General features: G+C 42.9%; 2 long non-coding RNA genes across 3 annotated transcripts; one reads left to right on the top strand and one right to left on the bottom strand.

Moving 5' to 3' along the window:
• Positions 1-53,020: 53,020 nt before the first annotated feature.
• LOC116672250 (uncharacterized) lies at positions 53,021-56,215 on the top strand. Of its 2 annotated transcripts, XR_004327505.1 has the most exons (5): positions 53,164-53,210; positions 53,529-53,587; positions 54,674-54,758; positions 54,950-55,115; positions 55,732-56,215. It is a non-coding gene; the product is annotated as an uncharacterized LOC116672250 (long non-coding RNA). The 2 variants fall into 2 exon arrangements; XR_004327506.1 differs by lacking the exon at positions 53,529-53,587 and having other exon boundaries at positions 53,021-53,210.
• A 1,271-nt stretch (positions 56,216-57,486) lies between these two features.
• On the bottom strand, positions 57,487-70,496 carry LOC116672254 (uncharacterized). Its single transcript, XR_004327510.1, has 3 exons — positions 70,485-70,496; positions 58,197-58,202; positions 57,487-57,563 (listed from the first exon to the last, which is right to left on the bottom strand). It is a non-coding gene; the product is annotated as an uncharacterized LOC116672254 (long non-coding RNA).
• Positions 70,497-72,089: the final 1,593 nt, after the last annotated feature.

Genomic DNA, 72,089 nt, shown 5'->3' with positions numbered 1-72,089 from the left:
CCTGGGTGACCCATTGGATTATGTATTGTCTACCTATAGTTGAAATGACCTGGCATAACAGTAGTAATCCATCTTAGAGCTGCATGAAGGTGATTTAAATATGCCTTTAACAGCCTAAAAAACGTCAATATTGCTCTACTTTTAAGCCCTTAATTTAAAAAGTGATGAGAATGCTCTGAAATTACCTGGGAGACACACTGGATCGGTGATATCTCCCCGAGACTTGGAATAAGCTGGAATCACTCAGGATTCCTTTTCAGAGTACCCTGAAAAGACACAAATGTGCCTTTAAACAGTCTGAAAAAGATTTAACTATACGATTTTGGAGACATTCTTGGCTTTAGCTTGAGAATCTCACATCAGATTGGTCCTAATTACCTAGTGACCCAAGGATATGTATTGTCTAACCTATAGTTGAAATGAACCTGGCATAACAGTAGGAATCCATTTTAGAGCTGCATGAAGTGAGTTAAATATGCCTTTACAAGCCTGAAAAAACGTAAATATTGCTCTACTTTTAAGCCCTTATTTTAAAACCGTAAATGAGAATGCTCTGAAATTACCTGGAAGACACACTGGATCGGTGATATCTCCCCGAGACTTGGAATGAAGCTGGATAACGTCAGATTCCTTTTCAGAGTAGCCTGAAAAAGAGACAAATGTGCCTTACCAGCCTGAAAAAGATTTAAACTATACCATTTTTGGACATCTAGACTTTAACTTAAAATTCTACATCGAATGGTCCTCAATTACCTGAGTGACCAATGGATATTTATTGTCTAACCTTAGTTGGAATGACCTGGCTAACAGTAGGAATCCATTTTTAGAGTGGCATGAAGATTAGTTTATATGCCTTTAACAGCCTTAAAAACGTCAACATAGCTCTACTTTTAAGCCCTTAATTTTAAAACCGTACATCAGAATGCTCTGAAATTACCTGAGAGACACAGTGATAGGTGATATCTCCCCCAGTCTTGGAATGCAGCTGACATAACATCAGGATTGATTTTTAGAGAGTTGCCTGAATGAGAGACAAATGTGCCTTTGACAGCCGAAAAATATTTAAACTATACCATTTACAAGACCTTCTAGCTTTAACTTTAAAATTTTACATCAGAATGGTCCTAACGTACCTAAGTGACCCAATGGCTATGTATTGTCTAACCTAAGTTGAAATGAACCTGGCATAACGTAGGAATCCATTTTAGAGCTGCATGAAGGTGAGTTAAATATGCCTTTAACAGCCTGAAAAAACGTCAATATTGCTCTACTTTAAGCCCTTATTTTAAAACGGTAAATGAGAATGCTCTGAAATACCTGGAGACACACTTGGAGCGTGATATCTCCCCATACTTGGATGAAGCTGGAATAAGTCAGGATCCTTTTCAGAGTAGCCTGAAAAGAGACAATAGTGCCTTTAAACATCCAGAAAAAGATTTAAACTATACCATTTTACAGACCTTCTAGCTTTACTTTAAAATTTTACATCAGAATGGTCCTAAATACCTAAGTGACCCAATGGATATGTTTGTCTAACCTATAGTTGAAATGAACCTGGCATAACAGTAGGAACCCATTTTAGAGCTGCATGAAGGTGAGTTAAATATGCCTTTAACAGCCTAAAAAAACGTCAAATATAGCTCTACTTTTTAGCCCTTAATTTTAAACCGTACATCAGAATGCTCTGAATTACCTGAGAGACCACTTGATAGGTAATATCTCCCCCAGTCTTGGAATGAATCTGGCATAACATCAGGATTGATTTTTAGAGTAGCCTGAAAAAGAGACAAATGTACCTTTAACAGCCTGAAAAAGATTTAAACTATACCATTTACAAGACCTTCTAGGCTTTAACTTTAAAATTCTACATCAGAATGGTCCTAAATTACCTGAGTGACCCAATGGATATGTATTGTCTAACCTATAGTTGGAATGAACCTGGCATAACAGTAAGACCATTTTAGAGTGGCATGAAGATGAGTTAAATATGCCTTTAACAGCCTGAAAAACGTCAACATAGCTCTACTTTTAAGCCCTTATTTTAAAAACCGTGTATCAGAATGCTCTGAAATTACCTGAGAGACACAGTGGATAGGTGGTGTCTCCCCTAGACTTGGAATGAAGCTGGAATAACGTCAGGATTCCTTTTTAGAGTTGCTAGAAAAGAGACAAATGTGCCTTTACCAGCAGCATGAAAAGATTTAAACTATACCATTTACAAGACCATCTAGGCTTTAACTTTAAATTTTACATCAGAATGGTCCTAAATTACCTAAGTGACCCCATGGATATGTATTGTCTAACCTATAGTTTAAATGAACTTGGCATAACAGTAGGAATCCATTTTAGAGCTGCATGAGGTGAGTTAAATATGCCTTTAACAGCCTGAAAAACGTCAATAGTGCTCTACTATTTAAAGCCCTTAATTTTAAACCCGTAAATGAGAATGCTCTGAAATTACCTGGGAGACACACTGGATTGGTGATATCTCCCTGAGACTTGGAATGAAGCTGGCATAACATCAGGATTCCTTTTCAGAGTAGCCTGAACAAAGAGACAAATGTGCCTTTAACAGCCTGAAAAAATTTAAACTATACCATTTAGGAGACATTCTAGACTTTAACTTTAAAATTCTACATCACAATGGTCCTAAATTACCTGAGTGACCCAATGGATATGTATTTTCTAACCTATAGTGGAATGAAACTGGCATAACAGTAGAATCCATTTGAGTGGGCATGAAGATTAGTTAAATATGCCTTTAACACCTGAAAAAACATCAACATAGCTCTACTTTTAAGCCCTTACTTTAAAACCGTAAATGAGAATGCTCTGAATTTACCTGGGAGACACACTGGATCGGTGATTTCTCCCCGAGACTTGGAATGAAGCTGGAATAACGTCAGGATTCCTTTTCAGAGTAGCCTGAAAAAGAGACAAATGTGCCTTAACAGACAGAAAAAGAAAAAGTTTAACCTATACCTTTACAAGACCTTCTAGGCTTTAACTTTAAAATTTTACATCAGAATGGTCCTAAATTACCTAAGTGACCCAATGGATATGTATTGTCTAACCTATAGTTGAAATGAACCTGGCATAACAGTAGGGACCCATTTTAGAGCTGCATGAAGGTGAGTTAAATATGCCTTTAACAGCCTGAAAAAACGTCAATATAGCTCTACTTTTAAGCCCTTAATTTTAAAACCGTAAATCAGAATGCTCTGAATTAACCTGAGAGACACAGTGGATAGGTGGTGTCTCCCCTAAACTTGGAATGAAGCTGGCATAACGTCAGGATTCCTTTTTAGAGTAGCTTGAAAAAGACACAAATGTGCCTTTAACAGTCTGAAAAAGATTTAAACTATACTATTTTGGAGACATTCTTGGTTTTAGCTTTAAAATTCTACTTCAGATTGGTCCTAAATTATATAAGTGACCCAATGGATATTTATTGTCTTAGCTATAGTTGGAATGAACCTGGCATAACAGTAGGAATCCATTTTAGAGTGGCATGAAGGTGAGTTAAATATGCCTTTAACAGCCTAAAAAAACTTCAATATAGCTCTACTTTTAAGCCCTTAATTTTAAAACCGTACATCAGAATGCTCTGAAATTACCTGAGAGACACACTGGATAGGTGATATCTCCCCCAGTCTTGGAATGAAGCTGACATAACGTCAGGATTGATTTTTTAGAGTAGCCTGAATAAGAGACAAATGTGCCTTTGACAGCCTGAAAAAGATTTAAACTATACCATTTACGAGACATTCTAGGCTTTTACTTTAACATTTTACATCAGAATGGTCCTAATTACCTGAGTGCCCAATGGATATTTATTGTCTTACCCATAGTTGGAAGTAACCTGGCATAACTGTGACGGGATGCGGAGGGAGACCCAATGTAGCACGGAGGCAAATAAGCAGTAAACCAAGGTTAGTTTATTAAGCAGTCAACAAACGTAGCACAGCAGAAGTTCCAACCACAATGGGGGCTGGCACGGGGAATAAAGTCCAAACAGGATCCAAACAGAAGGCAGGGCGAAGCAGGGGTCTAAACAGAGGTCCAGCAGAAAACACGAAGGAGAAGCTATGACGAGGAGCAAACTTAGGTGGACCTCACGAAGGCTGTGCCCAGCAGGAACATACACGGAAACACGAAGAGACGGCAGAACACCCAACTAGGAAGGCTGACAAACAGAATGATCAGACGAAGCACAAGGGAGAGCACAGACCTAAATACACCGATAATTAGACAACAATAGGCAGGTGACGAGAGGGGTAGGAAACAGTGGAAAACATCAGTTTCACAGGAGCGGGAAAACACGGGGAGCAAGCCTGGAGGAGAGACAGGCCAGAAAACAGATTTCAAAAAAAACAAAATGCGAAACATACAGACACTTACCGGGGGATGAGACAGGACCAAGTACACAGGACCGGGGAAAAACAGACAGTCACAGGGAGTAAGAACGGGAAAACAAACCCAACAAAAACCCCAAACCACAACAATAACAGTAGTAATCCATTTTAGATTGGCATGAAGATGAGTTAAATATGCCTGTAACAGCCTGAAAAAACATCAACATAGCTCTACTTTTAAGCCCTTAATTTTACAACTGTAAATCGGAATGCTCTGAAATTACCTGAGCGACACATTGGATAGGTTATATCTCCCCCAGACTTAGAATGAAGCTGGCATAACGTCAGGACTCCTTTTTAGAGTAGCCTGAAAAAGAGACAAATGTGCCTTTAACAGTCTGAAAAAGATTTAAACTATACCATTTTGGAGACATTCTTGCTTTAGGTTTAAAATTTCTACAGAATTGGTCCTAATAACTGAGTGACCCAATGATATGTATTGTCTAACCATAATTTTGGAATGAACCTGTCATAAAATAGGATCCATTTTAGAGTGGCATGAAAGTGAGTTGTATGCCTTTAACAGCCTGAAAAAAACGTCATATAGCTGTACTTTTAAGCCCTTAATTTTAAAACCGTACATCAGAATGCTCTGAAATTACCTGAGAGACACACTGGATAGGTGATATCTCCCCCAGTCTTGGAATGAAGCTGGCATAACGTCAGGATTGATTTTTAGAGTAGCCTGAATGAGAGACAAATGTGCCTTTGACAGCCAGAAAAAAGATTTAAACTATACCATTTACAATACATTCTAGGCTTTAACTTTAAAATTCTACATCAAATTGGTCCTAAATAACCTGAGTGACCCAATGTATATGTATTGTCTAACCCATAGTTGGAATGAACCTGGCATAACAGTAGGAATCCATTTTAGAGTGGCATGAAGTTGAGTTAAATATGCCTTTAACAGCCTAAAAAAACTTCAATATAGCTTTACTTTTAAGCCCTTAATTTTAAAACCATACATCAAAATACTCTAAACTTACCTGAGAGAAACACTGGATAGGTGATATCTCCCCCAGACTTGTAGTGAAGCTGGCATAACGTCAGGATTCCTTTTTAGAGTAGCCTGAATAAGAGACAAATGTGCCTTTAACAGCCTGAAAAAGATTTAAACTTTACAATTTACTAGACATTCTAGGCTTTAACTTTTAAATTCTACATCAGAATGGTCCTTAATTACCTGAGTGACCCAATGGATATTTATTGTCTTACCCATAGTTGGAATTAACCTGGCATAACAGTAGGAATCCATTTTAGAGTTGCATGAAGGTGAGTTAAATATGCCTTTAACAGCCTGAAAAAACATCAACATAGCTCTTCTTTTAAGCCCTTAATTTTAAAACCGTACATCAGAATGCTCTGAAATTACCTGAGAGACACACTGGATAGGTGAAGTCTCCCCCAGACTTGGAATGAAGCTGGCATAACGTCAGGATTCCTTTTCAGAGTAGCCTGAAAAAGAGACAAATGTGCCTTTAACAGTCTGAAAAAGATTTAAACTACGATTTTGGAGACATTCTTGGCTTTTGCTTTAAAATTCTACATCAGATTGGTCCTAAATTACCTGAGTGACCAATGGATATGTATTGTCTAAGCTATTTGGAATGAACCTGTCATAAAGTAGGAATCCATTTTAGAGTGGCATGAAGATGAGTTAAATATGCCTTTAACAGCCTGAAAAAACATCAACATAGCTCTACTTTTAAGCCCTTAATTTTAAAACCGTACATCAGAATGCTCTGAAATTACTTGAGAGACACACTGGATAGGTGATGTCTCCCCCAGACTTGGAATGAAGCTGGCATAATGTCAGGATTCCTTTTTAGAGTAGCCTGAAAAAGAGACAAATGTGCCTTTAACAGTCTGAAAAAGATTTAAACTATGATTTTGGAGACAATCTTGGTTTTAGCTTTAAAATTCTACATCAGATTGGTCCTAAATAACCTGAGTGACCCAATGGATATGTATTGTCTAAGCTATAGTTGGAATGAACCTGTCATAACAGTAGAATTCCTTTTTAGAGTAGCCTGAAAAAGAATAAAATGTACCTGTAACAGCCTGAAAAAAATTTAAACTTTAAAATTTACTAGACATTTTAGACTTTAACTTTTAAATTCTACATCAGAATGGTCCTTAATTACCTGAGTGACCCAATGGATATATAATGTCTTACCCATAGTTGGAATTAACCTGGCATAACAGTAGGAATCCATTTTAGAGTTGCATGAAGGTGAGTTAAATATGCCTTTAACAGCCTGAAAAAACATCAACATAGCTCTACTTTTAAGCCCTTAATTTTAAAACCGTACATCAGAATGCTCTGAAATTACCTGAGAGACACACTGGATAGGTGATGTCTCCCCCAGACTTGGAATGAAGCTGGCATAACGTCAGGATTCCTTTTCAGAGTAGCCTGAAAAAGAGACAAATGTGCCTTTAACAGTCTGAAAAAGATTTAAACTACGATTTTGGAGACATTCTTGGCTTTTGCTTTAAAATTCTACATCAGATTGGTCCTAAATTACCTGAGTGACCCAATGGATATGTATTGTCTAAGCTATAGTTGGAATGAACCTGTCATAAAAGTAGGAATCCATTTTAGAGTGGCATGAAGATGAGTTAAATATGCCTTTAACAGCCTGAAAAAACATCAACATAGCTCTACTTTTAAGCCCTTAATTTTAAAACCGTACATCAGAATGCTCTGAAATTACTTGAGAGACACACTGGATAGGTGATGTCTCCCCCAGACTTGGAATGAAGCTGGCATAATGTCAGGATTCCTTTTTAGAGTAGCCTGAAAAAGAGACAAATGTGCCTTTAACAGTCTGAAAAAGATTTAAACTATGATTTTGGAGACAATCTTGGTTTTAGCTTTAAATTCTACATCAGATTGGTCCTAAATACCTGAGTGACCCAATGGATATGTATTGTCTAAGCTATAGTTGGAATGAACCTGTCATAACAGTAGAATTCCTTTTAGAGTAGCCTGAAAAAGAATAAAATGTACCTGTAACAGCCTGAAAAAAATTTAAACTTTAAAATTTACTAGACATTTTAGACTTTAACTTTTAAATCTACATCAGAATGGTCCTTAATTACCTGAGTGACCCAATGGATATCTAATGTCTTACCCATAGTTGGAATTAACCTGGCATAACAGTAGGAATCCATTTTAGAGTTGCATGAAGGTGAGTTAAATATGCCTTTAACAGCCTGAAAAACATCACATAGCTCTACTTTTAAGCCCTTAATTTTAAAACCGTACATCAGAATGCTCTGAAATTACCTGAGAGACACACTGGATAGGTGATGTCTCCCCCAGACTTGGAAGCTGTCTAACGTCAGGATTCCTTTTCAGAGTAGCCTGAAAAGAGACCAAATGTGCTTTTAACAGTCTGAAATAGATTTAAACTACGATTTTGGAGACATTCTTGGCTTTTGCTTTAAAATTCTACATCAGAATGGTCCTAAATTACCTGAGTGACCCAATGGATATGTATTGTCTAAGCTATAGTTGGAATGAACCTGTCATAACAGTAGGAATCCATTTTAGAGTGGCATGAAGATGAGTTAAACAGGCCTTTAACAGCCTGAAAAAACATCAACATAGCTCTACTTTTAATTCGTTAATTTTAAAACTGTAAATCGGAATGCTCTGAAATTACCTGAGCAACACACTGGATAGGTGATATCTCCCCCAGACTTGGAATGAAGCTGGCAAAATGTCAGGACTCCTTTTTAGAGTAGCCTGAAAAAGAGACAAATGTGCCTTTAACAGTCTGAAAAAGATTTAAACTATACCATTTTGAAGACATTCTTGGCTTTAACTTTTAAATTCTACATCAGAATGGTCCTTATTACCTGAGTGACCCAATGGATATTTATTGTCTTACCCATAGTTGGAATGAACCTGGCATAACAGTAGGAATCCATTTTAGAGTGGCATGAAAGGTGAGTTAATATACCTTTAACAGCCTGAAAAAACATCAACATAGCTCTACTTTTAGCCCTTAATTTAAAACCGTACATCAGAATGCTCTGAAATTACCTAAGAGACCACTGGATAGGTATTGTCTCCCCCAGACTTGGAATGAAGCTGGCATAACCGGATTCCTTTTCAGAGTAGCCTGAAAAAGAGACAAATGTGCCTTTAACAGTCTGAAAAAGATTTAAACTATGATTTTGGACACATTCTTGGCTTTAGCTTTAAAATTCTACATCAGATTGGTCCTAAATAACCTGAGTGACCCAATGGATATGTATTGTCTGAGCTATAGTTGGAATGAACCTGTCATAACAGTAGAAATTCTTTTTAGAGTAGCCTGAAAAAGAGTAAAATGTACCTGTAACAGCCTGAAAAAAATTTAAACTTTACAATTTACTAGACATTTTAGGCTTTAACTTTAGAATTCTACATCAGAATGGTCCTAAATTACCTGAGTGACCCAATGGATATTTATTGTCTTACCGTTAGTTGGAATTAACCTGGCATGATAGTAGGAATCCATTTTAGAGTGGCATGAAGATGAGTTAAATATGCCTTTAACAGCCTGAAAAAACATCAGCATAGCTCTACTTTTAAGCCCTTAATTTTAAAACTGTACATCGGAATGCTCTGAAATTACCTAAGCGACACACTGGATAGTTGATGTCTCCCCTAGACTTGGAATGAAGCTGGTATATCGTCAGGATTCCTTTTCAGAGTAGCCTGAAAAAGAGACAAATGTGCCTTTACCAGCCTGAAAAAGATTTAAACTATACCATTTACTAGACATCCTAGGCTTTAACTTTAAAATTCTACATCAGAATGGTCTTAAATTACTTGAGTGACCCAATGAATATGAATTGTCTAACCCATAGTTGGAAGGAACCTGTCATAACAGTAGGAATCCATTTTAGAGTGGCATGAAGGTGAGTTAAATATGCCTTTAACAGCCTTATAAACGTCAACATAGCTCTACTTTTAAGCCCTTAATTTTCAGACCACACATCAGAATGCTCTGAAATTACCTGGGAGAAACACTGGATAGGTGTTGTCTCCCCTAGACTTGGAATGAAGCTGGCATAACGTCAGGATTCCTTTTTAGAGTAGCATTTAAAAGAGACAAATGTGCCTTTAAGCGCCTGAAAAAGATTTAAACTATACCATTTTGGAGACATTCTTGGCTTTAGCTTTAAAATTCTACATCAGATTGGTCCTAAATAACCTGAGTGACCCAATGGATATGTATTGAATAACCTATAGTTGGAATGAACCTGTCATAACAGTAGGAACCCATTTTAGAGTGGAATGAAGGTGAGTTAAATATACCTTTAACAGCCTGAAAAAACGTCAAAATTGCTCTACTTTTAAGCCCTTAATTTTAAAACCGTACATCAGAATGCTCAGAAATTACCTGTGAGAAACACTGGATAGGTGATATCTCCCACAGACTTGGAATGAAGCTGGCATAACGTCAGGATTGATTTTTAGAGCAGCCTGAAAAAGAGACAAATGTGACTTTGACAGCCTGAAAAAGATTTAAACTATACCATTTACTAGACTCCTAGGCTTTAACTTTAAATTCTACATCAGAATGGTCTTAAATTACTTGAGTGACCCAATGAATATGATTGTCTAACCCATAGTTGGAAGGAACCTGTCATAACAGTAGGAATCCATTTTAGAGTGGCATGAAGGTGATTAATATGCCTTTAACAGCCTTATAAACGTCAACATAGCTCTACTTTTAAGCCCTTAATTTTCAGACCACACATCAGAATGCTCTGAAATTACCTGGGAGAACACTGGATAGGTGTTGTCTCCCCTAGACTTGGAATGAAGCTGGCATAACGTCAGGATTCCTTTTAGAGTAGCATTTAAAAGAGACAAATGTGCCTTTAAGCGCCTGAAAAAGATTTAAACTATACCATTTTGGAGACATTCTTGGCTTAGCTTTAAAATTCTACATCAGATTGGTCCTAAATAACCTGAGTGACCCAATGGATATGTATTGAATAACCTATAGTTGGAATGAACCTGTCATACCAGTAGGACCCATTTTAGAGTGGAATGAAGGTGAGTTAAATATACCTTTAACAGCCTGAAAAAACGTCAAATTGCTCTACTTTTAAGCCCTTAATTTAAAACCGTACATCAGAATGCTCAGAAATTACCTGTGAGAAACACTGGATAGGTGATATCTCCCACAGACTTGAATGAAGCTGGCATAACGTCAGGATTGATTTTTAGAGCAGCCTGAAAAGAGACAAATGTGACTTTGACAGCCTGAAAAAGATTAAACTATACCATTTACAAGACATTCTAGGCTTTAACTTAAATTCTACTTCAGAATGGTCCTAAATTACCTGAGTGACCCAAGGGATATGTATTGTCTAACCTATAGTTGGAATGAACCTGTCATAACTGTAGGAATCCATTTTAGAGTGGCATGAAGGTGAGTTAAATATGCCTTTAACAGCCTGAAAAAACGTCAATATTGCTCTACTTTTAAGCCCTTAATTTTGAAACCGTAAATGAGAATGCTCTGAAATTACCTTGGAGACACACTGGATAGGTGATATCTCCCACAGACTTGGAATAAAGCTGATATAACGTCAGGTTTCCTTTTTAGAGTAGCCTGAAAAAGAGACAAATGTGCCTTTAACAGCCTGAAAAAGATTTTAAACTTTACAATTTACTAGACATTTTAGGCTTTAACTTTTAAATTCTACATCAGAAAGGTCCTTAATTACCTGAGTGACCCAAATGAATATTTATTGTCTTACCCATAGTTGGAATTAACCTGGCATAACAGTAGGAATCCATTTTAGAGTGGCATGAAGGTGAGTTAAATACGCCTTTAGCAGCCTGAAAAAACGTCAATACAGCTCTACTTTTAAGCCCTTAATTTTAAAACCGTACATCAGAATGCTCTGAAATTACCTGAGAGAACCACTGCATAGGTGGTGTCTCCCCTAGACTTGGAATGAAGCTGGTATATCGTCAGGATTCCTTTTCAGAGTAGCCTGAAAAAGAGACAAATGTGCCTTTACCAGCCTGAAAAGATTTAAACTATACCATTTACAAGACAACCTAGGCTTTAACTTTAAAATTTACATCAGAGTGGTCCTAAATTACCTGAGTTACCCAATGGATATGTATTGTCTAACCTATGGTTGGAAATATCCTGGCATAACAGTAGGATCCATTTAGTGTGGCATGAAGGTGAGTTAAATATGCCTTTAACAGCCTTAAAACGTCACCATAGCTCTACTTTAAGCCCTTAATTTTAAAACCATACATCAGAATGCTCTGAAATTACCTGAGAGAACCACTGGATAGGTGGCGTCTCTCCTAGACTTGGAAAGAAGCTGGTATAACGTCAGGATTCCTTTTTAGAGTAGCCTGAAAAAGAGACAAATGTGCCTTTAACAGCCTAAAAAAGATTTAAACTATACCATTTTGGAGACATTCTTGGCTTTAGCTTTAAATTCTACATCAGATTGGTCCTAATAACCTGAGTGACCCAATGATATGTATTGTCTAACATATGTTGGAATGAACCTATCATAACAGTAGGATCCATTTTAGAGTGGCATGAAGGTGAGTTAAATATGCCTTTAACAGCATGAAAAAACGTCAATATAGCTCTACTGTAAGCCTTAATTTTAAACCGTAAATCGGAATGCTCTGAAATTACCTGAGAGACACACTGGATAGGTCATATCTCCCCCAGACTTGGAATGAAGCTGGTATAACGTCAGGTTTTCCGTTTTAGAGTAGCCTGAAAAAGAGACAAATGTGCCTTTACCAACCTGAAAAAGATTTAACTATACCATTTACTAGACATCCTAGGCTTTAACTTTAAAATTCTACATCAGATTGGTCCTAAATAAACCTGAGTGACCCAATGGATATGTATTGTCTAACATATAGTTGGAATGAACCTATCATAACAGTAGGAATCCATTTTAGAGTGGCATGAAGGTGAGTTAAATATGCCTTTAACAGCATGAAAAACGTCAATATAGCTCTACTGTAAGCCCTTAATTTTAAAACCCTAAATCGAATCCTCTGAAATTACCTGAGAGACACACTGGATAGGTCATATCTCCCCAGACTTGGAATGAAGCTGGTAAAACTCAGGTTTCCGTTTTAGAGTAGCCTGAAAAGAGACAAATGTGCCTTTACCAGCCTGAAAAAGATTTAAACTATACCCTTTACTAGACATCCTAGGCTTTAACTTTAAAATTCTACATCAGAGTGGTCCTAAATTACCTGAGTGACCCAATGGATATGTATTGAATAACCTATGGTTGGAAATATCCTGGCATAAAAGTAGGAATCTGTTGTGGTTTGGGGTTTTGTTGGGTTTGTTTTCCCGTTTCTGCCTCCTTGTGAATGTCTCAGTGTTTTCCCAGGTCCTGTGTGCTGTGTCCTGTTCCGTCCCCCGGTAAGCGTCTGTGTGTTTCACTTCCTGTTTTATTTTGAAGTCGGCTTCCTGTCTAGTCTTGTCTTGTCTTGTCTAGCTTCACTTTGTTTGTCTGATTGCCCTGCCCCGCCCTAATGTGATTCACCTGATGTCTCACCTGTTCCTCATTACCTGATTACCTCTTGTATTTAACCCCAGTGTTTCCTCTGCTTCTTGTTGGATCATTGTTGTTTTGTCAGCCTGCCTGTTCCATGTGTTTGCAACGTTCCTGATCACCTCGTGAGTTTTTGCCCCCAGTGTTGTTTTCTATTGTTTTTCCATCTTGCCCTGCTCCTGTGCCTATCTTTTGGACTTTTGGAATTTGGATTTTACCCCTGGTCTTTGTGCTCCTTCTTGGATCGTTTTTTGTTACCAGACTGTAATAAAGCCTTGTGTATCTGCTCCTGCCTGCCTTCGTATCTCTGCATTTGGGTCCTCCCCTCATCATCCCGTCACAGAATGATCCAACCAGATACGGACCCAGCAGAATACGTCTTCGAGCCGCTCCTCCACCCCTTGGACCCTTTGGCGGACCTCATGGCCACCGCATTCCGCCGCTTTCATGAGGAAGATCCCACGGACACCTGGCACGTCATGTTGGTGCGGTGGGAGGAGGTGGACAGGAAGTTTGGTCCCCTCCCGGAGCCTACGGAGACGGACTCCCGGGGAGTTGCCACTGATAAGTCCTCCCCGGTGGGCGGCGCGGACCCAGCAGCCTTCGAGGAGTTGGACAGGCTGGAGTATGCCGTTGGCCGGTTTGTCGTCGAGCTGGGGAAAACCACGGACGTGGGGCGCCGACTTATCATCTGTTCCCTGATAAGAAACGCTGTGACAAGCAAGCCCGGGCTCTTTGAAGTCCCAGGCATGAAGACCCTACTCCGGGAGGTTTACCAGCTGGAAGCTAGCCTGCAGGTCACTCTTACCCCCACCAGCGAGCTGGCGCCTAGTGTTCCTGACCCCCAGCTGACGACTGCCGCCGCCGCGGAAGATCCCCAGCCGCCAGCTTCCGCCGTTAAGGCGGATCCCCAGCCGCCGGCTCCCGCCATTGAGGCGGATCCCCAGCCGCCGGCTCCCGCCGTCGAGACGGATCCCCAGCCGACGACTGCCGCCGCCGCGGAGCCCCAGCCGCCGGTCCCCGCCAATGACACGGACCCCCCAGCCGGCGCCTGGAAAGACTGCATCCCAGGGAGTGTTCACTGATCAGTCCTCCCTGGGAGCCACTCCGGACCCACAGCCGGCGCCCGGCAAGACTGCATCCCAGGGAGTGTTCACTGATCAGTCCTCCCTGGGAGCTACGCCGACTGCCGCCACCACGGAGCTCCAGCCGATGACTGCCGCCGCCGCGGAGCCCCAGCTGAAGACTGCCGCTGACGAGCCGGATCCTCAGCAGCCGGCATCCAGCGCCGATGAGGCGGACCCCCAGCCGCCGGCCCCGCCGATGAGGCGGACCCTCAGCCGCCGGCTCCCGCCGATGAAGCGGACCCACAGCCTCCGACTGCTTCCGACGACGCGGACCCCCAGCCGGCGCCCGGAAAGACTGCATCCCAGGGAGTGTTCACTGATCAGTCCTCCCTGGGAGCTACCCCGGACCCTCAGCTGGTGTCCGCCGCCGCGGACCCCCAGTCGGCTCCAGCAGAGACTGCTCCCCAGGGAGTGTTCACTGGACAGTCCTCCCTGGGAGCCGCCCCGGACCCTCGGCCTGTGACCGGATGTTCTGCCTCTCAAGGAGTGTTCACTGGGCAGTCCTCCATGGGAGCCGCCCCGGACCCTCGGCCCGTGCTCGGATGTTCTGCCTCCCAGGGAGTGTGCACTGACCAGTCTTCCCTGGGAGCCGCCGTGGTCACCCAGCCGCCGGCTGCCACCGCAGCTGACCCCCAGCGGCCGACCGGCCCCCCTGACCCGGACCGGCTGCCTGGCCCCCTAGACCCTGACCCGCCGACCGGCCCCTTAGACCCAGATCCTGACCGGCCGACCGGCCCCCCTGACCTGGACCGGCTGCCTGGCCCCCTAGACCCTGACCCGCCGACCGGTCCCCTAGACCCAGACCCCGACCGGCCGACTGACCCCCCTGACCCAGACCAGCCACCGGCCCCCTAGATCCAGACCAGCCGACCAGCTTCCCAGACCCAGACCAGCTGACCGGCGTCCCTGACCCAGACCAGTCAATTGGCCCCACTGACCCAGACAGGCCGACCTGCTCCCCTAACCCAGACCACCTGACCAGACCTCCCGACTCTGATCAGAGGCCCAGCATTTCTGACCCCTGGCTGGCACTCGGTGGTCCTGCCCCCCGGCCGACGGCAACAGTTTCTGGCCCTCAGTCGGAGGTCGGTGCCACCGACCGCCAGCCGGTGTCTGGGCCTCTGCCCTCTCTAGGCACTGGCTCCCGGGGTCCCCCTGGTACCGGTTCCAGGTGTCCCCCGGGACTCAGTCCCCTGGCTTCCTCAGGTCCTGGCCTCAGTCCCAGGTCCTCCGGAACCCCGGCCCGCCATGTCTTTGCTTCTCCTAGTCCTAGTCTCCCTGGTCTTGTGTCTGTCCCTGTCTCTGTCTTTGTCCCCGTCACTGTGTCGGTTCCTGTTCCCGTCTCTGTACCTGTTCGTATCCCGGTCCCAGTGCTTGTCCCCGTGCCTACGTCTGTCCCCGTGCTTGTCTCAGTCCCTGTGTTTGTCTCTGTTCCAGTCTTTGTCCCTGTCCCGGTCACTGTCTCTGTCCCTGTCACCGTTCCTGTTCCAGTCTTTCTTCCTGTCCCTGCGTCCACCCCATCCAAATTCGTTCCCACACCTGATCAGTCTGTAGTCTCACCGTCTCCGTCCGTCCCATCTAAAACTGCCCCTGAACCCGACCCCTCTGTCTCCGTGCTGTCCGTTCCGTCCACGTCCCATTCTGCCTGGTCTACGCCTGTCCCGTTTCCCTGTGGGTCTTCCGTGAGCCCCTCCGCGGGCTCTTCCGTGAGCCTCTCCGCGGGCTCTTCCGTGAGCCTCTCCGCGGGCTCTTCCGTGAGCCTCTCCGCGGGCTCTTCCGTGAGCCCCTCCGCGGGCTCTTCCGTGAGCCCCTCCGCGGGCTCTTCCGTGAGCCCCTCCGCGGGCTCTTCTGTGAGCTCCTCCGCGAGCTCTTCCGTGACCCCCCTCCCGGGGGCTTCTTCGTGTCCCTAGTGCGCCCCCCGTGGGTTTCTCCGTGCTCCTAGTGCGCCCCCCCCTGTGGGCTTCCTCGTGCCCCTAGTGCGCCCCCTAGTGGGGTTTTGTGGTATACCCGCTCGTACTTTCCCTTGCGCTTCCTAGTGCCCTTTCCTTTGTCCTTCTTCGGTCCCTGTGTTTGTGGGTCTCCCGTACTCTTTGTCTCTGTACCTCTCTCCCTTTTGTTTGTTGGTCTCTCTTCTCTCTCTGTCAGTGTCTCCCTCGTTTTGTCTTAGTCTTGTCCCTCTCTGTGGTCTAGTCAGGTCTCAGTTCTGTCCCCTGTCTTTTTGCTTTGTTTCTTTGCCCGATTTGCCACCGCTGTCTCTCTGTGCTTCTCCATGTGTTTGTCCAGCTCACCTTGTCTCTCTCACCCGCTCTGTGTCGCTTTGTCTCCTCTCGTCTGTTTCCCCCATTGCCTTTTGCTCTTGATGTCCTTGTCTGTTTCTCCCCTCTGTTTTGTTCGGTCCCTGTGTCTGTCGGTGTGACCACCTTTCGTTTTGTTTGGATCTCTCTCCCTGTCCTGGCCCTTAGTCTCTTCTCTGCTTTCTGTCCCCCGCCTGTCTCGCTCTCTTCCTGTCCTGGTATCTGTGTCTCTTTGCCTTCCTCTCCGCTCGCCCAGTCTCTCTGTGGGTTCATCTCGCTCTGTCCCTTTCGCTTCGTTTTTGCATGGTTGTCTCTCCCTTTCCCTGTGTCTGTCCTGCTCTCTGGGTTTCAGTCTTTTTTCTTTTTGTCTGTATGGGTGTCTCTCCCTGTTTTTTTTTCCATTTTTCGTCTGTCCGTCTTAACCTCTCTGTGTTTTCACCCGTCTCTCCGTGCCATGCTCCCTTTCTCTGTCCCTCTCCTTCAATCCCTCGCTGGTTTTTGTCCTTGCCCGGTCTCCTTTGCTCTGTCTCTGTTGTTCCCTGTGTCTGTCTGTCTTCTCTGTGCACCTCTTGCTCTGTTGTCTTTGTCTGTCGCTCTCTCTCTCTCTTTCTGTTGGTTGTCTCTCTGTTTCTCCCCATCGGTTTTGCTCTCCGTCCTAGTGTCTTTTCTCCTCTGGTCCCTTGCTTGCCACCTGTCTCCGTCCTTTTTTCTGGACTTCTTCCTTGTGCCCTCTGTCTGTGCTCTTTCCTCGACTGTTCTCTCTTCTCCTTGTTTCCTTGAGCCCTCGCCTCGCCTCCTCTTTTTACCTTCTCAGTCCCTCTCTCGCTCCCTCCTTCTCAGTCCCTCTCTCGCTCCCTCCTTCCAGTCCCTCTCTTGCTCCCTCCTTCCAGTCATTCCCTCCTTCCAGTCCCTCTCTCGCTCCTCCTCTCAGTCCCTCTCTCGCTCCCTCCTTCCAGTCCCTCTCTCGCTCCCTCCTCCTCGATCCCTCTCTCGCTTCCTCGTTGGTTCCCTGCCTTGTTCCCTGTTCTGGTTCCTTCGGTCTGTGCCCCCCGTACTTGTATTTCCCTTACTCCTTGGTCCTGTCTCTAGTGCTCCTTGTGTTCTTGGTTCCCGGTTTGATACCTTTGTTCCCCTGCATTTCTCTTCCCTGTGCTCCTTGTTTCTTGCTCTGGCTCCTTTGTGCCTTTGTTTCCCTGTGCTCCTTGGTCCCGTCTCTCGCCCTCCTCTTTGCCTTATTTTCTGGCCTCCTTGCCTCCTCCTCTTGCCTCCTCCTCTTTTGTCCCATGTGCCTCCGTTCCTGGTCCTTTGCTCCCCATGTTCTTCTGTCCTTAGTGCCTTTTGCCCCCGCTTCCCTGTGTCCTAGGTCCCCTGGCCCTTGGTCCCCCTCTCTCCAGTCTGTGGTTCGCCCTCTCCGGGTTGTTTTCTGTTCCGTTTTGGGGTTTTTATTTGACATCTGGAATCTGTCTTTGGGGGGGGGGTACTGTTGTGGTTTGGGGTTTTTGTTGGGTTTGTTTCCCGTTTCTGCCTCCTTGTGAATGTCTCAGTGTTTTCCCAGGTCCTGTGTGCTGTGTCCTGTTCGTCCCCCAGTAAGCGTCTGTGTGTTTCACTTCCTGTTTTATTGTGAAGTCGCTTCCTGTCTAGTCTTGTCTTGTCTTGTCTAGCTTCACTTTGTTTGTCTGATTGCCCTGCCCCGCCCTAATGTGATTCACCTGATGTCTCACCTGTTCCTCATTACCTAATTACCTCTTGTATTTAACCCAGTGTTTCCTCTGCTTCTTGTTGGATCATTGTTGTTTTGTCAGCCTGCCTGTTCCATGTGTTTGCAACGTTCCTGATCACCTCGTGAGTTTTGCCCCAGTGTTGTTTTCTATTGTTTTTCCATCTTGCCCTGCTCCTGTGCCTATCTTTTGGACTTTTGGAATTTGGATTTTACCCCTGGTCTTTGTGCTCCTTCTTGGATCGTTTTTTGTTACCAGACTGTAATAAAGCCTTGTGTATCTGCTCCTGCCTGCCTTCGTATCTCTGCATTTGGGTCCTCCCCTCATCATCCCGTCACAACTAACATTTTTTTGCAATTGGTTGCAAAATAATGTTTGAGTTCTGTGAACTTATTAGGGTTTACAGTGTACACGAGTTGCTGTTTTGTAATTGTGAGTCTTGAAGTTGTCGTGGTATTCGAACTACATGACTGATTGGCGACAGGAGTCACACTACAATATCTTTCACCAGGAGGAATATCCAATGTATGTCTCGCCTCCAAACTAGGACATGAGGTAATACCATGCGCGAGACAGGATTTCCAATTGCTCTAAGTTGTGCTGATTTGCAATGATAAAACTAAGAAAAACTAAAGAATATTGGTAAAAGAAAAGGGTTACAGTCCTGCTTTTTGATGTTGTTGTTGGCACACACTTTCACAAAATAGCCTTACGCTTCCACACGTCTATGGCTATTTATAGCCTTAATTTACTATTAAAGTATATCCCTGGTAGAATTTTCACCCTAAGAACTAATGTTCATGCAACACAAAAGTCCATGTGTGGTTTAGCTGCTGACATTTTATGAAAATCCTTTTACCTTCTTTCTTCTTACCCACCCCAAAAAAGCACAGATAGAGACGGCTGTCTGAGGCAGACTGAGGGGCTGGGGCCGGTGGTTGTGTTGGTGCCGAGCGCCCCAGTGGGTTTGTTTGTGGTTTGTTTGCCGGGGTGGTGGGGGGAAAAAGGTTTACCCACAGCGCTTTCTCTGGCACCAGGCTGTCCCGAAGGAGAAAAAAGAGCCTCTGTTCCTAGACGGATGCTGCTGCTTTGGGAATGCATGAGCGGAATACAGTAGGCGTTTATGAGATCGGACAGTTGGTTAGAATACATGTTCAGTGATTAGATCATAAACACCACATCATCCATGTGATGCCTTTAAGTACCCGCAGATAACGTTTCAACACAATTCAATTCAATTTTATTTTTAGCATCAATTCATAACAAGAGTTATCTCAAGACACTTTACAGATAGAGTAGGTCTAGAACACACTCTATAATTTACAAAGACCCAACAGTTCTAGTAATTCCCACATGAGCAAGCAGTTAGAGTGACAGTAGCAAAGAAAAACTCTCTTTTAGGAAGAAACCTCAGACAGACCCAGGCTCTTGGTAGGTGGTGTCTGACGGGGCTGTGTGGGGGTGTGATGAACAGTGACAATAACAGTCACAATAAAAGATAATGGAACAGTGACAAGAAATAGTAGTTTGTAGTAGTTCATGTTAAGTGTGATTAAATGAGAATACTGGTGTGTTGTTATTAAAATTAAAATAAAAAATACACCCACGTGTATTAGGGTGACCTGATGAGAATGGGCGAAATTTGAGAGTTGGCGTAGCCAGCAGTACAATACAGTGTCAAGTAACAGTAAAACAATTGAAAGTCAAAACTCAACAGTTAAAAGTATTTTATCAGTCTGTTACATTTGAAAACTCTACGAGCCAGTCTAGCAGTGTCAGCCGGATACTTTGGAAACTACAGTGTGGGGAACACCAAAATAATGTTCCACAAGGATTAGTATTTAATGTTTCATTAGGCTAAGTAACTAATAAAACCAATTGACAATTGGGTTTCTCAAATCTTCGAGAAAAACAGGACACAATTGCGTCCATCAGTCTATGGCCATTTGCTAGTGAGTTTCTTCTGTGTATTTCTTACCATCCTCTCCGGGAACCATCACCTTATCGTGGTGGAGAGGTTTGTGTGTCCCTATGAACCTGAGGGCTGTGTCGTCTGGAGCTTTGTGCTCCTGGTAGAGTCTCCCATGGCAAAGTAGTCTCAGGGGAGGGGACAGACAAAGAATGGTTCAAAAATTCTATGATAAAACTAGGAAGAGATTGAGGGACCCTGACCGGAGGAAGCCCAGTCAGCGAGCACCTGGTGGCCGGGTTTGCCACGGAGCCTGGTTGGGCACAGCCCAAAAAACCTACGTGGCTCCTCTCCCTCCATCCCATGGGCCCACCGCCTGTGGGAGGAACCAGTGGGGTCGGGTGCGTGGTCACATGGGTGGCAGCGAAGGTCGGGGGCTTCAACAGACCAGACACGGGCGGCAGAGGCTGGCTCTGGGGATGTTGAATGTCACCTCTCTGTAGGGGAAGGAGCCAAAACTTTTGCGGGAGGTGGAGCGCTACCAGTTAAATTGGGTGGGGTTTACCTCTACGCACAGTCTCGGTTCTGGGACCATACTCCTGGATAGGGGTTGGACTTTGTCCTACTCTGGAGTTGCCCAGGGTGTGAGGCGCCAGGTGAGTGTGGGGATACTCAAAAGCCCCCGGCTGAGCGCTGCTGCATTGGAGTTTACCCTGGTGAATGAGAGGGTTGCCTCGCTACGCCTCCGGGTGATGGGGGGAGAAAACTCTGACTGTTGTTCTTGCATATGCACCAAACAAGAGTTTGGAGTATTCGGCCTTCTTGGAGACCTTGAATCGAGTCCTGTATGGGGCTCCAGTAGGGGACTCCATAGTTCTGCTGGGGGACTTCAACGCACACGTGGGTGATGATGGAGATACATGGAGAGGCGTGATTGGGAGGAACGTTTTCCCTGATCTAAACCAGAGTGATTGTCTGTTGATGGACTTCTGTGCTAGTCATGGAATGTCCATATCAAACAACCTGTTCAAAGATAGGGATGTTCACAAGTATACGTGGTACCAGAGCACCCTAGTCCAAAGGTCAATTTTAAAATCGTTTCATCTGCCGTATGTTTTGGACACTTGGGTGAAGAGAGGGACGGAGCTGTCAACTGATCACCATCTGGTGGTGAGCTGGGTCAGGAGATGGGGGTGGACTCTGGACAGACCTGGTAAGCCCAAACGGGTAGTGCGGGTAAATTGGGAATGTCTGGAGGAGGCCCCTGTCCAACAGACTTTCAACTTGCACCTCCGGCGGAACTTTTCGTGCATCTCTGTGGAGGCTGGGGGCATTGAACCTAAGTGGGCAATGTTCAAAGTTTCCATTGCTGAAGCTGCGGCGGAGAGTTGTGGTCTCAGTGTCTTAGGTGCCTCAAGGGGCGGCAACTCACAAACACCCTGGTGGACACCGGTGGTCAGGGAAGCCGTCCAACTGAAGAAGGAGTCCGACAGTTGCAAGGCACCGACGGGCCCGAAGGGCTGCAGCCTCTGCTGTGACAGAAGCAAAGCAGCAGGTGTGGGGGAAGTTTGGCGAAGACATGGAGAAGGACTTTCAGTCAGCACCAAGGCGCTTATGGAAAACCGTTAACCACCTCAGGAGGGGGAAGCGAGGAATCATCCAAGCTGTGTACAGTAAGGATGAGATGTTGTTAACCTCAACTGAGGAGGTAATAGGGTGGTGGAAGGAGCACTTTGAGGAACTCCTAAATCCAGCTGACACGTCCTCTGTGGTAGAGGCAGAGCTGAAGAATAATGGGGGATTGTTGTCAATTTCCCTGGTGGAGGTGAGGTGGAGAGGTAGTCAAACAACTTCACAGCGGCAAAGCCCCAGGGATTGATGAGATCCGTCCATAAATGCTGAAAGCTCTGGGTGTGGAGGGGCTGTCTTGGTTGACATGCCTCTTTAACATTGCGTGGAAGTCTGGGACAGTGCCTAAGGATTGGCAGACCGGGGGGACCAGAGAGTGTGTGCCAATTACAGGGGTATCACACTTCTCAGCCTCCCTGGTAAAGTCTACTCCAAGGTGCTGGAAAGGAGGGTTTGGCCGATAGTCAAACCTCGGATTGAAGAGGAACAATGCGGATCAGATCTTCACTCTTGCAAGGATCTTGGAGGGGGCCTGGAAGCATGCCCAACCATTCTACATGTGTTTTGTGGATTAGGAGAAAGCGTATGACCGGGTCCCCTGGGAGACACTGTGGGAGGTGCTGCGGGAGTATGGGGTGAGGGGGTCCCTTCCCTGGGCCATCTGATCTCTGTATGACCAAAGCAAGAGCAGTGTCCGGGTTCTCGGCAGTAAGTCGGTCTCGTTCCAGGTGAGGGTTGGCCTCCGCCAGGGCTGCGCTTTGTCACCAATCCTGTTTGTAATATTTATGGACAGGATATCGAGGCGTAGTCTGGGTGGGGAGAACTGTTGCAGTTTGGTGGGCTGCTTTTTGCAGATGATGTGGTCCTGATGGTATCATCGGTCTGTGACCTTCAGCACTCAGTGGATCGGTTTGCAGCCAACTGTGAAGCGGCTGAGGATCAGCACCTCTAAATCTGAGGTCATGGTTCTCAGCAGGAAACCGATGGAGTGCTTTCTTCAGGTAGGGAGTGAGTCCTCACCCCAAGTGAAGGAGTCTAAATACCTTGGAGTCTTGTTTGCGAGTGAGGGGAGTATGGAGCGTGAGATTGGTTGGAGAATCGGAGCAGCGGGTGCAGTATTACATTCCATTTATCGCACCGAGAGCTGAGCCAGAAGGCAAAGCTCTTGATCTACTGGTCAGTGTTTGTTCCTACCCTCACCTATGGTCATGAAGGCTGGGTCATGACTGAAAGAACGAGATCCAGGGTACAAGCGGCCAAAATGAGTTTCCTCAGGAAGGTGGCTGGCATCTCCCTTAGAGACAGGGAGCTCAGTCATCCGAGAGGAGCTCGGAGTAGAGCCGCTGCTCCTTTGCGTCGAAAGGAGCCAGTTGAGGTGGTTCTGGCGTCTGGTAAGGATGCCTCCTGGGCGCTTCCCTAGCGAGGTGTTTCAGGCACGTCCAGCTGGGAGAAGGCCCCGGGGAAGACCCAGGACTAGGTGGAGAGGTCATATCTCCAACCTGGCCTGGGAACACCTCGGGATCCCCCTGTCAGAGCTGGTTGATGTGGCTCGGGAAAGGGAAGTTTGGGGTCCACTGCTGGAGCTGTTGTCCCCGCGACCTGATACCAGATAAGCGGATAAAGATAGATGGATGAATGGATTTCTTACCATGGAGCCAACATGAAAACTATTTTTGTTTAGTTAACTTCTGCTGTCTATACGGCAGGCAGGTTAGCCAGCTGCTGTGCACTCTGCTGCTGCTGACAGATAGCAGAGATATTTACGGAGTTAGTTGGATTGGATAATAACATCAAACAAGCAGCGTTGGACGGGCCCTCGCTTCTCTGCGAGCGTTGGGGTTACTAGCGGATGTCGCTTCTTGTGACCATACAATGCGCGACACTCAGACACTGTGAATCATCACCAATAAAAAGGGAACTCCCTGCTGAGGCCAATGATACCTTACACAACAATCTACATCATACAGTTTGTTACCTGTGAAAGGGGGTGTTGCTAAAGCATAGGGGGTGGGCCAAACCATGACCAATGAAAAATATACTCTCTGTTGGCTTAAAAAGCCAAAAAGGGGGAGTGGCATGAGTACATGGCGTGATTAAAGTATAGGGGCTGGCTCAATATCACAAGTATTCCACACATTCTAAGTTTCATGTAATTCGAATGGTGTTTGTCATATTATTCGGATTTCCTCTATGACCTCAGCCCTTGACTCTTCTGGTTGTGGGAAATTTTTACCAGAAAGGATGTACACTGTAGTTACAGCCAGTTTCTTGTTCATCGCTAAACACTCAAAGTGGCCACCACGTCACACCCACACTGTTTGACGAAAAGTTTTTCTTTTACTAACTTTTCATCTTTAGGGTTTGGTCTGCCAAATTTGAAGTTGATCAGATAAAATCTCTAGGAGGAGTTTGTTAAAGTACGACATTCAATTAAAAATGGTGGACTTCCTGTTGGGTTTAGGGTATTGCTCCATTGAGCTTTTTTGTTCATGATACATTCTATGTTTCGTTAGTCTACGTTTAACATACTGCAGGGGCTGAATTTCTATAACTTTGTAGGGGACGCTAGCGAGTCGTTTTAGTGTGCCTATGCCATTTTAAGTCGATTTGTGCCAGTTTCCTTTGGCATATCTGGTTTTCAACTTTCGGGTCATCTTGCAAATTTTGAAAGTATTCCAGGCACATGAATTTCATAAATCAACTGGAGTTTAAAATTCCAACACAAAGAAAGCGGAAGGTACCGGACATTCGGCCAAAAAGACTGAAATCCGGACAAATTTCCAGTGGCAACGGAGCAATCCCTGAAGGGGAACATCTTGGATATAGACTATACACACACACACACACACACACACACACGCACACATATCCCCGCCTTTACACAAAACAAACAGTGCTCTGTCTGAGAATAACTTTTGGGGTGATAACAATAATTTAAAAAAGAAATGAAAGAAGCCTTCTGATTTGGGTTTGATTACCACAGCAAAAATTGAATCTGCAGGCTTTGAAGTATTCAGATCAGCCTTAAGTCTGTCTTGAACCATGATTTATTGTTCTGTTTCCTAACATAACCAGAAAGGGCTCCACAAAATGGGCTTCCTGGCAATTGTCTTCTGACATAGTACGGCCAGAAGTCAGCATCAAATTATAAATACTGGCTTTCAAAACACAACAAATTACAAAATCGACTTATCACTGTGACTGAGAGACCATATAGACTGCAGCTGAGATGGCAGCAGAAGGAGAGAGAGAAAGAGAGAGAGAGAATAAGGGACAGGCATTTACCACAAGAGGTTTTTTTGAGAAGAGTGAAAGGAAGGAAGGAAGGAAGTGGCGGACAGAGAGGGAGCTTGTAAGGGCAAATGAGCAAAGCAGTAACCATTCATTTTATTCCAAGGAGCCAAGATTCAGTTTGTTCCTTCTCTTCTCGCCATTCCAGCCTCAGGAAAGTAAGAGCCATCTTTATTTTAAAGTTTTAACTTTAAAAAAAAACCTCTCTTATCCCCTTTTGACCTGAATTTTGCCTGTCCAATCAGCTCTGCAGTTCCAAAACGATCTACACTCTGTATTCAATTTTAATTTTTGTTAATTTTTTTGTTAAAGCAAGAACTGGAACTATGACTTACAGATATTAACAAAGTCTTAAAGTGCTCATATTATGCTCATTTTCAGGTTTATAATTGTATTTTCAAGGTTGTACCAGAATATGTTTACATGGTTTAATTTTCAAAAATTACCTAATTTTTATGTATTGAGCTCTCTGTTTTAGCTACAGAGTGAGACATCTCACTTCTGTCCGATCTTCATTGGGAGTCACACATGCTCAGTACCTAAGGACTACTAGCCAGTCAGAAGCAGAGTATGAAGGCGTGCCATGCTAGCAGCCAGGCCAGCATTTTAACGTGTGTTAGAAAGTGACACTCATTTGTCAAGTGAAGTGAAGGCTGGACTACAAAAGAGCTGTTTGGAGCAGTTTATGAACAGTGTTTTCTATTGGAGATGGTAAGTGCCTTTGGGGTGGACTTTAGGCTTTTTTTGCCTTTTTTACTTAATTTTACTGTAAACCTATAACATGCACAAAAAAGATATGTAATACAATAAGGGAAAGGGAAAAAGCCAAAAAGCATAATATGAGCACTTTAAAAGAGAAACATCATCATCTAGCTCACCCAGTTAGAACGTTAACCCCATGTACGTAGTATGAGTCCTTTGCAGTGGCCCGGGTTCAAATCCAACCTGGTGGCCTTTGCTGCATGTCATCCCCCATCTCTCTCCCACCTTTTCTGTTTATCCACTGTCACTGTGAAAAAATAATGGCAAAAGCCCCAAAAATAATCTTAACCCTTGTTTTGTCTTCCCGTCAACAATGAAAACCCCCCCCCATTTTGGTCACTTTTTTTCCAACGTTATTATCGCTTTTTCTAACATTTGTGTCACTTTTTCAATGTTGTGGGTGATTTTTATTGTTGACATTTTAGGCGCTAATATCGATGGCCCATCTTATGTGCCAAAAATAAAGAAATAAAAAGGAAAACGGGTCAAATTTGGCTCAACAACAATATGAGGGTTTAAAAAATGTGAAAATTTGTCAGAGAGCAGCTTAAATCATATTTTTCAATAGCTTGACCTGTTGTGTTTCCAAAAGCTCCAGCCGTGATCCCCTTTTGTTCTGTTTACATGCTTCCACCAAGAGACACATTATTCATGTTGTCAACAATAACATCTGCGTTCAGTTAAAAAACTGTGAAAAAGCCAATTTACATACTTAATATCTTGCCCCTCAGAACTCAATTGTTGGATTTTTCAAAACGTTCTCCAGTGAAATGAAAATAAATTGTATTTGGTTCCCCCAAATTGTATCCCCACTCTGCATGTCTTATTTGGTTGTATTCAAGGTTAAGGCAAAAATAAACGTTTTACACCTTTAGTTATTACAAAAGGCAGCAGCACTGCTTTTACAAATTGAAAGAGATCCAGTTCTTATCACTCCTTATCTTACTCCTTATCTAAATATTATTTACTGGTTACCAGTCAGTTTTAGAATTGATTTTTAGATTTTACTGATTGCGTGTTCTGTAAAGTATTTCATAGGGTGACTGCTAGTTATATGAGTAGCCTTTATTGCTTAGCCTTTATTGATGTTGTTTCAGTTCAAAATGTGTATCTATTCTATTTGTTTATTTCACTCTTTTGATCTACTTTTTATTGTTAAGTATTTTTTTCATTTTCTGCCTGATGTGTTTAATTGTAGTGCTGAAGTGTTTTGTTCTTCATTTTTACCATTTTTTCCTTTGCAATTCTGTTTTAAAGGTGCTTTGTCATTATTAGATCGTACAACATGTTCCAGAAATATTTGACCATAACAAAACACATCTCTCCTGATTGTGTACATTCTTTCTTTCATTATTCTCATGTGCACTGCTGTTCAATTTACAAGTTACAAGCTACAGTTTGGAAAAGAGGGATCAAAGTTGCAGCTTTGGGAGGGGTGTGGACGCTGGAAAAAAGCAATCACAGAATCATCATTGGTCATCGTGGTGCACCTGCTCTACTGTAAACATGTCCATCACATCACGTCGTTAATCCCTGCATTTTACACACTTCAACAGCTCTTGCATGCACGGCTTTAACATAAAGCTCACAGTCAAAAGTTAAATTGCCTCGATAAAACATACTTTATGTTAAAATGCTTCTTTTTAAAGATATTTACTGTATTTCAGCCTTGTAAGCTGACATTGCGCAATCATTTCCACATGGGGAAATTTCTGTCAAAATGTGCTGCATTTTTACATTTAGCAAATAATCAAATAATGGGAATAATCTTTATATTGTATAAGAGTATGTATTTGTCATGTATTCCAAATAAATGCTTGCCCTTACAGCTCCTTTTTCGTCTTAAAAAGTTTTGCTTACCTACTGCAAGTCTTGTTTTTCTCCATTTAAGTTGGTTTACAAAGCCATGCTGTACCGTCCTGTTTCAAGAGGGAAATCTTTTAATTCAGGACCACGAATTTAGTGTTTACACAGCGTAGCGGATAATTAACCAGATGCTTATAGACAGCCAACCTTTTTTTCCGTTTGGGCTGGGCATTGAATTTGCTAATGTTGTGTTTATATGAGTGTGTCTGGGCATTAATGGCTCAAGTCCAATCCAGAGGTTAAAGCAGCCCCCCCCACCCACTGTCTCCACCCTGCTGTTATGGTCTTGTTTACTGTCAGTTCAAATTACATTTGTTGTCGCATTGGAGGGCCAGAGTCGCCTCCATCTGCTGAGGAGACTCAGGTCCTTTGGAGTGTGTAGGACTCTCCTCAGGACCTTCTATGACTCTGTGGTGGCCTCTGCCATCCTCTACGCTGTGGTCTGCTGGAGGGGGGGCAGCTCGGACCGGGACAGGAGCAGACTCAATAGACTGATCCGGAGAGCGAGCTCTGTCCTGGACTGTCCTCTGGACCCCATAGAGGAAGTAGGGGAGAGGAGGATGTTAGCCAAGCTGACATCCATCATGGACAACACCTCTCACCCCCTACATGACACTGTGGGGTCCCTGAGCAGCTCCTTCAGCAGCAGACTGATACACCCACGGTGTAAGAAGGAGAGGTACCGCAGTCCTTCATCCCGGCCGCTGTCAGACTCTACAACACCTGCTCTACCTGATAGTGTTGTAGTTTCTGTTCCTGTTTTTCTCCCATCTACATCACACACTTTCTGTTTATCTTTAATATTGGTATTTATATTATTTATACAAGTACTTACTTTTCAATATTTATGGTCTCAGGTTAATATAATTTAAATTATGCTACCGACTCTTGCTTCTTTGCTCTAATTACACATTCAACTTAACTTAATTTTTAACGTCACTTACACCGCAATATTGTTTCTCTTATCATGGCAACCGCACTTTAAAATTCCTTTTGTTTGACGGCATTTTACTTACTCAGTCTACCATATTTTCATTGTCTATTTCTTGCCTGTATTTCTTGCCTTGTATTTCTTTCGTGCTTACTTGTTTGTGTGTTATTGTTTTTGTTTTTCTGTTTTTTGCTGTTGCTGCTATGCTGCTACTTGTAACGACAGAATTTCCCCGTCGTGGGATAAATAAAGTATAATCTAATCTAATCTAATCTAATTGGTTTCAAAGAGTTTTCCCTGTTATGGGTGTTTGGTCCTAGAGGTAAGTGGGTTAATGGTTTTTTACTTTGCAAAGGTTTTTCATCTGACAAAATCATGGGGAAGTAAGTTGTGAGAGAACGAAGGAGAGAGAGTGATGACACATGGCTTATGTGGATAGAAGAGGGCAGGAAACACTGCTTCCTTTCTCCCTCCATCATAATCACCCAGAGGCCACGGCTCTTGGAGCAGCCTCAGTATTTTTAGCTCTAATGGATAGGGAAATGACACCTGGGGGTCCTCAGGGGTTGCTAGGGAGCAGGGAGGGAGCAGTCCAGTGTTTTCTGACCTATCCAGGGCCACACTGACCCCCCGGCCCTGCGGGACACCACAGCCAGGGTCAGAGAACACAAGATTTAGGTGTGGGTATTTGAAAGATTCAGTGGAGGCAAAGCTAGAAAGAAAGGTGTTCTTAGAGGTCTGGGTGAGATGTTTTCAGGGTCCAAGAATATTTGCCAAACACCATTATGAGTGTGGCCAAATGCTTTTTCTCTTTTTTTCGGTGCAGGCAATTCACCGGTGGTGGTCAGATCAAGGGAAAAGGTGGTTTTGAGGAGTCTTAGAAAGACTCGTGTGACTTCTTTTTCTGATGCCCTCACTGAGACCAGATCAGGTCTCAGTGAGGGCATTGTCCTGGGGTTCCATACTGCTGTGGATGTTTTAAGATGTAATGATTCGCTTTGATTTTAGAGACATGTCAAAACTGAAAACCCAGGATTTAAAGTGACCTTAGTAAGACAAGAAACTGCCACTTTTTGTCTTGTGGAACATCCATATGTGTGCAATCAAACTAACTACGCACACACAAACTCACAGTCCATCAATGTGATTTACAAACTGTTGGAGGAGTAGCTAATCTGTAATCCAGATATTGAAAAACAGAGGAAGACTCCTTTTCCGGCTGGCTCTCTTTCATTTTTCTTCCCTCTTCAAATAGAGAATCCCTCTCCCAGATTCTTTGGTAAGGAAAATGTTTAGTGGTTGAACCTTGCTTCCTGTAATTACTCCGTTATTTGCATCCCACTGGTGGAGAGAGACAGTAGGGCAGAGAGTGCCCAGGCTTTACCCAGAGTACAGCAGGAAATTTAGCACAGATTGTCAGCCATGCAAACCATGAATTCCCAAGCACGCTGCAGCACACACGCACATGCAGTGCCCGATCAAAGCTGCTGCAAATGCCACTGTGCTTTATTCTTGCTGAATGCAGGATTCAAATGATTATGAAATTAATGTGAGGTCCAGCTGCAAAATGAATTTGGTTGTCTGATCTCTAAATGATTACCCTCCCACACACGCACACACATGTAGAGTGGTCAGACAGAGAGTGAGCCAAAGCCGCTAGGCTAGGCTAGGGCAGCACCAGGCCTGTCTCTCGCCTTGGACTTGTGTCTCCTCTATCTGCTGGACAATACAAAGGGGCCCGGTGTGACCACCGCTGCCAAACAGCAGTGGCTGATCATAACCTAATTGGATTGATGTGACTTGTTTTCCAGCTCATTCAATCAAATTTTGCCTGGAGCCAGCCAAATAATTGTCAGTATGATCTGCTTTTTTTGTTCTGTCTCTATCTTGCTTTTTGTGGATTTCCCAAGGAAGAATGTGGGGCAGGATGATAAGCTGAACTGTGCAGGAATGTGCAGCACTCAGCCGAATGGGAAGATAGACAGCAGGTCTGAGACAATGAGAGGCAATTAAGTTTAAATTTAAATTTAATTCAGGTTTCATTCAAGACTCCATGGGACCTTTTTTAACACATTCTTTGCTGGACTTTTCATACTGAAGACATGCACACTCAGGTAGGGCTGCATGATTATGGCCAAAATGATAATCACGATTATTTTGATCAATATTGGGATCATGATTAATTATCACAATTACAAAAAATTTTATCGTCACATTTACAACTGCTTTCACATCCATATTATGCTACACTCTTCTTATGTTGAAGTTGTATGTTGTATGTACATGCAGCTGCAAAATTGCAACAAATTAGCTATCTGAAATAAATAGCGCAGGATATATTTTAAAAAAATCTCTGAGAAAGCTCCTTCACTTGATTTCAACAATAACTGATTAAAAGAGCTAGGGAGAGAGCGGGAGTGCAATGGATGTACTCACAGAGATACGGCTGACTCATTATGAACGCACGGGTCGAATGGCGGGTCAGCAGAGTTACACACGACATGTGTATGAAATGTCTGTATTGTCACTGCGCTGCATTCTTTATCAACTATAATATTCTGTCCACTGGTCATCTCTCACCCAGGTCCAGCATGCTCCGTCTCACACGCTATTACTCTACGACCTGAAGTTAATTGCATTCAATAACTTCTTCTGTGTTGTCCCCTGTAGAATGTTTCCAGCTCTTCTGGTGTTGCTGTGGGTGTTTTTGTTGTTGTTTTGGCTGTACTTGTTCAATGCAGGGATGGTGTGGGTCTCACCATCAATGGATCTATTTAGAGACCTGCGTGTGGCAGCAGCAGATGTGAAGTTGATGCTGTGGCCAACCCCTGGTTGGAATCAGTGCTGCTTGGCAGCATCCAGTAGGTCGGTTTGTCTGTGACTGTCCCCATTTCCTTCAACCGGACACAGGCATCAACCATAAAGAGCAGGGCTCTAACATAGGTGCATGACTCAGCTACACCAGCCATGCTTGTACAGATGGCTGAACACAATTCAATTCAATTCAATTTTATTTATAATATCAATTCATAACAAGGGTTATCTTGAAACACTTACAGATAGAGTAGGTGTAGACAACACTCTATAATTTACAAGGACCCAACAGTTCTAGTAGTTCCCTCCAGAGCAAGCAACAGTGCAATAGTGGAGAGGAAACACTCACTTTTAGGAAGGACAGACCCGGGCTTTTGCTAGGTGGCAATAATAGTCACAGTAAATGTTGTGGTCTGCTGCCTCCCCAACCGGGTTTGTGTGTCTCCCCTTTTCTTCCCTATGTGTTGTCTGTTTGCCGTGAGGGCGTTTCCGGGGATTCAGAGGCGTGGTTCCATCAGCACTCCGTCTTCCACTCAGCTGTTTCCCATCACTCTCATCCCACTGCCTTTCATAAACCCGGGCCTGACCGTCCCTCAGCCCCCGATCGTTACATGCATTACTTGGTAACTAGGCCCCAGTCGAATTCATCGTTTTTTCTTCTACCTGTGTTCTCTTACTTACCTTTTTGTTCCCTCAGATCCGTCCTTTTGTCCGTCAGTGCTGCCTACCATCCTCTCAACCACCCACCCCTCAGTCCGCGTCTGGTTTGTCATCTTCCGCTCTCATTAAACCACCTGAACTGACTCATCTTCGTGCATTTGTTATCTCTGGGGGTTTGTCTTACTGAAACGTAACAGAACGATCTGGCCAATATGGACGCCACAGAGGTACCACAGCTCCCGGAGACCGACGGCATCCAGCGTGCTATCCAGTCACAGGGGTTTTTATTGGGTAAACCCATAACCGCTATCCACACGCTTCTGGAGAACAATCAACAACTCATTGCACAGCGCCCAGTTAACGGCACAAGTATCACGGCTGTCTTTTGTTTCCTCACCTTCCCTTTCTGCTCCCTCTGCTTCTTGACTGCTCCCACAGACAGGGCGGCTCCCTCATCTCTTCGTGAACCGCCTATCAACGCCCGGAACCTTTCTCTGGTGATTGGACAAGTGTCGTGGTTCCTCCCTCAGTTTTGGCTCATTTCCAGCAACGGCCACAGTCATTCTCATCGGAATCATCCAAAGTACACTATGCCCTGGGGTTGCTCGGGGGTCGTGCTCTGGCTTGGGCTGAGGCGGTATGTTCCAACCGCCTACCTCAGGCTAACTTTTGACACTTTCTCTGCGGATTTAAAAAACTGGTGTTGACCATCCGGACCATGTTGGCAGCGCTTCCAAACGATGTTGGTCTCAGGCAGGGGGCTGAGAGCGTGGCTACATACCCCCGTCACTTTTGGACACTACCCCTCCCAGTGGAACGAGGAAGCATTACGGGGGCATTCCTGAACGGTTTGAGTGACGTTTTAAAACGAATTAGCGTTCGGGATGCCCCTGTAAACTAAATTTCTCTCGTGTCTCTTGCCATTACACTGGACAACAGGTTGCGGGAGAGGAAGCAGGCGAGGAGCGGCCGGGCTCACCCTCCTGGCCGGGCTGCGGCGCTGTCGAGGACCCCTACCACTATCTCCCCGCTGTTACCCTCTGCCCCCCGGGCGGGTACATCCAGAGAGGCGGATGAGGCATGCAGCTGGGTGGGACACGGCTCTCTCCTGCGGAGCGACAGCGCCGCTGTTTGGCTGGTGAGTGCTTGTACTGCGGCGATGATCTCACCTTGTTGCCACCTGTCCCGCTCGGCCAAAGGCACGACTCGCTAGCTTACGTGGCGTTCTAGCGAGTCCTGTTGAAAACATTATGCCCACAGCGCCCCGGTAATGGTCCAGCCACGCTGCAGTTAAAGGGGCTCTCTCTCTTCCCTTCTCGCCTCCTTGACCCCGGTGCGGAGGACAATTTTATGACTCTAACCTGGCAGCTCGTACTGGTTTTTCCTTTGAGCCCCGTCGACAGCCCACTTCGTGTTACAGCCATTAACGGCAGTACTCTCGCTAGAGTTACGCATCAGACCGTGCCTATTACCCTAGTCTTGTCCGGTAACCATAGGGAAAATATTAGCTTTAAGTTTGTCCGTTTCCCCACCACCCCTCTCATCCTGGGTTTTCCCCTTTGGGTTTGAAGCGCCATAACCCCCAGATAGTTTGGGCAGCGACTGCTTACGTAGCTGGAGCGACGTGTCACTCGGAGTGTCTGGGCTCTGCCGTACCTCCGGGGGTGCTTCCCCGCGTCCGCGGACCCTCCTTCTGACTTGTCCTCCGTCCCCTCCGATTACTCTGACCTGGCGGAAGTGTTTAGTAAGGACAGGGCCCTGTCCCTAACCTCCCCATAGACCTTACACGTGCCATAGACCTGCGCCTGACGCACCGTACCCTAAGAGTCGGCTGTCAATCTGTTTCCCCGGGCCGGGGAGAGACTATTGGAGCGATATATCGGTGACCGCTCGCTGCCGGCATTATCCGCCCGTCGTCGTTTTCCCTTGGGGCGGGTTTCTTTTTTGTGGGGAAAAGATAAGTCCCCCTGCGTCCCTGCATGATTTCCGTGGTCTTAACGATAAAAACCATTAAGAAAAAATACCCCCGGCCTCTCATTAACTCCACGTTCGAGCCCTGCGGGGCGCACGGTTTTTCTCCAGCTGGACCTTCGTAATGCATATCACCTCGTCCGTGTCCGACAGGGGATGAGTGGAAGACGGCATTTAATATCCCTTGGGACATTTCGAATACTTAGTTTGCCGTTTGGTCTTACTAATGGGCCCCGGCCGTTTTTTAGAACATGGTGAATGACGTTTTTTAGGGATTTTTGTACCGTTTTTTTGTGGTGTACCTCGACGACTTCTGGTTTTTTTCCTCCCCATTTTGGACCACGTCGCCCACGTACGTCAGGTCCTGCAGCGCCTGTTAGAGAACAACTGTACGTCAAAACCGAAAAATGTGAGTTCCACCGGCGCTCTGTCCCGTTTCTAGGGTTATAGTGGAGGGTGGGCAGGTGTCAGCGGATCCCCAAAAGACTAAAGCTTTACTAAACTGGCCTACGCCCGCTACCCGGAAACAGCTGCGCGTTTTCCCGGGGTTTGCCAATTTTTAGGGTTTATGGTTTTCGTTTCCCCCCCCCCTTGACCAAACTCACGTCTCCCAAAGTTCCGTTTCTCTGGTCCCCTGTTGGGAGCAAGCCTTGGTGAGGCTTAAACACTGTTCTGTCCCCGCCGGTGCTTAAACACCCTGATCTGTCCTCCAGCTCGTGGTGGAGGTGGACGCTTCGGCCTCTGGAGTGGGTGCCGTCCTGTCCCAACGTTCCCCCTCCGACCCTGCTGCACCCTTGGGCTTTTCTGTCTAAGAAAATCCCTGCAGAAAGGAACTACGACGTTGGGCAACCGGGAGCTGTTGGCGGTCAAGGTGGCTCTTGAGGAGTGGCGTCACCATTTGGGGTGCGGAGCAACCGTTTGTGGGTTTTGGGCCGACCACAAAAATCTGGCTTACATCCAGTCCCAGGAGGCTCTCATCTCGACAAGCCAGGTGGGCTCTGTTCTTTAGCAGGTTCGATTAACCCTTTACGTACCGTCCGGGTTCACGGAACTGACGTTCGGGCCTACGTTGCTGCCTGCCCCGTCTGTGCGCGGGGTAAGGCCTCTCATCGTCCGCCGGCTGGCCTGCTTCTGCCGCTTCCGGTTCCCAGTCGCCCTTGGTCTCACGTGGCTCTGGACTTCGTCACCGGCCTGCCCAAGTCTAAAGGTAATGACACTATACTCACCGTGGTGGACAGATTCTCTAAATCTGTCCACTATATAGCATTACCCAAATTACCCACGGCCAGTGAGATGGCTGACCTCTTAGTCCAACATGTATTCCGTCTCCATGGAATACCTGTGGACATCGTTTCCGATAGAGGCCCACAGTTCATTTCTGGTGTGTGGAGGGATTTTTGTTCCGCTCTGGGTGCTTCTGTTAGTCTGTCCTCAGGGTTCCATCCCCAGACGAACGGTCAGACGGAGAGGGCAAATCAAGACCTGGAAACATCCCTCCGCTGTGTGGCAGCACAGAACCCCACCACCTGGGTCGACCATCTACCCTGGATCGAATATGCCCACAATTCTCTGGTCACCTCCGCCACCGGGCTCTCGCCCTTCGAGGTGGCCCTGGGTTACCAACCCCCGTTGTTTCCAGCCCAGGAGAGGGAACTATCTGTGCCGTCCGTGCAGGACAACCTCCGCCGCTGTCACCGGGTGTGGTCCAAGGCCCGGGACTCCTTGCTTCGGACGTCCGACCGCAACAAGACTGTGGCGGACAGGCGCAGGTCCCCGGCTCCGCCCTTCCAACCGGGTCAACGGGTATGGCTCTCATCCAAGAACATCCCTCTTCGCACTGAGTCTAGGAAGCTCTCCCCTCGGTACCTGGGTCCGTTTGAAATCGAGGCCATCGTGAACCCTGCGGCTGTCCGGCTCAAGCTGCCTGCCGCCATGCGGGTCCATCCCACATTCCACGTCTCTCAACTGAAGCTGGTGTCCTCCAATCCCCTCTGTCCTCCGGAGGAACCGCCCCCGCCTGTTCGTCTCATCGACGACCAGCCGGCCTACACGGTCCGCCGGCTTCTGGACGCCCGGAGGCGTGGGAGGGGCCTGCAGTATTTGGTGGACTGGGAGGGGTACGGGCCCGAGGAACGGTCTTGGGTTCCCCGGAGGTTCATCTTGGATCCCCAGCTGGTGAGGGACTTCCATAGGGACCATCCTGTTGGGGCGCCTGGAGGCGCCCGTTGAGGGGGGGGTACTGTTGTGGTCTGCTGCCTTCCCCAACCTGTTGTGTGTCTCCCCTTTTCTTCCCTATGTGTTGTCTGTTTGCCGTGAGGGCGTTTCCGGGGGATTCAGAGGCGTGGCTTCCATCAGCATTCCGTCTTCCACTCAGCTGTTTCCCATCACTCATCATCCCACTGCCATTCATAAACCCGGGCTGACCGTCTCCTCAGCGCCAGATCGTTACATGCATTACTGTGGTAACTAGGCCCCCAGTCGAATTCACTCGTGTTTTCTTCTACCTGTGTTCTCTTACTTACCTTGTGTTTCCCTCGCAGATCCGTCCGTTGTCCGTCAGTGCTGCCTACCATCCTCTCAACCACCCACCCTCAGTCCGCGTCTGTGTTTGTCATCTTCCGCTCTCATTAAACCACCTGAACTGTACTCAGTCTTCGTGCATTTGTTATCTCTGTGGTTCTGTCTTACTGAAACGTAACAGTAAAAGATAATGCAACAGTGACTAAAAATAGTAGTTTGTAGTAGTTCATAGAATAGCAGGGCACTGCACCGCAGAGCGTTGCAGGGTGTAACAGGGCATCGCAGGATGTGTAGCAGGACCACCATGATTTTTTTTCTTCTTTTTGATCTAAGGGAACATGCTGGGGGAAAAAGAAAATAAGGACTCCGGGGAATGACTCCCCAGAGCAAGGTTAGTAACAAGCATTTCTGGGACAGCATAACTAAGAGAGGAGCTTGGTTGGGCTGTATTGCCTTGCTTCTTTCTAGTTTTATTATATTATTGATTATATGGTAAATTAATCTGATGACTATGACGAGAAGCAGGTGGACCGGGTTAGGCGGACGCTGCAACTCATCACTCCCTAACTATAAGCTTTATCAAAGAAGAGAGTTTTAAGTTTACTCTTAAATGTGCTGACTGTGTCTGCCCCCCGAACCCAGACTGGTAGCTGGTTCCACAGGAGAGGAGCCTGATAGCTTAATGCTCTGGCTCCCAACCTACTTTTAGAGACTCTATTTCTGGGAACACAGTGCTCAAGTGGGACAATAAGGCACTAAGAGCTCTTCAAGATAAGATTGCCCTTGACCATTTTGAGCTTTGTAGGTCAGGAGAAGGATTTTAAATTCAATCCTGGATTTTATAGGAAGCCAATGCAGAGAAGCTAATACAGGAGAAATACGATCTCTTTTCTTAGTTCTTGTCAGAACACGCACTGCAGCATTCTGGATCAGCTGTAGAGTCTTAAGGGACGTATTTGAGCATCCTGATCATCAGAGATGGGAAGTAACGAAGTAGAAATACTTTGTTACTGTACTCAAGTAGATTTTTCAGGAATTTTACTTTACTATATATTTTTTTGGCGACTTTTACTTTTACGTCATACATTTTAACACGAATATCGGTACTTTCTACACTTTACAATTTACAAAATTGGCTCGTTACTTTAGTTTTGTACAAAATGTCATCTATGAGGTGTGATTGTGAGTGCTTGTGGGAGAATAGCGCGGACACGCGCCTCACATCGCGAGCAGGATCGTGCGGCACACAGAGAAAAAAGTGAGAGAAAAAAAAAGAGACTAGCCGTCTGGAGGATAACCAGTTGAGATTGTGTGCGTCTTTGAGAACTGTAAGTCATATAACTGATGTTGTCAGTTCATTTAAGCCTGTTGTTGTATTGGTCTGTAGTTATTGCATATTTAAAAGTTAGCTTGTTTGTGTTTTTCACCTGTTACCTAGGTTACACCTGGCTGTTGATTCTCTGTTCCTTCATCCTCAGCTTCTCCTCTCTCGGCCTTTCCTCTCTCTGTTCCTTCGTCCTGAACTTCTCCTCTCTCCTCTCCATATTCCTTCTCTCTCAAATCGTCCTGTATCTGTTTTTTTGTTCTGTTTGTCTTACCTTTTTTCCTGATCACCTCTCTCTATCTCCTTCATCTCTACAGTATATCTCCTTACTCTGTGCTCTGCGTCATTGCCTGTCTCACCTCTGTATGTAAAAAGAAGTTAAAATGGAGAAAAGACAGCTTAGCACACTACCTACTGTCAAGTAGTTGGTCACATTATAAGCCCTATAAGCTAACCCTTTCAGACAAACCAGGGTTAGGGTTAAACCATTAAAATAAATTTTTATCACACATTCAATCTTTAGGTATCCAGTCTGAATGTTATAGCCTATCTACACCTTTAAGTTAATTGACGTAATACTTAATAAGCTCCCTTTGCTAGCTGACTAACAAAGGGAGCTTGTTGTTACTAACTTTCAGGGGCTTAATGCCAGAGAATGTAGGAAATTACATCCAGGTATTTTTCTGACAATATATCCTGAATTTTACTTAGAATTACATGGCCTAATGGGAAAAGGTAGAGGTGACTTGCAACTTTGTGTCTGAAAAGGCACCTAATCAACGCCGTGGCTTATTGAGTCAGTGGCATGAATCTACCGTGAACCCAATTACCCTCAAAAACATGAAGTTGAGTACTGTGTTTCGCGCTCACTCACTTTTTTCCGAGGCCGTTTGCTGGCATCAGGAGAAGTTCCCACCTGCTTCAAACGCTCCACAATCATCCCAGTCCCCAAAAAACCCCCCATCTCTGTACTAAATGACTACAGGCCTGTCACCCTGACATCTGTAGTCATGAAGTCCTTTGAAAGACTGGTGTTGGCCCACCTGAAGGACATCACAGTCCCCTTTCTGGACCCCCTGCAATTTGTCTACAAGGCTAACAGGTCTGTGGATGATGCAGTCAACTTGGGACTGCATTACATCCTGCAACACCTCGACTCTCCAGTGGCTAATGCTAGGATCCTTTTTGTGGACTTCAGCTCGGCGTTCAACACCATCATCCCGGACATCCTCAGCACCAAACTCTCCCAGCTCACTTTGCCAGCCTCCACCTGTCAGTGGACACAAACTTCCTGACTGACAGGAGTCAGCAGGTGAGGCTGGGGAACATCACATCCAGCTCTCCTCGGACTATCAGCACTGGCGCCCCCCAGGGGTGTGTGCTCTTCTCCCTCTACACCAATGACTGCACCTCAGGAGACCAATCTGTTAAACTCCTGAAGTTTGCTGACGACACAACGGTCATTGGCCTCATCTGGGACGATGATGAGTCAGCCTACAGACGGGAGGTGGATCAGCTGGCTCTCTGGTGCAGTCAGAACAGCTTAACAGGCTCAAAACTGTGGAGATGATCGTGGACTTCAGGAAGAGACCCCCCACTCTTCCCTCCATCACCATACTCAACAGCCCTGTGTCTGCTCTGGAATCCTTCAGGTTTCTGGGATCCATATTACCCAGGACCTGAAGTAGGAGCCCAACACAGACATCAGTTCATCAGTTAGGTCTGCAGAAAAGATCATCGGTGCCAACCTGCCCTCCGTTCAGGACTTATACTCTTCCAGAGTCGGGAAACGGGCGGGAACCATCACTACAGACTCATCTCATCCCGGACACAACCTGTTCCAGCTTCTCCCCTCTGGTAGGCGCTACAGAGCACTGTACGCCAAAACCAACCGACTCAGGAACAGTTTCTACCCACAAGCCATCTCTCTGATGAACAGCTGACTTTTGACCCACAGTGTCAGGTTCAGTTCTGGTCAATAACCCAGTAACACTGTCTCTAAATCATTATTATCATTTCCTATTTCAGAACTGTGTGAACGTGTGATGAGGTGAGGACCCAAATGCAGAGAGGAGGAGGCGGGCCGGCAGGAGCAGGTGTACAGCGGTTTATTTATATACAGTTCAAAATGAAAAACAATCCACAAGGAGATACACAGTCCAAGCATCCAAGGGAACAATCCAAAAATGGCAAAAACACAAAATCCTCAGTGGTCCAGGGGGAAGGAGGGCGAGGAACAGACAGGATGAAAAAAGGCAGGGAAGACTCACAGGGAAGCTGGACGTAGGAACAGGAACTCACAGCACGACGAGGAACAAACAGGCAGACTAACCAAAACGATCTGACAAGAGACAAGGGAAGCGCAGACATTAAATACATGAGGTATTTACACAGGAAGTAAAGCTAGAGGCAAGACGAGACAAAAAACAGACTTCAAAATAAAACAGGAAACGGCACAAGCAGACACACAGGGGAACACAAGACCAACAGCACAAGACCGGGGAGAAAATTGGGACGCAAAGAGGCAAAAAAGGGAAAAATAATCCCAACAAAACCCCAAACCACAACAAACTGTTCATAATGTTCATACTGTTCATATTGTAATATAATAACATAATATTATTTATCCCAGTACCCTTTGCACTATGTTCCACATTTAAATCATTTTTATTGAACTCTTCATTGCACTCATGCCTTTATATTGTTTCGGTTTAGAGTATTTAAATATTAGTGTGTATATATTAGTCTGTATATACTGTTTGGTTGTTTTTTATGTGTAAGCACATGGTGAGGAACGATGCTCCAAAGTAAAATTCCTGTCAATATAAAGCTGATTCTGATTCTGATTCTGATGTAGGCTAGACACTGATAAATCTTTGATGCAGTCTGCTGCTTCCTGCTGGCTATGCAAGAGGTTGGTCAACACATTCTCACTCCCATCTCTTAAAATATGGACACCTGGTCAGGTGACTTTGTCGTTGTTATTAACGCTAAAAGACTCCTTTAGCGTCTTATCTAAACATGCTTGGTAGGGACTATTGGCGCCCTTTTTGCGCTTTATAAAAACATGCCTGGTCGGGACTATGGGCAATTTGCGCTTTATTTAAGCATGCTTGGTTGGGTCTATTGGCGTTCCTTTTGCGCTTTATACAAGCACGCTTGGTCCGGGCTATGGGCGTCCTTTTTGCGCTTTATAAAAACACGCTTGGTCAGGACAAGGAAAAGGTCGTGGGTGGGCTCACGTTTCCGAGACATGCGGGAATAATGAGACAGTTAAAGAAGAAAGCAACTTTAGGAAAGGTGTCATGTAGGAGACGAACCCCGGTCACCTGGGTGAAAGTCCTATGTTTGACCCATTCAATGTCCCTGCGTGGAATTTCTGCCTTACATACTTCTCCCTCCACTTTTGGGTCTTTTTTTTTGTTGCAAGATTTCTGCTCATGTTCAAAACTCTGTGCACATTCAAAATATAACTCATCCCATCTGTGGTCTCTGTGATTTGGAGGAGTACTTAAACTTATGTTGTCCTTTTCTTTCACCGTATACTCAAAACGTATTCTCTGCCTTATGGAGATAAATTCCCCTTTACACCTTGTGACAACCAGAACATTAGATTCATCCCCAAAACATGTAGGCTAAATGCAATGCAAGGTTAACAGAGCGGAGTCTTTAGTTGCAATTTCCATGTTCCATGTTGAACCACCTTAATTTGGATGTAATGGTAGAGCGCTTCTTGGCTTCAGCTTGAAAGGTTGCGCTTTCAACACAGTCTAATCACTGTTGCTTGCAGTCGATATGGCGACAACACTTCATGGGCTTTGCTTATCTGATCTGCTGGATCTTCGATGAGTTGGTACCACAGCGGTGGTCTTGTAGTCTCTCCTGACCGGGTTGACTGGCTAGTTCTTACTGTAGGTTCATGGTGATTTAGGTAGTCTTGATTTCTCAAAGCAATCAGGCACACAGGGAGAGAGAGAGAGAGAGACACACACACACACACACACACACACACACACAGAAATACCGATGGATAGACAGAGAGAAACACACACACACACAAACACACACACACACACACACACACACACACACACACACACACACACACACACACACACACACACACACAACACACAGAGCCACGATATAGACTACAATTACCACTGTTTTCCCCACTCATCCTGTATCTTTCTATCAGAGAGAGAGGGAGAGAGAAAGAGAACCGAGAGGGAATGGATTGCTTTGTGACGGCGCAGAGAAATAAGCGTCCAATATAAAGGACCAGGCAACCAGGCACGTTTACATGGGCTATTGTCCGGTTTAATAATTGACTATTACATTACATTTGGGGTTTCACTCAAAACATTTGGGGCTGAAGCCCTGGCAAAATTGTCTGACGCCTCTGGTCCATATGTCCGTATTTTACGAGTTTGGCGTGAGAACAGGTTGGGTCAACACTGACAGCAAGCTATCATGACGTATGTCCTATATCTCATGACTGCTAATGAAAGAAACTAATACTGAACAATATAAACTAAAACGACATAAGCTTAATTTAAAATAACTTAGGAACAATTTGGTACTTAGAGGTGGATAAATGCAATTTCTGCAATTTAGAGGTTGACAAACGCACTTTGGAGGTGGGTTAACGTTATTTCCAAATTTCAGGAGGTGCGTAAACGGCGTTCACGTGCATTTATCCACCACTACATCCCATGAATATAGTGACATTTTAGTTACTGCATTTTAGCCATCCTAAGTTTTAGGAACAGTGGACAGCTATGCAAAGCTCAACTCACCAACCAGTTTATCACCATGTATATCTATGTTAGTTAATAGATATACTGTATCTACAAAAGGTAATGACTTTAGACCTGAATTTGCAACTCCATTTTAACTTCAACACCAAAGTTTGGAAGGCATAGACAACTGGTAATGCTACTTGGAGCACCAGATCGCAATAAATGATTTCTAGAGAGCATGGACAAACATGTATTTCGTGTTTCATTTGGAGGATTTGTTGAGCAGAGAGATATCAGTTGATACCTTTGATGATCACATTCAGATGTAAAGAGTGGATCACAACATGATAAACGTTTGACTCAGGAATGGCAAATAACTGTAACTATGAAATAACATACCAAGACAAGAAGACGCAAACTGAAAGGGCAATACATGTCATTGAGGATGCAAATTGAAATACTAGTGTTGCCCACTGGAAATTAATACAGCTCTTACATTTTTATTTTGAAAATCTCTACAGATCACAATACATTACTAATGTGGATGTCCAGACAGAATTTAAAACAGTTAAAAGACAGTTAAAAGGCCTGGATAAACAATAAAGCATGGTTGAGATATGAGAAGGTGTAATAAAGGCTGGGAAAAGCAGCAGGGCCAGATGGCTTCCCAATTGACTCATATAGATACTTGGATAAATGATAAATTGCCAACCTTGCTTTATGAGATGTATCTAGAATCCTACAACAATGGTTACATTTTGGCCTCAATGAAAGAGGTCTTAATAACCCTGCTTCCAAAACCAGGACAACGTAGGAATACGTAAAGTAGGTGACCTCTTTAAAGAAGGGATTCTAATGACCTTTGAAGAGCTCCTTCTAATGTATGACATTCCAAGGACACATTTTTTTTCAAATATCTCAGAGTGACGAATTTAATTTCTTCTATGCAAAACCAATCAGTGGGGATTCCTGCACTCTCATCCTTAGACGAAATTATAACAAACAGTTGCAATGAGAGGGGTTTTATTTCATCGACATACATTTGATTTTATCTATCACACTGATAGTTAGACTTGAGACATGAAAAAAAGAAGACATATCAGAAACAATTGGAAGAAAACTTGTGATACCTCTCAGAGAAAAATAGCAAACTAATTTAAAGGATAATTATGGTCAATTTCAACTTGTAGCTCTGTTGTTTGTAAATGCGGAGTGCTGTCAGTAGAGTTAGCAACCAACAGGCTTAAACAGGACTTAAACATGTTTTAAAACAAGTTTAAAACATGTTTTTAGCCTCTAAACATGTTCAAAATGTCATTACAAGTGCCTGTATATACAGTGAATCTGACTGCAGGAGATGTGAAAGAAAGGCATAAACGTTGTGTTAATCCATACCTCTGAGTTCCACACAAGTCGATTGTCAAACTCATACAATCCAATATTCCAAAAACTTATTTTTTCCACACAAAAAACAATTTGCTGTTGTAATGTCTTTAGTAATAACTATGTAGAAACAGGCTGTAACCTGACACCATAGTGGAGCCAGCAGAACTACAAGAGTTCAAGAGCTATTGAGCATGCGCATAGGTAAATAAGCAAAAGGGAGCTCTTGAACTTTTGACCTGCTGCAGCTGGCAGCTCTGCTCTCCTGGCTCCACTGTGGTGTCAGGTTACAGCCTGTTTCTATAAAGTACATATGTACATATTATGTGAAAGCGCTTTGAGTAGTCGTTAAGACTAGAAAATCGCTATATAAAAACAGTCTAAACAGTCCAAGAAGGGAGATTTGAAGACAGTGAGAGACTGTTTTCAGCCAAGAAAGGCATCCAAAAGATAAACAGTCCAAAACATCCTAAGAGTTTGTCAAGGGTCCAAATCTATTCTTCATACAAACCCATAGTCAAGAAAGCAAAAGCCTAATGTAATTACAGGGCTGGTATCAATGAGTAAGCACTTACCCAAACTGTAAAACTCTGGTTGACATCTGTGAGTGTCATTAAATGCTCTGCATATAGACAGAACTGCTTTTCTCTCTTTATGTGTTTACAAATGGTGTTGGCATATGTAACAGACACGACTACTTTGATGTACATTCAGTCAGGTCAAGGAGATACATCCAAATTCACTTGTCAACGGAGTTTTTTTGTCAGTGGTGTAAAATGGTGCCTCGCAAAAGTCGACAAAAGAAACTGATCTGCGGGCACTCAAGTAATGAAGTATCTCTTGCCACAGCTTTTGTGTGGACTCTCACAATGGTCCGTGTGATATGGATCCCTCTCAGACGGGCAAAGTGGCCACCTTTTGTGATAGCCGAGCACACGGGATCCAAGGTGAGCCTCTCTCCTCAAAGCGGCCAAAGTAATTATGATATAATTTTTCTTCATGATTTCAGCAAGTCTTCTCACTTTACTCAAAGACCCTAGAATTGGGCTGGAGTTAGCTGGCGAAAGCACTGATGCAGTGTGCTGGGGTTTCACAACAGCTTTTCCCTGGTCTGGGAATTTTAGAACAGCTTTATTCACTGGCTTTTAATGTATCTGAAACTCATTTTCCACTAAAAGGTTTGTTTTGTGCACTGATGGCATTATTGAGGTACAATGTTTTTTATATAAAGCAACAAGATTTCTTCATCCTGAAGTTGCATTTCCATCAACTTGGGGCAATATAAACTTTTGTAATATAAGTTTTAAATTATTTTGGATGTACACATTTTTATCTTTTACGTTTATTTGTCTACATCTTATTTTTACCCTTTATTATAATTCTTTGTTGCATTAAAGCGTTTTCCTCAAGAGTATGCAACTCCATTGCACACATATTTAACAGCATGTGACAAATAAGAAATTTGAAATAGGCTAGGGAAAATTCTTTCCCTAGCCTATACTACGTTAACAACAGTAAAGTTAAATATGTCATACATGGTTACCCCAAAATATGATGCAAGTTTAGAAAAATATTGCCAATTTGCTCTACTGATAAGGGAAATAAAACACAAAGACTGTGGCTGTTTATAGTTTATTAGATTTTATAGATTTTTCTGTCCACATTAGACAACATCATCTAATTCAGATTTCAGATTAATGTTTAGTTGTATTATTTGTAATCTGAAGGTTGGGCAAAATGTAAGTGCTTCATGGGACACATTACGTATTTGTTTGCAAGCTCCTAAATGTTTTAAGAACGCATTGTTTTGACTTTTACGTTGTAGCTCGAAACACTGCATCAATAAAAACTTTTGGGTGCTTGCAAATTTTATTATGTTGATAACCCCTTCTTTTTCTCAACTAAATTGTCATTTGCGAATTTCACTTGTAATGTTTGGAAACATTTTAAAAATGTATGTTCTATTAAGGAATCAAATGTTTAAAGCTACATTGCGTAGTTTCTAATTAATGACAACAACACTGTTGACGTGTCCATATCATACAAGCCTTACGTGACAGCGCACGCGCCCCCACCCCTCCTCGATGCAGTTGCTGGCAGCTCTTCAGAAGAGGTAATTATCTTCACTAGTCACCAGACGACACAATTTTCTGAGTCATAGACATGTTGAATATACAGACGGAGTTGTGTGTAGCTGATAGTCTTAATTAGCTTTGTAGCAACTCATTTGGCAATGGCTCGCATGTAATGGTTGTTTATTAGAATCAAAAAGTTAAGCTTTAAATTTAATAATTTTCCTGTTTTAGAAATTTATGGTTGATAAAGTTTAGTACTGTTACATTATTTAGAGATGTTAGGGAAGGGTGTTGTAGCATGCTGCTAAAACAGTCTCTTATCAATTTGCAACTCATGAAACACAATACACAAATAAACGGAAAGTGATTTGTATCTGTAAACACAATGCACAAATGAATGTGCCTCCAATTTGTGACTTGTGAAACACAATATCCAAATGAATACAGAGCGATTTGTATCTGTGAATGCGATTTGTAAATCAACTTATATTTCAACTGTAACATATTTGTAAACTGCTTTCCATTTGTTTGGATCCTTTTGAGACGCGTAATGTGATCACAAAAACAATCCAGGTCTTTCCAGTAGATGGCAGTAATGCAACACTTATTCGACTCAAGCAACCAACGTCCATAAGTCACGCTGCCCTCACGCCGCCTTCACTCCAACAGCGTTTGCATAAAATAGACTTCTTGCTCGTGGCAAGCTTGTCGCTGGCAAACGGCCATTCCCATTGAAAATGATTGGCAGCTTGTTGCTTTGTCCCTGTCTCTTGTCCCTGTCTCGTAGCTAATGTGACTGAGGGGTAAAAGAAGGCTACATGAAGAACAGAGACTTACCAAATCGGCAGAGGTCGAAGGGCACACACATTGAGCCAAAAATCCCACCTCAAATATCATAGCTATAGGTGGGTAAAAGACTCGCTGTGACTGCACTTGACTAGCAATGCTCCAAGATAAAAAACCTCAAAGTCTGTGGTAGGAATAAATATCATGAAACACGTTTTATCTAACTAAAATATTCCTGTATAAGCATACATCAAGTCAATGCAAATATGGTTGCACAAATAAATATTTACATAAAATAAAAATAATATTGATAAATAACATTCATAATGAATATCAATAACATTGTTTCGTGTTAACATACTGTATCTATGAGGAAACTATAAAACTTAAAAAACAAATCGTATCAGTAAATCCTTTTTTTGTCCAGGAAATCAACATTATCTGATACACCCTTAAGGGATACTATTATAACCAGCGTAGCGTTTAGTACAAATTTTTATTAGTCAAGACAATAGTAATGTAGCAGGGAAACAAAAAGAGCGGAACCTAAGTGCGGGAATCAGTACACCGCGGCGTTCAGGTGACCTTCCCCGTCTATCAGATTGAGATTTGGCGACGAGGACGGCGGTTCATTCACTCACTCACTTTCTCCGTAATTCTGTTTTCCAGGTTGGTACTCTGCAAAAATGACAAAGCTGTTTGCCTTCTGAAATGTGTGTGGTGTACTGAAGCTGTAGTGGGTTAGCTATGTAATTTACGATGTGTAAAGCCGAGCTAAAGTGCCGCATTTAATCCAGCTGCCATGGCGAGTTGTTGCGTTTTGTTCTACAGAGCTGCTGGGCTGAGGGTCCACGTCACAGAGCCGGGGTTGCAGTGGCTGCTCGTCCGCAACAACTGCTGGAACAGAGACGCTGAACCGATCCACCACCATCTGGATGCCGACAGTTCATGTAGCTGTGCCAAGCCGAGAACCAGCTTCACAGCAGCGAAGCTTGGACGACACATGTCTCCACCACCCCTGACCGGCAAAACAGTAACCAAGCTGTCATCGGCGAGTCAGAGATACTGCCCAGCGCGTCAGTGGCAGTGCTGTGCCAAGGGTAAGCGATGCAGCAGCGGAGGACCAAAGGTTGCCTGCTGTCGTTCAATGCAGTTTCCATCTCTGCGCTGCTTCCCTTGATCTACACCAGCGGTGGGAGAACGCTATGCTCAGCCAACGTCAGCTCGACGTCAACTCAACATCAGGCCCCCCGGTAGGTTTGAGCCGGTAACCAGGGTTGCAGTGGGAGGCCATCACCACAACGCCTAGAACAAAAGGACAGATTCCACACAAGGGCGGACATAAGATTCGAAAACCAGCACTCAGAAAACATAAACGATTCAACTTATTTAGGACACTGAATGAGGCTAAGACTGTTTGGGACCTGGTGTTTAAAAAGGGGGGGCTTTTTGGGGGTCATCTAAATGTACGCAGCTTGGTGCCAAAACATGAACAGATTGAACATTTATCATGTCAGCTTAAAGCACTCCTTACGATATGTAATCATAAAAAAGAAATCCTCCTTCTTGGAGATTTTAATGTCAATTGGGATAACAAAATCTCAAGCTTATAACAGATTATTTTAACCTGACTTGGATAATAGAACAACTCACCAGAATCACACATCACACTCACTCCAGAATTGATTTAGTTTTCACCAATGAACCGGAAAGGATCATAAAAACCCAAAACCTGCTAAAAGGTCTCTCAGACCACAACGTAATCTGTTTTTCTAGAACGGTAAAACGCTCAGAAAATCCATGTCATACTTCAACCAACCACACTAGTAATGTGACAATTCCCAAGAACCAACTAGAAAATGTGGACAGAGCTTTGAAAAATATTGACTGAATAGGCTTTATTTAATAGGCAAGGATGTGTACGCTGGTAGTGACTTATTTCTCTCAAAAGTCAAAAGTCAAGAGGTTATCCTCTCTTTCTCCCGGAGGGGGCGCCATGGGAGAAAGAAGTCCAACTCTCTCCCCTGGCTTACCTCTGCCTGTTTAAAACTAATAAAGCATAGGGATCAATTGCTCCGAAAATCTATTAAGTTTGGACTTAATATTTTACACGAGCCAGAAATAAAGTGACTTCCGAATTACAAAAGGCTAAAGAAAACTTTTTCATCCAAATTATTAAAAACGCTGGAAATACGGTAAAAAAAAACAAAAATGGTAGATCGTAAATAAATTGACAGGGAAACAATCTTCTGAGGGTTTTGATCAGCAGGTTCCTACTCTCCCTGACAATTATCATTCCAAATTTTATATCCAAGAGATTACAAAACCTCAATATCAAATATCATTACGGCTCCGAACAATTCTAAATCCAAGGATATGTATGGGCTTGACAATAGTTTTATAAAGTTACATAAAGAGGCTTTATCTCACGCACTTGGTTAATTTATTTATGAAAAATTAATTTGTTCCCAAAGCGTGGAAATTGGCCTCAGTTATCCCAGTATTTAAAGCTGGAGACAAATCTGACATGAATAACTATAGACCAATTAGCATTCTACCTGTAAAATTATTGGTAAATGAATTAGTAAACAAATCATTGAATTCCTCAGTAATAGTCAAACATCTTTACATCCCATGCAGTTTGGGTTCTGGCCACATCACTCAACAGAGACAGGCATTGGCCATGTTTATGGAAAAAAATAAATGTCAGCTAGAAAAAAATGGATGTGTTGGTGCTGTATTTCTGGATTTGAAATGAGCTTTCCATACCGTCAATCACAAAGTGCTCTTATGTAAATTATCACGTTTGAATTTTTCTGCTCAAACTGTTAAGTGGTTTCACTCACAGAGAACAATGCACTGTGGGTTGCTCAGTAGGAGTCCCCCAAGGCTCTATACTGGGGCCCATTTTATTTTCTCAGTATCTTAATAATTTACCTCAATACTGTTTACATGAGAATGTCCAGCTTTACGCCGACACTGTAATTTTTACTGAAGCAAAAGATCCTCTGGAGGCAGCACGTGTTCTCTCAACAGCTCTTACACACATACAAACATGGCTCAATAGATCTTGTCTTATTTTAAATGCAAAAAACGTTTTTTTATGCTTGTCAAAGTAATCTTCTACTGTTATGCTTGCTTAGTCAGGGTTGTTGTTGGGCACAGAAACATTGGAAGTTGTTAATGAATGTAAATATTTAGGTGTGATTATTGACTCTAGACTCTTTTTTAAAAACCATGTTAAAATTATATCCAAAAGAATCAAATTCAATCTTCATCATTTTAAACAAATCAGAGGATCTCTGTCAGATGCAGCTGCTCTGATGTTTCTGGATTCAATGATACTTTCACATCTGAACTATTGCAACACTAGCTGGGTCTATGTCGGCTTCTACTACCTTAAAACCAGTTGAGTTTCTGTACAAGAATGCGCTTAGGACTCTGGATAAAAAACCTCTTTCTTATCATCATCATTGCAATATCTTAGAGAAATATAAGTTATTGATTTTGATGATGATTGTAAATTTTCCTCATTGTGCTTAATTTATAAAGTACTTCATGGAATTGCACTACCTCCACTGCTGGTGTTTATTAAACCCAGGCAGACTCGGATCACAAGAGGTGTTGTAAACAGGGACTGTGAGGTTTCTTTTAGAAAAACCTCCTTCAGCCATCATGCTATCTATTAAAGGTAGTGCATTATGGAACACACTTACCCTTACACTTACACTTACCGTTACAGCCGTACATGTCATTCATCTGTTTCATGAGGAAAGTGTCAAATGAAACATTCCTTGGATAAGAAAGGTCTAACTGTGGGTGAGATGAATCTGTCCAGCCTGAGAAGTTCTCTACAAGAGAATACGTGCAAAGGGCCTCTTGCGATTTTTGGTACTTTAGTTTTGTCCTTATATGTTATCATATTAAGAGAAGCCTGTTTAGGTTAAGTCTCGCTCTGTGACATGCCCATTACTGACTCCCTCAGAAACTGCTCCACAAGAAATTATGCCAAAGACCCTCGACAACTTTCCTTAATCTTTTTTCATTCTATTTACTCGATGCTGAAACTTCCAGACCCATAAAAGAGAAACACATCAGATAGGAAACATTTAATCAGTTGTGTACTAATGTCTTGGATTGGGGATCAGTCACTCCACAAAGTAAAAAGAAATCCTCTGTTCACTCTGTGTAAAACTCAACACCCATTACCACTCAGAAACACTGTAGTTCTCTTTATATCAAATAGGAAACACTCTCACCTATCTGCCAGTAGCAATGTCTTGGAATGGAGAACAGACACTCCTCAGAGTAAACCAGAAATAAGACTTACGGATCCTGGAGAGAGGCAGTCAAATAAAGAATAAATTTAAAACAACTCACCTTAGTCCAGGATCCCACTTCTGACACTATCTGTTGTGAAACAATCCAATAGGACTGTTTTGTGGTTTAAATTCTATCATCTACTGGCTTGACCCCTGTGAGTTGATTCTGAAAGTAGTGGCAAGATCGTGAAGAACAAAGCGACACAAAGCAGGGTTCAGTTCAACAGTTTTAATGGTTTAATGAGACACACAAGGATATACATATTCTCTAACAATCACCATTCATTTAGTTGAGGTGTAGTAAGTGAGAGAGTCAGGGGATAGGAGGAAGGATTGTCTCAAGGACTGTTCACACAGATCGGAAAATTGTTGTACTCTAGGATACATAACATGGAGGAGAATGACTTTCTTCAAACTTCTCACACAATGGAATGTAACATTAATCACAACACTTGGTCCCTGTTAAAAAACAGCAAACACAAGAAAGAGATGTTTACTGTTATGTTATAGTTTTTTTACATGGGCAACTTCTCATACATTTTATCTTTCGTTTCATGTTACAACTGAAGTAAACAACGTTGCTAGTGAAATAAACAACGTGCAGCTTTTTTTTCCATCCTGCATCTACTACTGATAACCACAAAAATTTCTAAATCTCTGCTACGAATATAAATGAACACCACATATAAAAAGATGAAATGCCACCGGATATTTAACTTTTCAACTTTTCATTTTAATTGCACAAATGACAGCAACCCAATTCATATTATTTTCCGGTTCATAATTAGGGCCCGAGCGCCAACAGCGGTGAAGGCCCTATTGAAGCTGAAGGAATTATTATCCTTCCAGCAAATAATTGCCTTTTTGAGGGGCTTAACATATTCAAAAACTCACCAAAATTGGCGGTTGCATCAAGTCTGGTGAAAATGTATGTATTTAAAGGCAGTGGTCCCCAACCCCCGGGTCGCGGACCGGTACCGGTCTGTGGATCAATTGGTACCGGGCCGCAAGAAGAAATAATTAAACATTTCCGTTTTATGTATTGTCTGAGTTTGAACAATCTTTTATTTTGAAAAAACTTTTATTTATTCTCTCGGTTACGTCTTTTGCGCCAATATTGAACCCACAAGCGGGCAAATTGAGTAAGAAACAGATGTCTTTGGAAAGTTTCTTTGCGAAGGGGAAAAGGCCCAGTGAAGAGACAAGAGATAAGCCCACTTCCAAGAAAAAGAAAGCTTTTAACAGACAATACCAGGAGTCCTACTTGAAATATGGATTTATCCCGGTCAGCGATTCCCACAAACCGAGCCCGCTCTGCATAATATGCGGCAACCGGCTCGCTAATGAGGCAATGAAGCCTTCAAAACTGCTTTGCCACTTGGAGACCAAGCACCCTGGGTTAAAAGACAAACCCCTGGAGTATTTTGAAAGATAAAAACAGGAACAAAACGTACAGTAGAAATGACTGAAGGCCACCACATCAGTAAATGCGAATGCACTGAGAGCATTGTACTTGGTGGCTAACCGTTTTGGCAAGGCTAAAAAGCCATTCACTATCGGTGAAGAATTGATCTTGACCTCCACTGAAGACATTTGCCGTGAACTTCTAGGAGAGGCTGCTGTTAAAAAGATCGCACAGGTCCCTCTGTCAGCAGCACCGTGACTCGGCACATTGAAGAAATAGCCAAAGACATTGAGACACAATTGTTGGAGAGGATTAATACATCACCGTAGTACGCATGGTTAATGTATCATGTTGTTATCGTGAATTAAAACTTTCATGAAAATAAAATGTTCACTGTAACAAATTTCTGTAATTTCTACAGCTAAATTTTACAGTAACTTCTTGTTTTGTCATTTTACAATGTTTAGCTGTATATTGCAATGCATTATGGGTGAAAACACTATTACAGTAGTTGACAGCTTTTTTCCATAATAAATTACAGGCATACTTGCGCTTGACTGTAAATGATGCAGTACAGGTACAGTTATTTACTGTTGAATGCGTTGCACGAGGCAGTTGCTTTACACAAGACAATTTGATGGCGGATTGCAGAGGAGCAGCCACATTGCCACTCCACTCAGCCACAATACGTAAGTATACTATTATGAATAGCCTACATAATTAAATTGTGGTTTAACTTGTTAATGCTGGTTGAAATAACCTAAGTTGGCCGTGTTTCAGTCTAGTGCAGGCCCCACAATAAAGTTAACTCATAGCTAGCTAACATTAGCTGGAGACTTTTCAGAAGGAATTTTGAACAAGCAATCCCAGGCGAAGCAGTTTAATGCTAAAGTTAAGGAAAGTATAGTGGGTGTAATGTTGGCGTTAACGGTTAACCCTTTTTATATTTATTTCAACTAACTAAGCGTAGTAGTCTGTGTTGTAACGTCAATGTTAACGTCACGCAGGCATGCAGCAGAAGTAGCTAACGCTACCGACGGTCAGGCGCCACGGAGTCGGGTCTTTGGTAAGTAACGTGAGCCTAATGTCACAGTGTTTTATTTAGCTATATTTGACTGTCTGACTGTACATTTCTTCACCGTTATAGCTTACACTAGCAAACTGAAGTCAACGTTAGTGGAAAAAAAAGCTAGCTAGCTTAACCGTATGCATTAGCCACATCGCCTCAGATCAGGCTGCAGACGGCCCATTAACGTTGATACAAAGTCCCAATACTTAGAAAAAATTGCCTTATTGAATCGAAAGCCCATCATTAATATATTGTTCGATTTAACAGGTAAGGTATAAATTATAATAACGTTTGACTTTGCACGACCCCTGAAAGAGACCTTTTAATTTCGGTTGATATTTAACTTTAACAACTCTTCTATGAACTAAGTTAGAGTCCGACATTACGCTGGCTCCGTTCAAAACATTCATCATTATTGTTAATGATAGCTGTGTGAAAAAAGCTCGGCTATTTTCTAAGGGGACCTTTGACCTCTTAACTAAAGAAATTTGAATGAAAACGGGATGTGAGGCACCCACGAGTCTTCCCTTAACAGACATGGCCACTTTTGGATAATCCCAGATGCAGTTTGTCATGCAGTGCACATGTGTTATTTTCACCTGTAATAAAAGGGTGTATTTAAATATTTCAGCAGAGTGGGGTATCCAAACAGCCTTGGCGGTGCATGAATTTAGTCTAACTAGACAACTGAGACTGTTGTGGACTCTTAAATGTGTGATGAATTCTTAAATCTTGTCAAACGTTTTTGGCAACAAGGAAATAATTCATTTTCTATAGTGTATCTCAAGTCTTGGTGGCTCAATGTGGTATTTTGGTGGTAACTTGACAATCTTTTTTATCAATAATTGAGTGGTCAATAATGGCTAAATTTAACATCAAATTTGTGTAAGAAATTATATCAACCCAAACATAGCTGTAACAATTTATTATTTACAAGAAAAACGGCCACGGAAATATATGATGGCCATGTGGGTGTATAAGGGCTTATACACTCTCAATAGGCGCCTAACACACTGCTTATTACAGATGTTATAATGTTATATTCCAACATAACGTGTGTTTTTCAACTTTTGTATTGTTTAGCCTAGCTACGGGGAGGAAACCTCCTAAAGTGAGAACCATCGCTGCACAGTGATCAACAACATACATGGCTGAAGAAGCTTTTCAGGTAAAAACATTAATGCGATTATGCCTGAATTTGTAATAATGTTCTGTGGCATTTATAAATGTGACAGTTTGGGTGTTGGTAGTGAAGCACTAGTCTTCAGGGTTGTTTATATAATTAATGGCACATAAATGGTTAGTTAATTAAAGCTGTGTGTGTTTCTGTTTGGTGTTTCTTTGTTTTTTTATGTTTAGGTGAATTTCTCACAGAAACCGTTTGGATGCTGAGCATTGGGGGTCAGGTGGTTGTGCCTCCACATCCTAACTTCGTGGCTGGATTGGCAGCTTTGTTTTCGAGCTACTACATCTTTAATCTGGTGTACCCGGAGCAAGCATCTTGCACACTAAAATTCATTCAAAGGTAACTATGTGCTTGTAGAATTAGTAGTCGAATGCAGTTGATCATTATTTTGTAGAGTTAGTTATTATGAGTAACAGATTTTATTTTGCTTCAAGTGTACTTACAGTAAATCCCTTAAATGATTTTTTAGTTTATAAAAAGGGTAAGTTAGCAGTTATTTACCTAAATGCTTTAAATCATTGCAGAACCAATTCATTTTATACTAATGGCATTCATTCTGAGAGCTGTTAAACTGTTTTGTTGTTTTTCAAACATTGACAATAAAGATCTATTTGATTATACATTTTGAAAAGTAGTTCTGCATTGAGGTAAACTGAGCGTTTAGGCGAATAAACTACAAACTTGTTCTTTTTTATCTATTGCATTCACAAGAAATCCTAGATGAAAGTTCATTTTACAGTTACGCATGATTTTCTATGCCCACCCTGCCACAACCTTCCCCACTATGGCTCAAAGCAAACATACAAAAAAGGATCTTTATGCATACACACCCGCATGCATGTACACATATACACACCCACATACAGATTTGCACAGCCGGATGTATTTTGCATCTTGTAGAGCAGTTAAGGCACTTTTTCATGAAGTTTATTAGCATGTGAATATGTGATTTCAGATGCTTCATCGGACTGAACCCTTCAAGTGGAACCAACAAAAGTGTTGAGCCAAAAACATGAGAACATACAGGAGAAAGAGAGGAACTGCATTAACCCTCGCGTCTCCTCTCTACTCAGCGGGAGGTAGCGGGAGAGGTAGACGTCAACAAATGACAAAAAGCAACACAGATGGTTCCCCAAAATGCTCTCCAAGATTCAGTTCACCAATTAAACACGGAGCACACCGAACAGACTTGAGTCACCAACCTCACCGGACTGTCAGGTTGATTATCGGGTTGGTTCTATCATGGTCATGATGAGCTCTTAAGAAAAATAGAAGTTACCTTCTGAAAACATACAGTATTGTTACACTGTGTTGAATTTTAATAATAAAATGTCATGATTTTGCATCTCTGACTCTGGTTTTATTTTACAGTTGAAGAGAATCTAATGCAATGGTTTTTGAATTAAAAGCAAGCTTGGTCTTATTTAAAACACTTTACAACAGGCATCAGCAAAGCTGCAAATGTGAAAAACTAAAGTAACTGTATACATTTTTTTACAGCAATGTTATTGTATTGTGGAATATTTACATCTTTTTGCTGGATACTTGAGTTGCCAGCAAAAAGCTGTAAATATTTCACAATACAATATGTTGTTGTAAAAACAATTTACAACAACATATTGTATTGTGAAGTATTTACAGCTATTACCTGGCAACTAGAGTTGCCAGGTAATAGCTGTAATTTGAATAGAATACAAGAAAATGTTGTAAACTAAATTACAATAAAATATTGTTTTCCTTTAAAAAAACAAAACATTGCTGTAATTTATGTACAACAAAAACCTGTAAAAGAAATACTGTCTTATACTGTAATTATTTTTACAGTTATTAACAGTAACTAACAGTAATTTTACAAGATTTTGCTGGCAACTTTTTTGCCAGGTGTTTACTGTAAAATCACAGTCAAATTCGTTACAGTGTTCCTCATATTCGTTTTTGTGGCGTATCTGTGTTTTATTTTGAAGGGATGTTTAAAGAGGAGAGGAGTAGAGATTGTGAGTCTTAGTGGGTACACCAACATGCAGAAGCCTTATTTCTCCCCCCCGGGCCGCAGTAAAATTGTCAAGCATTGACCGGTCCGCGGTGATAAAAAGGTTGGGGACCACTGTTTTAAGGGTTTCGGGACTATGCGCACCGAAATGTCTCGCTAGCGCATCTACAGGCCAATATTGGCTCAAAGTCATAGTGCCACCTACTAGCAACAGGAAGTAGACCTAAAAGTCAAGGTGCTGTACTTTAACAAACTCCTCCTAGAGATTTAATCCGATGGACTTCAAATTTTGTCTGTACCATCTAAACACCCTAAAGATAAAAATCTATTAAAAGAAAATCTTTTCGTCAAACGGTGTAGGAGTGGCAGGGCAGCCATTTTCAGCATTTATCAATGAACAAAGAAGTTGTTGTAACTTTTGTGTACATTGTCATATCCCTCCCAAATTTCTCACGATTGACAAGGGTCCAGGCCTGAGGACAAGTACAGGGCCAAAATTGACTTTCGGTCAAAGCCACCCCCCCTGGCAACAGGAAATCCGCCTTGTAGGACAAACATCATCTGATTTACATGAAACTTATAATGTGTGATCTACATGTGATACAGAGCCACCCCCATACTTTAACCACGCCCATGTGATCAGGCCCCTTTTATGGCTTTTGAGCCGTTTAAGGTAGAGTCTTGTGTGAGGTGACATTAAACCCAGCAGAGTTCCTTTTGAAGTGGTGATGGTTTTGCCCATACCTTATGCTTTAGCCACGCCCCTTCTTTATAACTAATGACCCGTTTGATGTACACTATTGGGTTAGGTCCAATTCAATTTTATTTATATAGTGCTAAATCACAACAACAGTTATCTCATTGCGCTTTTCATAAAAGAGCAGGTCTAGACCGTACTCTTTACAGAAACCCAACAGTTCACACCAAGAGCAAGCACTAGGCGACAGAGGCAAGGAAAAACTTCCTTTACCTTACTAGGTAAGGACAACTAGCAATAGAGGTGGACTGCAATAGAGCGGTTAAGAGCAGTTTGTGAACAGTGTTTTCTGTTGGAGATGGTAAGTCCCTTTAGGGGGGACTTTGGGCTTTTTCACTTTGTAAACCAATAACATGCACAAAAAAGATATATAACACAATAAAGGAATGGAAAAAAGCCCAAAAGGACAATATTAGCACTTTATGTTAGTCTTGCATTGCCAGATCTACCTCCACATCACTGTGTGAAGGAGGGTCTGGCTAAAATTATCCGCCATTCATTTGTTAATGGAAGCTAAACAAGTGTTCAACAAGGACAGTTTGTCTAGCCTATCAGGGTTAAAAGATACATATAATTGGATGTCATCAGCATAACAATGGTAAGATATTTCTTCAAAACTACCAATAATCTTTCCAAGAGAAAGCATATACAGTGGGAGAAATAAGTATTTGACCCCTTGCTGATTTTGCAGGTTTGCCCACTTACAAAGAATGCAACAATCTATAATTTTAATCATATGTACGTTCTAACAGTGAAAGACAGAATCCCAAAGAAAATTCCAGAAAATCACATCATATGAATTTATTAAAATTGATAACCATGATGAGGAAAAACAAGTATTTGACCCCCTGGACAAACAGCATGTTAATATTTTGTAGAAAAGCCATTATTGGCCAGCACAGATGTCAAATGGTTTTTATAGTTGGTGACAAGGTTTGTGCACATTTCGGCAGGGATGTTGGCCCACTCCTCCCTGCAGACAGCCTCCAAATCATTCAGGTTCCGAGGTTGTCGCCTGGCAACTCAAATTTTAAGCTCCCTCCAAAGATTTTCAATTGGATTCAGGTCTGGAGACTGGCTAGGCCACTCCAGAACCTTGATGTACTTCTTCTTCAGCCACTCTTTTGTTGCTTTGGCGGTGTGCTTAGGGTCGTTGTCGTTCTGAAACACCCATCCTCGACCCATCTTCAGCTCTCTCACTGAGGGAAGGAGATGTTGGTCCAGAATTCCACGATACATGGCCCCGTCCATCCTCCCCTCAATACGATGGAGTTGTCCTGTCCCCTTGGCTGAAAAGCACCCCCAAAGCATGATGTTGCCACCACCATGCTTGACGGTGGGGATGGTGTTCTTTGGGTTGTACTCTGTGTTCTTTGCCCTCCAAACACGACGAGTTGAGGCCAAAAAGTTCTATTTTGGTCTCATCTGACCACATCACCTTCTTCCAGGCCTCTTCTGAGTCGTCCAGGTGGTGAATGGCGAACTTCATGCGGGCCTGTACATGTTTCTTTTTGAGCAGGGGGACCTTACATGCGCTGCAGGATTTCAATCCATGACGGCGTAGTGTGTTACCAACCGTTTCTTTTGTAACTGTGGCCCCAGCTGCCTTCAGTTGATTCATCAGTTCCCCCCTTGTGGTTTTGGGATGATTCCTCACCGTTCACATGATCAGGGACAACCCACGAGGCAAGATCTTGTGTGGAGGCCCAGACCGAGGGAGGTTGGCGGTGGTGTGGTGCTTCTTCCATTTCCTGATAACTGCACCGACAGTTGATCTTTTCTCTCCAAGTTACTTTCCGATTCTCTTGTAGCCCATCCCAGCCTTGTGCAGATCTACAATCTTGTCCCTGATGTCCGTAGAAAGCTCTTTGGTCTTGCCCATGGTGGTGATGTTGGATGCTGGTTGTTTGGGTGTTGACAGGTGTCTTTTATACAGGTAACGAGGTGAGGCAGGTGTATTTGATGTAGATAATTGGTTGGGATTGGGGCTGTGTCTCAAAGAAAGACTAACTGGCTTGTAGGAGCCAGAATACTTGCTGTTTGGTAGGGGGTCAAATACTTGTTTTTCCTTATCAGATGGTTATCAATTTTCATAAATTCATATGATGTGATTTTCTGGAATTTTCTTTGTGATTCTGTCTTTCACTGTTAGAATGTACATATGATTAAAATTATAGATCGTTGCATTCTTTGTAAGTGGGCAAACCTGCAAAATCAGCAAGGGGTCAAATACTTATTTCCCCCACTGTACAGACTGAACAGTAGCGGGCCAAGCACAGAACCTTATGGCACACCACAGGACAGAGGAGCAGAGTCCGACATACACAGCAGTACTCCTGTCTGAAAGATAGGAAGAAAAACAATCTATAGGTGATCCAGTAATGCCTACAGTTGTTTTCTGTCTTTCCATCAGAGTGCAATGATCAACAGTATCAAACACTGCACTGAGATCTAATAGGACCAGCACAGAACAGACAGAATGGGGAAGCAACGTGAAGTGCTGCCCGACAGACAGTACTACGTGTAATTGTTGACCAGCATGGATAAATGCACTTCTGAATTGACATGTCGCTGTGCTTCCAAAATGCTCTGTGCAATGCAGCGGGGCTGTCAAAAATAAGCTAGGCACATATCGCATATTTTTAGCGAAAGCGCAGGACGCTTCTAAAACACTGGTGGAATCACAATCATTGTCTAGAGTGGCCTTAACCAAGTACCTTAACCATGTCATTTGTTGTACTACTTCAACAAACAAATATTACTGAGACTGAAGATGAACATTTAACATCCAGGAATTCCTGTTATGGACAACTACGGCTAACTATCCTTGTAACAATTTGGCCACAATTAATATTAACAGTTTAGGCTGGCTTTTCATTAAAAGTGACACATAAAGTTCACCCCACATCTCCACCCAAATAAGTTCCATACAGTCTTCAAGTTAGAAACAAAGTGGCTCAACTTGTTCAGACTGTTACCTGGTAGGGAACAAAATATCTTGCAATTTCTCCCACTCTATAATAATAATAATAATAATACATTTTATTTAACAGCGCCTTTCTGAACACTCAAGGTCGCTTTACAGACAACAAAAGACAGAATACAGGGAACAGTTATCAGTGTCAATATAACATTGTGATTAAATAAACAACAAAACACTTTGGGTCTTGTCCTTAATGCACGTTATCAGAGGCTTTAGCATTCATATTGACATAATCCTAAACATGTTTCACCAAGCAGAAAACTACACAGACAACATTTCTATGCATAACACAGTCATATAAGTGTAAATACAATGAAGGTCCTGGTATCTCGGTCCTGCTATCCTCCCTGACGTGTGTGTGGGTGGGATGGGAGCAGGGGGCTGTGGGCTTGAGAGATGGCCCATGTTTACACAAAGCAGGAGGACTACAGTGCATATGATAGCCAGTCTCTGGCGTTTCACGTCAAAGAGGAACACGAGAGCGCCAGTCTATTGATCTCATCCGCAGGGAGAGATAAGCTGTCGCCACTCATGAAGTCATTTCATAGGTTACATGCTGGGAGTTAGGGGAGAGAACCTGTCTATGTGGACTGTACAAACACTGAGCTATTATGTTGACTCTAATAAAACAAGACCTTAACAGCAGCCCGTGTACTGTGGTGGCTTTTTTATTCAAACACAAATACAGGTCAAGTCTTATATTCAACCTTTTATGACATATTTATAGTAAAAAAAATCTCATGAGAAGACCCAAAACAACAATGAATGTATCTACCAACAAGTATTATGTGTGTTTCAAGAGTATAAAAAGGCAGAGTCCTTGCCTTTCCGGTAGACACTATGGGACATTATTTTTGAAAGAATAAGGTCCAATAGTGTCTTGCCGTGGTAGTGAACAGGTGGAGACAAATCATTTTTTGATCCAGTTTGAATTGAATCACAAATTACACATATGTTTGTCAATTTTAAAGATAATTTTGCATTTCAAGAAAGAAAGTCTGTTTGTTGTAGGTTGCTTGTAGTACCATTTACTTTTGTGTAAAACCGCTCAGTGAAATACTCTACATATATTGTCTTGTACAATATACTCTACCTTGCTTGCTGCTAGGCTTGTTAGCTAGCTAGCTTAGCTATGTTCCCCAACATGTAACATTGTCTTACCTGGTATCTGTTATTCAGCGTGTTTTCATCAGTACCAAACACACAGGCATAGTAGCTTCAGCTAGTTGCCACTTATGCAACTTTGGGGTGAGTAGTCTTTCTAATTATGTCTTATACTTTTATACTATATTTTACAGATCTTTTCACAAATTGCAGCACTTACCGGCAGATGATGCACTGTTAAATCTGATATGCCACCGTCTCCATGCTCCTGAGTGGCTGGGGAATGCACATTGCAATAATTGATGATGATATGGATCTTTAATTATGGAGCACCTTCAAAATCCATCCAGCAACAAGGGCCTCAAAACAGTAAACAGACCAGTCATAGAGATATCAGTTTTTTTAACAATATAAATGTTGATACATTAAAACCTGTACAGTGTGAGTAGGAATATGAGGTAGTTTAGGCCATCTGCTTGTGGACCTTGGTGTCACAGATGGCATTGACTACATCAGCTTCACCCTTAACCCAATAGCAAGAGCTCTTCGAGGGTGAAGCCTATATGAAATAAAACGATAGTTATGTATTCTAACTCCAGATTCTATGAGCATAGGCATAGCCCTCTAACACCCAGGCCACCTGCTTCACCAACGGGCTGAAGAAAAGTGTTGATTGTTGGGAGCAGATCTCTGGTCTCGCAGCTGTTAATATAAAGTAACTGCAGACATAAGAGAAGCTCTTGCAAGGCACAAGGGCGCAAAAGAAATCTTTACGATTGGGATGAACACAATAGCAACAGCTCTTAGAGAATCTGGAGTTAAAATACGTAACTATCGTTTTGGTTTCTGTGCAGACCAACTTTCAGTTATTCCCTAACAATACTTCAACAGTGTTTTCAGAGCTGTTAGAGAGGTTTAAGGAAGTGGTTTACATCTATCTATTACCTTGTTCCCTTAAGTCATTTGTTTCTGTTGCAATGTTTATGGAGAGCCTGAAGAAATGCACTCTAAAGCAGATGTCATTTACATTACAGCAAAGTATAACATTTAGTCAAAATTAAACTTGAATTTGTAAGTAAATAAGAAACAGAAAGTAAAAAATAAGCAATAAGCTGATTTGATTATGTCTAAAAGAGGGAAATCTTTAAATGTTTGTATTGTTTTTCTCCTTGATCTATTTTTAATGCACGAAAGCCAGATGTCCTGCATAATCAGTATGTAATAGATAACACTGTCTACCCTGTCTCCTGTTGAGTCAGTTCTTTCCCTCCGGTTTTTAAGCACACAAAAGAAGATGACTGACAACGCTGGCTTTGGAGAGACAAAAATCCATCAATGGATTTCAGAGTCCTGTTGCGCACCCCCCCCCCCCCCCTCCCGTTCCCACTTCCACTCTCTTCTACTGCCAAATCAATTCTGTGCAGGGACTTTATTGACTCAGGTAAAGGGGTTGTGATCCAGCAGTCAATGTCTGTGTCTGCACAGTGGAGGGAGGGATGGAGACCACAGGGAGTGGGCAACATTAATGCACCCTTCTTACTGGGGTCAGGCAACCATTGTTTGTGTCTGAATGTACTCCTTCTATGCATACTCAAGTGTGCATAAACATGTGTCCATATGCGGATGATTGTGCTTGTGTGTATATCAGGCATCTTTATGGGAGCTGAAGAGGCAGGCCCTGGCCTTGGGGTGCTAAGGAGCAGACATTGATTATCAACTGCTGTGGAGCCACTGGTCTGTCTCCACTGGTGGAAGGGAAGGCTGGGCTGGTTTACTGATGAGCCTCTATGGCTGGGGGGTTTCAAGTAAGAGACAGGCCAGGGGGGTTATATGGCAATGGTGGTTGATAGGTAAGGGTCTTCCTGCTTTTTTTAATGATTAAAGGACGATGTGACACCCTCCCCGGAATCACACAAGCCAAGAATCCACCCTGAGGCGCTTTTTCTGCTAGTGTCCGACCGTTTTCACTTAGCTGATAGGCTGTAAGACTTCTCCACTGGGGCCTTGATGAAAGTCTTGATCACACCTGGAGACACACTTCACTTTAGCCAACATTATTCCAGTCATTACAGTGTTTCCCATACGTAGGTACTATTTGGGCGCCCCCCCCCCCCCCAGGTAGATTGAGACCCGCCCAGTTAAATAAATTCCAAATCTTTTTTTTTCTCCAATCAACGGTGTATTTTTTTTATACAGCGGACACAGACCAGCAGCCTGCTGAACCGTTAACATTTGGCAAAAATCATTATGGCTACAATTTCCTTTCATTTGTTTTAAATTCAACAAGCAATTTTTTGTATTTTGTAGATTACTGATAGCAACAGAAAGGCAGAACTGAGTACATTTTAATATCTATTTATTTTAAGTAATACTGTGATATCCAACAACGTTATGGCATATTAAATATTTTCCTCATATCATGTATCACTAATAACTACCCTGAATTTGTGTCTAATGCAGAATAATGTTGCAATCATTTTATCTTTATCATTGTTTGTTGATATTATTAAGTCTAATTTGTTTTATATGTAAATAGTTTTTCTTTATTGTATGATTATCAGTTGTAATGTAGTCATTGTTTGTCAGAAAAGTATTACCAAAATAAGAGAGAGCCAAAGCACCAGGGGTCTCATTCATGAACATGCTGTATGAACAAAAAGGGGCTGAAAATTTACGTACTCCACTTCCCACGCAAAGGTTGTGATGTTAAAAAACAAACTTGACGGGAGAATGTGCGATCGTCAACGCAAACTCTGACCCTGGATTTCCACCAACTGTGGAATGGCTGCGGATTTGCTCCGCTGCATGTGGGCTCAAAAAAATAGTTCTTAAACCTTCATTTATCACCTACTTTATTACTGAACCCACCCAACACCACAAGTAAATTCTCAACCTCTGGGAAACACTGCATTATGATTTCCACCAACTGTGGAATGTCTGTGGATCCGCTCAAAACGGCGGCGGAGTCATTAGGTTTTCATTGAAAACAATGCATGTATTTTCATTGATAGAGTCTCTCCCCACATTTAAAACTCACCTATTTGGAAAGGCCTACTCCACATAACTGTACTCTCCATCGAATTCAGGGCTATTTTCCTCTCTTTCAATCTTATATTTTGTGGTGTTGCCTAGCCAGAGTTGCTAGGAAGGTGGTAGGTAGGCAGGCTCAAACATTGTATGTTTCCAGAGGTGATTATTTTATTTACAGTGGTCTGCAGCACACTGCCAAGTAAACAAACAAAAAAACTTAAGAAAACTAACACATTGAGCTAGTAGCACCGCTCACAAAAAAAGGCACATGTTCCTATCTGCCCAGCTGCACCTCTTTTTCACTCAAATCCCACTGTTTATATAGGGTGGTCAAGTCACACCCAACTGCTTTAGGCCATCCCATTCTGATGCAGGTTGATCTACTCCATAATGTTAATGCCTAGAAATCTCTTAACATATGGAACTTAGTTACCAGTTCACTCCTCTCCCACTGACTAGAAATTAGGTCAGGGTTACTCACATATTTTTGTATGATAACCAAAAACAACCAAAATAAACATTCCTATAAAGAAAGAAAACTCTCTACTTGGTTTGGCCTGGTGATGTCATCCATGACTACCCTATTCCTACAAAACAGGAAATGCTTAGGGTGCTCCCTCCCCAAACAATTGTCCTAGTGGTGGAACTGAACAAAGGAACAAACAATTGTAAGTATTAACACAAGAAAACCATTAAATCATGTTTAAACTTGCAACCTAGTATAATGGAAACTAACATATGACTGTGTGTCTACTTATTATAGCCAATGACCTGTATGGGACAATTGGTGAGCAAACTCACTTTGTCACGTATTTCAATTTAAAATTTTGTGTTTGCTTTAATTATATTTGGCTTTTTAACTATATTTTACTTGTTTTAACTCTGAGGTGTCCTTGAGTTGTCCTTGATAGGGCGTTCCCCAAGGCTCAGGCTTGGACCAATAATATTCACCTTATATATGCTTCCTCTAGGCAATATTCATAGGAAACACTCATCAACAATTACTCTTAGACAGATGGTACCCAATTATACCTATCAATCAAGCCAGACAAAACCAGTCAGTTAGCTAAACCTCAAGCATAAAGACATAAAACCCTGGATGGCCTACAATTTCCTAATGTTCAGACAAAATCAAGGTTATTGTGCCGGGCCCTAAACACATTCAAACCTCATCTAAAGAGCTACTCTGGATGGCATTTATTGGCCTCCAGCACTACTGTCAGAAATCTTAGTTATTTTTATCAGTATTTATGAGCATATATCCTTTAACGCCCTCTTGAAACAAACCTCAAGAACAGCCTTTTTTCATCTTCGTACATTGCCAAAATTAGGAACATCCTGTCTCAAACAACGCTGAAAAAGGAGTCCATGCATTAGTTACTTCAAGGCTGGACTATTGTAATTCCTTTCTATCAGGTTGCTCAAATAAGTCCCTTAAGACTCTCCAACTGATCCAGAATGCTGCAGCACATGTGCTGACTAACTAAGAAAATATATCATATTTCTCCTGTATTAGTTTCTCTGCATTGGCTTCCTTTAAAATACAGGATTGAATTTAAAACCGTTCTCCTGACCTACAAAGCTCTAAATGGTCAGGCAGCATCGTATCTTAAAAAGCTCAGAGTACCTCATTGTCCCACCAGTGTAACGTACTGGTGTGGCGCAAGGGGTGCCATTTAGAAATGTGGCTTTACTCGTAGTGTCCACTCTCAGCCTTTGTACCTTGCCGGGTGGGTTTTTGTTATCGTGTGAATGTTGAAGAAGCTGAATAAAGCAACGCTGTGTGAAGTTCACAACGTCTCCGTTATTGAGTACATTACAACTAGAGCACTGCACTCCCAGAATGCAGAGTTACTTGTGGTTCCTAGAATCTTTAAAAAGTAGAATGGAAGCCAGAGCCTTTAGCTATCAGGCTCCTCTGCTGTGGAACCAGCTCCCAGTCTGGGTTCTGGAGACAGACACCGTCACCACATTTAAGAGTAAACTCTCCTCTTTGATAAAACTTAAAGTTAGGGAGTGAAGAGTTGCAGTGTTCACCTAGACCGGCGGAAGAAGGTGTATAGCTTCAGACACGGCATCCCTTCTCTTCTCTGCTTCTCTTCATAGTCGTCAGATTGATCTACCAACCCTTATAGTGCTTCTTCTTAGTTCTTGCATATTTTCACTATTTTTAATCTTAACATTTTGCAAATGAAGCTATAAAAGCAACCTGCAACTAAATGGGACAGAGTGGGACAAAAAGAGACATTACAGCTTTCAGGGGAACCAGCTTCGTGACTGCAAGGTTCCCTGAAATCCTCAACCACAGTGATGACTGGGGAAAAAAAAACATCTCTCCCAGATGCAAAAAAGAAGGAACCTTTGGTAAACCCTGCACTTAACATGTAAAACACACAGACTCATTACAAGTCTTTGACATGGCAAATGCCAGTGGTCAGCTAAATAAAAAACAATGGACTTGCTGTGCTCACTGATCCACTGAGTGCGGCTGAATGGGGCTTTTTCTGCCCGCATAAATATCATAAAGATCTTTTTCTCCAGGATTGCCATATGAAGTTGTTCCAGAGTCAAGAAACCTGATCCGCACCCTCGAATTTCTGCTTCCGCCAAAATCACCTGTTCCCAAATGTTCAGAGACGAAAAGGTCTTGAAATGTCACACTTAATATCACACGCTCCTGCTCACACACACACACCACACACACACACACACACAACACACACACACCACACACACACACACACACACACACACACACACACACACACACACACACACACCTGTCTTTCGCTCCCATCACTTTTAACCTAAAAAAAATTCCATTCATCTTCACACTGTGGGAGGGGTCGCCTGGAGGTGATGAGGGGACCGAGTTTCTATGGCGACAGTAATGAGTGAATGAGGTCGAGTGCAGGGACCCGGTGCTGCGATGCGCTTTGTGCCTCCCTTTGTCCCCATAACAGTGGAAATTAAAGGACTCAAGAACAACAGGATTGAGTACACATGACCTAATGAGCGTCCAGCGATGCCCCCCTTACTCCGAGAGTGGGGGGGTCGGGAGGTTTTGGAGGATCAGGGGAATGTGGTTGGGAGGTGGCAGAGGGAGGTACGCAGTGGGACGGATGGGATTATAGGCGTGATGTCACTGTGGTGTTTTATTAACTTGTGAGAACATTCTTATATTGTGTGGTTTCCTAAAAGAATAGCTATATAGTACTTAATATTTATGTTGTCTTGGATAATTCTCCCAAAGCCTGTCTTTATTTCCATTATAACATTTCTGCCTGTTAATTCTCTTTCCTTCTCCTGCTCTCTTTTCTCTCCGCTGACTGCCCTGAGTCGAAGTGACAGCAGCTCTCATTAAATTCGAAACACGGGTCACATGCAGAATTTACCCCGCAAGTGTTCTCGCTCACCCTGTCTGTGCACCGGGATTGACTCCCTTCAGCCCCCCTGGAGGGAAGCGACCAAAGCCCCAGAGGTGTCAGGTATGGAGAGGGGAGGAGATTAAAACGGATTTGTTTGGTTTTTATAAGCAGATTTAATGGATTTCTATGTTTACCGCAATCAAGCTAGAAGTTTTTTGCCCCAACACATTCTTTTTACCAGACTATTTTTAGAAAAGCCAATTTTATGTCAAAAATTTACCTATTTTTAGAAATCTGTAAAAGTGAAGTTTAAATCAACTTCCTTGGGGGTGTTTCAGAAAGGTGGCTCAAAGCAGCAGGACCTATTGTGAAAAAAGCTTGTCTTGAAAGCTAAATGAACTTACTGTTTCATGAACCAATTCATTCATTAAAAAAGTTTTCATGGTTACTAAACTACCTTTATAACAGCATTTTGTGAAAATAAGCCTGGTTTAACTGGTAATCCTGAACAGTGGAACTAGTTTAGAAGCTCTGGACTTCTGCACATCCAGCTCTATAAGCAGGGCTGTTTGTCTGCTGTTTCTGCCTGTCAATCTAGCTGCCTGTCTAACTGCCATCTGTGGATAGCCAAGGCCCAGCTGCTGTGTTATTGCACTTGGCTGCTTCTGACAACTTAATGGGATGTTAGATTTCCACGTTAGACTTCCTGCACCTTTCACATTTTAGCTTCCCCTACTCACTACTCAAAACACAGACACTATGCATACTATTATAAATACACATACAACACTGACCTCGCATCACCTGCAGCACACTGCTAATTTCATTTACTCAATTAAAAGCGAAGCCAAAACATTCACCATGGCTGCCAGTCCTTTCAGACCAATTATTTCCATAGTTTTTCCATGAAGGTAACATCACTGCTGTAGCCTATGCTACAAACTACAGGGAACAAAAGTATAACTATTGCAACCGGATACAAGGGTAGATTTATTTCTAACATTATTCTATCAACAGACATCAATAGACTCGTGTTATCATTTTTTTGCCTGGGGTGTACTGTGGAGTGGGTAAGACTGTATTTAATGGCAGGCTAGCAGTTACTGTTGACTTGCGCTAGCCTAGCAGCAGCAAACTCTGCAACTGGAAGGACTAAATGAAAAGTGTTAAACGTTTTCCACAGATAAATAACACACTGGCTAACTTGGAAATGAGGTCCTATGTCCAAAATTCTTAACCACTCCTTCAAAGTGTGTCAAAAACTTTTGAGTGGGAATTTGTTTCATTCCAAGTCCATCAGCCATCTTGTTTGTCATCACTTGCAGGCCAGGAGGATGACCTACTCTCCGCTCAGCAGTATCACTTACACCCAGCAATGGTTATCTTGCAGCCATCCATGTCTTCTCTTTAACTCTTTGACATATGATGATAAAAGACGTCTTCTAATTCTCATAAAGTGATGACTCAGAGCTATGCCCTTGTGACCTTTTCAACGTATCCAGTCTGTTTGAATGTTTTGTGTAGACGATGTGAATGTTTTCATGTCATTAGGTAGGCAAACTATAACCATTATTCATGTATATAGCTCTGTTAGAATGGGCCTCTATTTTTCCTAAAAATGGCTAAAATAGTTACCATAAATAGTGGCACAAGCAACATAACATCCCATACTTAAGGTGTCTGTTGGTGCTTTATTGTTGACAAAAGGTTGTTGGATCTAGAACATAATACTTTGAAAATGGATTGTTATTAATTTCCCAGCTAGATCTCACAAAATATGTAAAAATACCATAACTATTAACTATGCATTACATGGTGGGGACACGGAATTTTAACATATTACATGTTGTCACTACATAATGCTGTGATAAGAGGTTATGGTCATTTCAAGTATTTCTGTGAGACTGGGTTGTAATTTTCACCTCATGTTGTAATAATGATGATCATGTAAGAAGTCTCAAAGCTACTCCATAGAGAGAGAGAGAGAGAGAGACACACACACACACACACACACACACACACACACACACACACACACACACACACACACACACACACACACACACACACACACACACACACTATTCATTACTTACAATTTTCCAGGCCAAAATAACAAATTGTTACTGATTACACTTTCCATTATATTATTAACAATCAATTACAGATCAATTACAACTTTGATTTACACATCACAACTAAATTAATTCTTCATCATCATTAATAATTTTTATTTGCTAGCATTTACAAGTTGGTTTTTTGATTTTGTGATAGCCCATTAGTCAGCTAATAACACTAGCCATTAAAACAAGCATGTGTCAGTAGCAACGTTTTAATATGGTCAAGAGTCTCATAAAATATTAACATCTAAAATATCAAATAATGAATACAAACCTTTTATTTAATGATGTGACATTTCACAGCGGTAACTTTGACTTGGAGTGTGTAAAAAGCACAGGTACTTACCTTTACCAACTGTGAAATATCTTAAACATCTGTACAGTCGATCACACAGCACAGATGTTGTCACTTATCTGTGTTTATACTTGTTTTGTTTTCTGACAACAGCATTATGTGGATGTATTAAAATACATACAATTCAGTTGATCAACGGTGGAAAAAGATTTGGCTGTGATGCTCAGTTTTGTTGTTAACCAACTAAAAAGAAGACACCAATAACAGATTCTGACTGATTTGTTCAGGCTTTAAGATTGAAATCCTTATGAAAATAACCTGGGAACGCTTGAAAGCATGTCATATTCCAACCTTTTAAAATTAGAAAGATTGCTTTTTTGCATTTCATGTCTCATAAATTGCTCACCATCAATTCTTGTGTAGTCCATACAAACAGTAAGTAGAGAAGGGATGACTTCTTATCTGGTCCACCATGCTGCTTGTTGCCTGTTATCAAACAAACAAACCCTTCAGGCTGTGTGTGTGTCTGTGCATGCTTGTGTGTGTATTTAGAGAAATGCAGGGAATAATGCACTCGTAAGTAAACAGAAGAAGCAGAGGTTTTAGAATTAATTGTTCTACATGTGTGAGAAGACCATATGTAGATAGGGAGAAACAGACAGAGACAGGTCCTGCTGCTCTGGCTCTGTGACATGTTCCCTCTGCCCTCATTAGATGGTTAACCAGTGTCCAGTCAGGCACACAAAAAAACTGGCCTTTCCAACTGACCATCTGCCTCATCTCCAGAGACAGCAAACAAACTTTGCGACAGCATCGATCCAGCACTCCAGGAGAACACACTCTGCAGCTCAAAACAATCCATAAAGATGGGTCAGAGGGATAAAAGGGGTGGCTTGCTGATAAAACAAGCGAGGGAGATTTTAGTTGATTCACTACATATAACCACATCTGACATGCATGTGCTTGCTAATTACAGCCCCAATCTACACTAGGAGGTGGTTGTGTCACCAGGTCCCAGGAACAATCTGCTAATTGTTGTGTGAGAAGATTGATTGGACAAGGGTCAGCCACTTTCCCCCCAATTATCCCCATTTTGTGGTTCTGCTTCAAGCTGCTTGGACGGGGAAAAGGGGAAAAAGTAGGAAGCAAAGACAAAAAAGTTGTCAAACAAAAGACAAGAAAGCGATAGATAAACTTGTTCACAACCACTGGGTCGTTTTGTCAACACTAAACTGTGGAAACTTGACCGTGCTCATAGCCATGAGGTTTTTACTCCAGCAGTGGCTATTTTAAGAGTGAAGCGAACGATGGTTATGGCCTAATGAGTTCAGCTACCTCCCCCCACCTACCTAGCCTGTAGGGGGAAGAGGAGGGGTGGGGGAAAAGAAAAGGGACTATTATGAATTGAGTTAATGAGCCTGCATTGAGGTGGGGGTGGATGGGTTAGGGCCGCCTGAGAATTTCCCCCTGTCTATCATCTATTTCCTTCCTCCACCCTTCCTTTCTTTCTTCCCTGGTAAAAAAGTAAGTTAGTTAATTCTCAGTGATGGACTCCTCTTGTTAAAGGTATAAAGTGTCAGATTCTACAGACGTGATTGCAAATGGATGTAGCCTACATGACACACTCTTCAGGCCCAGATTGGCTAATTGGGTGCAGCGGTAGAAT

The sequence above is a fragment of the Etheostoma spectabile genome, chromosome 22 (assembly GCF_008692095.1).
Source record: "Etheostoma spectabile isolate EspeVRDwgs_2016 chromosome 22, UIUC_Espe_1.0, whole genome shotgun sequence".
Taxonomy (NCBI): domain Eukaryota; kingdom Metazoa; phylum Chordata; class Actinopteri; order Perciformes; family Percidae; genus Etheostoma; species Etheostoma spectabile.
This window is presented reverse-complemented; position numbering and strand designations above follow the sequence as displayed.